Raw genomic sequence first — 72,089 nt, 5'->3', positions numbered from 1 at the left:
CAAAGAGTCAAAGAGTCAAAGAGTCAAAGAGTCAAAGAGTCAAAGAGTCAAAGAGTCAAAGAGTCAAAGAGTCAAAGAGTCAAAGAGTCAAAGAGTCAAAGAGTCAAAGAGTCAAAGAGTCAAAGAGTCAAAGAGTCAAAGAGTCAAAGAGTCAAAGAGTCAAAGAGTCAAAGAGTCAAAGAGTCAAAGAGTCAAAGAGTCAAAGAGTCAAAGAGTCAAAGAGTCAAAGAGTCAAAGAGTCAAAGAGTCAAAGAGTCAAAGAGTCAAAGAGTCAAAGAGTCAAAGAGTCAAAGAGTCAAAGAGTCAAAGAGTCAAAGAGTCAAAGAGTCAAAGAGTCAAAGAGTCAAAGAGTCAAAGAGTCAAAGAGTCAAAGAGTCAAAGAGTCAAAGAGTCAAAGAGTCAAAGAGTCAAAGAGTCAAAGAGTCAAAGAGTCAAAGAGCTTAAACATTAAAACATTAAAACATTAAAACATTAAAACATTAAAACATTAAAACATTAAAACATTAAAACATTAAAACATTAAAACATTAAAACATTAAAACATTAAAACATTAAAACATTAAAACATTAAAACATTAAAACATTAAAACATTAAAACATTAAAACATTAAAACATTAAAACATTAAAACATTAAAACATTAAAACATTAAAACATTAAAACATTAAAACATTAAAACATTAAAACATTAAAACATTAAAACATTAAAACATTAAAACATTAAAACATTAAAACATTAAAACATTAAAACATTAAAACATTAAAACATTAAAACATTAAAACATTAAAACATTAAAACATTAAAACATTAAAACATTAAAACATTAAAACATTAAAACATTAAAACATTAAAACATTAAAACATTAAAACATTAAAACATTAAAACATTAAAACATTAAAACATTAAAACATTAAAACATTAAAACATTAAAACATTAAAACATTAAAACATTAAAACATTAAAACATTAAAACATTAAAACATTAAAACATTAAAACATTAAAACATTAAAACATTAAAACATTAAAACATTAAAACATTAAAACATTAAAACATTAAAACATTAAAACATTAAAACATTAAAACATTAAAACATTAAAACATTAAAACATTAAAACATTAAAACATTAAAACATTAAAACATTAAAACATTAAAACATTAAAACATTAAAACATTAAAACATTAAAACATTAAAACATTAAAACATTAAAACATTAAAACATTAAAACATTAAAACATTAAAACATTAAAACATTAAAACATTAAAACATTAAAACATTAAAACATTAAAACATTAAAACATTAAAACATTAAAACATTAAAACATTAAAACATTAAAACATTAAAACATTAAAACATTAAAACATTAAAACATTAAAACATTAAAACATTAAACCAATAAAACATAGTAAAATCAGTAAAATTAGTAAAAACAGTGAAAACAGTAAAAACAGTAAAAACAGTAAAAAAGCAGTGAAAAAAATAAAACCAGTAAAAACAGCAAAAACAGTAAAAACAGTAAAAACAGTAAAAACAGTAAAAACAGTAAAAACAGTAAAAACAGTAAAAACAGTAAAAACAGTAAAAACAGTAAAAACAGTAAAAACAGTAAAAACAGTAAAAACAGTAAAAACAGTAAAAACAGTAAAAACAGTAAAAACAGTAAAAACAGTAAAAACAGTAAAAACAGTAAAAACAGTAAAAACAGTAAAAACAGTAAAAACAGTAAAAACAGTAAAAACAGTAAAAACAGTAAAAACAGTAAAAACAGTAAAAACAGTAAAAACAGTAAAAACAGTAAAATTAGTAAAAACAGTAAAAACAGTAAAAACAGTAAAAACAGTAAAAACAGTAAAAACAGTAAAAACAGTAAAAACAGTAAAAACAGTAAAAACAGTGAAAACAGTAAAAACAGTAAAAACAGTGAAAACAGTGAAAACAGTGAAAACAGTAAAAACAGTAAAAACAGTAAAAACAGTAAAAACAGTAAAAACAGTAAAAACAGTAAAAACAGTAAAAACAGTAAAAACAGTAAAAACAGTAAAAACAGTAAAAACAGTAAAAACAGTAAAAACAGTAAAAACAGTAAAAACAGTAAAAACAGTAAAAACAGTAAAAACAGTAAAAACAGTAAAAACAGTAAAAACAGTAAAAACAGTAAAAACAGTAAAAACAGTAAAATCAGTAAAAACAGTAAAAACAGTAAAAACAGTAAAAACAGTAAAAACAGTAAGAACAGTAAGAACAGTATAAACAGTAAAAACAGTAAAAACAGTAAAAACAGTAAAAACAGTAAAAACAGTAAAAACAGTAAAATTAGTAAAAACAGTAAAAACAGTAAAAACAGTAAAAACAGTAAAAACAGTAAAAACAGTAAAAACAGTAAAAACAGTAAAAACAGTAAAAACAGTAAAAACAGTAAAAACAGTAAAAACAGTAAAAACAGTAAAAACAGTAAAAACAGTAAAAACAGTAAAAACAGTAAAAACAGTAAAAACAGTAAAATTAGTAAAAACAGTAAAAACAGTAAAAACAGTAAAAACAGTGAAAACAGTAAAAACAGTAAAAACAGTGAAAACAGTGAAAACAGTGAAAACAGTAAAAACAGTAAAAACAGTAAAAACAGTAAAAACAGTAAAAACAGTAAAAACAGTAAAAACAGTAAAAACAGTAGAAACAGTAAAAACAGTAAAAACAGTAAAAACAGTAAAAACAGTAAAAACAGTAAAAACAGTAAAATTAGTAAAAACAGTAAAAACAGTAAAAACAGTAAAAACAGTAAAAACAGTAAAAACAGTAAAAACAGTGAAAACAGTAAAAACAGTAAAAACAGTGAAAACAGTGAAAACAGTGAAAACAGTAAAAACAGTAAAAACAGTAAAAACAGTAAAAACAGTAAAAACAGTAAAAACAGTAAAAACAGTAAAAACAGTAAAAACAGTAAAAACAGTAAAAACAGTAAAAACAGTAAAAACAGTAAAAACAGTAAAAACAGTAAAAACAGTAAAAACAGTAAAAACAGTAAAAACAGTAAAAACAGTAAAACAGTAAAAACAGTAAAAACAGTAAAATTAGTAAAAACAGTAAAAACAGTAAAAACAGTAAAAACAGTAAAAACAGTAAAAACAGTAAAAACAGTAAAAACAGTAAAAACAGTAAAAACAGTAAAAACAGTAAAAACAGTAAAAACAGTAAAAACAGTAAAAACAGTAAAAACAGTAAAAACAGTAAAAACAGTAAAAACAGTGAAAACAGTGAAAACAGTGAAAACAGTAAAAACAGTAAAAACAGTACAAACAGTAAAAACAGTAAAAACAGTATAAACAGTAAAAACAGTAAAAACAGTAAAAACAGTAAAAACAGTAAAAACAGTAAAAACAGTAAAAACAGCAAAAACAGTAAAAACAGTAAAAACAGTAAAAACAGTAAAAACAGTAAAAACAGTAAAAACAGTAAAAACAGTAAAAACAGTAAAAACAGTAAAAACAGTAAAAACAGTAAAAACAGTAAAAACAGTAAAAACAGTAAAAACAGTAAAAACAGTTAAAACAGTAAAAACAGTAAAAACAGTAAAAACAGTAAAAACAGTAAAAACAGTAAAAACAGTAAAAACAGTAAAAACAGTAAAAACAGTAAAAACAGTAAAAACAGTAAAAACAGTAAAAACAGTAAAAACAGTAAAAACAGTAAAAACAGTAAAAACAGTAAAAACAGTAAAAACAGTAAGAACAGTAAAAACAGTAAAAACAGTAAAAACAGTAAAAACAGTAAAAACAGTAAAAACAGTAAAAACAGTAAAAACAGTAAAAACAGTAAAAACAGTAAAAACAGTAAAAACAGTAAAAACAGTAAAAACAGTAAAAACAGTAAAAACAGTAAAAACAGTAAAAACAGTAAAAACAGTAAAAACAGTAAAAACAGTAAAAACAGTAAAAACAGTAAGAACAGTAAAAACAGTAAAAACAGTAAAAACAGTAAAAACAGTAAAAACAGTAAAAACAGTAAAAACAGTAAAAACAGTAAAAACAGTAAGAACAGTAAAAACAGTAAAAACAGTAAAATCAGTAAAAACAGTAAAAACAGTAAAAACAGTAAAAACAGTAAAAACAGTAAAAACAGCAAAAACAGTAAAAACAGTAAAAACAGTAAAAACAGTAAAAACAGTAAAAACAGTAAAAACAGTAAAAACAGTAAAAACAGTAAAAACAGTAAAAACAGTAAAAACAGTAAAAACAGTAAAAACAGTAAAAACAGTAAAAACAGTAAAAACAGTTAAAACAGTAAAAACAGTAAAAACAGTAAAAACAGTAAAAACAGTAAAAACAGTAAAAACAGTAAAAACAGTAAAAACAGTAAAAACAGTAAAAACAGTAAAAACAGTAAAAACAGTAAAAACAGTAAAAACAGTAAAAACAGTAAAAACAGTAAAAACAGTAAGAACAGTAAAAACAGTAAAAACAGTAAAAACAGTAAAAACAGTAAAAACAGTAAAAACAGTAAAAACAGTAAAAACAGTAAAAACAGTAAAAACAGTAAAAACAGTAAAAACAGTAAAAACAGTAAAAACAGTAAAAACAGTAAAAACAGTAAAAACAGTAAAAACAGTAAAAACAGTAAAAACAGTAAAAACAGTAAAAACAGTAAAAACAGTAAAAACAGTAAAAACAGTAAAAACAGTAAAAACAGTAAAAACAGTAAAAACAGTAAAAACAGTAAAAACAGTAAAAACAGTAAAAACAGTAAAAACAGTAAAAACAGTAAAAACAGTAAAAACAGTAAAAACAGTAAAAACAGTAAAAACAGTAAGAACAGTAAAAACAGTAAAAACAGTAAAAACAGTAAAAACAGTAAGAACAGTAAAAACAGTAAAAACAGTAAAAACAGTAAAAACAGTAAAAACAGTAAAAACAGTAAAAACAGTAAAAACAGTAAAAACAGTAAAAACAGTAAAAACAGTAAAAACAGTAAAAACAGTAAGAACAGTAAAAACAGTAAAAACAGTAAAAACAGTAAAAACAGTAAAAACAGTAAAAACAGTAAAAACAGTAAAAACAGTAAAAACAGTAAGAACAGTAAAAACAGTAAAAACAGTAAAATCAGTAAAAACAGTAAAAACAGTAAAAACAGTAAAAACAGTAAAAACAGTAAAAACAGTAAAAACAGTAAAAACAGTAAAAACAGTAAAAACAGTAAAAACAGTAAAAACAGTAAAAACAGTAAAAACAGTAAAAACAGTAAAAACAGTAAAAACTGTAAAAACAGTAAAAACCGTAAAAACAGTGAAAAAGCAGTAAAAAAATAAAAATAGTAAAAACAGTAAAAACAGTTAAAACAGTAAAAACAGTAAAAACAGTAAAAACAGTAAAAACAGTAAAAACAGTAAAAACAGTAAAAACAGTAAAAACTGTAAAAACAGTAAAAACCGTAAAAACAGTGAAAAAGCAGTAAAAAAATAAAAATAGTAAAAACAGTAAAAACAGTTAAAACAGTAAAAACAGTAAAAACAGTAAAAACAGTAAAAACAGTAAAAACAGTAAAAACAGTAAAAACAGTAAAAACAGTAAAAACAGTAAAAACAGTAAAAACAGTAAGAACAGTAAAAACAGTAAAAACAGTAAAAACAGTAAAAACAGTAAAAACAGTAAAAACAGTAAAAACAGTAAAAACAGTAAAAACAGTAAAAACAGTAAAAACAGTAAAAACAGTAAAAACAGTAAAAACAGTAAAAACAGTAAAAACAGTAAAAACAGTAAAAACAGTAAAAACAGTAAAAACAGTAAAAACAGTAAAAACAGTAAAAACAGTAAAAACAGTAAAAACAGTAAAAACAGTAAAAACAGTAAAAACAGTAAAAACAGTAAAAACAGTAAAAACAGTAAAAACAGTAAAAACAGTAAAAACAGTAAAAACAGTAAAAACAGTAAAAACAGTAAAAACAGTAAAAACAGTAAAAACAGTAAAAACAGTAAAAACAGTAAGAACAGTAAAAACAGTAAAAACAGTAAAAACAGTAAAAACAGTAAAAACAGTAAAAACAGTAACAACAGTAAAAACAGTAAAAACAGTAAAAACAGTAACAACAGTAAAAACAGTAAAAACAGTAAAAACAGTAAAAACAGTAAAAACAGTAAAAACAGTAAAAACAGTAAAAACAGTAAAAACAGTAAAAACAGTAAAAACAGTAAAAACAGTAAAAACAGTAAAAACAGTAAAAACAGTAAAAACAGTAAAAACAGTAAAAACAGTAAAAACAGTAAGAACAGTAAAAACAGTAAAAACAGTAAAAACAGTAAAAACAGTAAAAACAGTAAAAACAGTAAAAACAGTAAAAACAGTAAAAACAGTAAAAACAGTAAAAACAGTAAAAACAGTAAAAACAGTAAAAACAGTAAAAACAGTAAAAACAGTAAAAACAGTAAAAACAGTAAAAACAGTAAAAACAGTAAAAACAGTAAAAACAGTAAAAACAGTAAAAACAGTGCAAACAGTGAAAACAGTGAAAACAGTAAAAACAGTAAAAACAGTAAAAACAGTAAAAACAGTAGAAACAGTAAAAACAGTAAAAACAGTAAAAACAGTAAAAACAGTAAAAACAGTAAAAACAGTAAAAACAGTAAAAACAGTAAAAACAGTAAAAACAGTAAAAACAGTAAAAACAGTAAAAACAGTAAAAACAGTAAAAACAGTAAAAACAGTAAAAACAGTAAAAACAGTAAAAACAGTAAAAACAGTAAAAACAGTAAAAACAGTAAAAACAGTAAAAACAGTAAAAACAGTAAAAACAGTAAAAACAGTAAAAACAGTAAAAACAGTAAAAACAGTAAAAACAGTAAAAACAGTAAAAACAGTAAAAACAGTAAAAACAGTAAAAACAGTAAAAACAGTAAAAACAGTAAAAACAGTAAAAACAGTAAAAACAGTAAAAACAGTAAAAACAGTAAAAACAGTAAAAACAGTAAAAACAGTAAAAACAGTAAAAACAGTAAAAACAGTAAAAACAGTAAAAACAGTAAAAACAGTAAAAACAGTAAAAACAGTAAAAACAGTAAAAACAGTAAAAACAGTAAAAACAGTAAAAACAGTAAAAACAGTAAAAACAGCAAAAACAGTAAAAACAGTAAAAACAGTAAAAACAGTAAAAACAGTAAAAACAGTAAAAACAGTAAAAACAGTAAAAACAGTAAAAACAGTAAAAACAGTAAAAACAGTGAAAACAGTAAAAACAGTAAAAACAGTAAAAACAGTAAAAACAGTAAAAACAGTAAAAACAGTAAAAACAGTAAAAACAGTAAAAACAGTAAAAACAGTAAAAACAGTAAAAACAGTAAAAACAGTAAAAACAGTAAAAACAGTAAAAACAGTAAAAACAGTAAAAACAGTAAAAACAGTAAAAACAGTAAAAACAGTAAAAACAGTAAAAACAGTAAAAACAGTAAGAACAGTAAAAACAGTAAAAACAGTAAAAACAGTAAAAACAGTAAAAACAGTAAAAACAGTAAAAACAGTAAAAACAGTAAAAACAGTAAAAACAGTAAAAACAGTAAAAACAGTAAAAACAGTAAAAACAGTAAAAACAGTAAAAACAGTAAAAACAGTAAAAACAGTAAAAACAGTAAAAACAGTAAAAACAGTAAAAACAGTAAAAACAGTAAAAACAGTAAAAACAGTAAAAACAGTAAAAACAGTAAAAACAGTAAAAACAGTAAAAACAGTAAAAACAGTAAAAACAGTAAAAACAGTAAAAACAGTAAAAACAGTAAAAACAGTAAAAACAGTAAAAACAGTAAAAACAGTAAAAACAGTAAGAACAGTAAAAACAGTAAAAACAGTAAAAACAGTAAAAACAGTAAAAACAGTAAAAACAGTAAAAACAGTAAAAACAGTAAAAACAGTAAAAACAGTAAAAACAGTAAAAACAGTAAAAACAGTAAAAACAGTAAAAACAGTAAAAACAGTAAAAACAGTAAAAACAGTAAGAACAGTAAAAACAGTAAAAACAGTAAAAACAGTAAAAACAGTAAAAACAGTAAAAACAGTAAAAACAGTAAAAACAGTAAGAACAGTAAAAACAGTAAAAACAGTAAAATCAGTAAAAACAGTAAAAACAGTAAAAACAGTAAAAACAGTAAAAACAGTAAAAACAGTAAAAACAGTAAAAACAGTAAAAACAGTAAAAACAGTAAAAACAGTAAAAACAGTAAAAACTGTAAAAACTGTAAAAACAGTAAAAACCGTAAAAACAGTGAAAAAGCAGTAAAAAAATAAAAATAGTAAAAACAGTAAAAACAGTTAAAACAGTAAAAACAGTAAAAACAGTAAAAACAGTAAAAACAGTAAAAACAGTAAAAACAGTAAAAACAGTAAAAACAGTAAAATCAGTAAAAACAGTAAAAACAGTAAAAACAGTAAAAACAGTAAAAACAGTAAAAACAGTAAAAACTGTAAAAACAGTAAAAACCGTAAAAACAGTGAAAAAGCAGTAAAAAAATAAAAATAGTAAAAACAGTAAAAACAGTTAAAACAGTAAAAACAGTTAAAACAGTAAAAACAGTAAAAACAGTAAAAACAGTAAAAACAGTAAAAACAGTAAAAACAGTAAAAACAGTAAAAACAGTAAAAACAGTAAAAACAGTAAAAACAGTAAGAACAGTAAAAACAGTAAAAACAGTAAAAACAGTAAAAACAGTAAAAACAGTAAAAACAGTAAAAACAGTAAAAACAGTAAAAACAGTAAAAACAGTAAAAACAGTAAAAACAGTAAAAACAGTAAAAACAGTAAAAACAGTAAAAACAGTAAAAACAGTAAAAACAGTAAAAACAGTAAAAACAGTAAAAACAGTAAAAACAGTAAAAACAGTAAAAACAGTAAAAACAGTAAAAACAGTAAAAACAGTAAAAACAGTAAAAACAGTAAAAACAGTAAAAACAGTAAAAACAGTAAAAACAGTAAAAACAGTAAAAACAGTAAAAACAGTAAAAACAGTAAAAACAGTAAAAACAGTAAAAACAGTAAAAACAGTAAAAACAGTAAAAACAGTAAAAACAGTAAAAACAGTAAAAACAGTAAAAACAGTAAAAACAGTAAAAACAGTAAAAACAGTAAAAACAGTAAGAACAGTAAAAACAGTAAAAACAGTAAAAACAGTAAAAACAGTAAAAACAGTAAAAACAGTAACAACAGTAAAAACAGTAAAAACAGTAAAAACAGTAACAACAGTAAAAACAGTAAAAACAGTAAAAACAGTAAAAACAGTAAAAACAGTAAAAACAGTAAAAACAGTAAAAACAGTAAAAACAGTAAAAACAGTAAAAACAGTAAAAACAGTAAAAACAGTAAAAACAGTAAAAACAGTAAAAACAGTAAAAACAGTAAAAACAGTAAAAACAGTAAGAACAGTAAAAACAGTAAAAACAGTAAAAACAGTAAAAACAGTAAAAACAGTAAAAACAGTAAAAACAGTAAAAACAGTAAAAACAGTAAAAACAGTAAAAACAGTAAAAACAGTAAAAACAGTAAAAACAGTAAAAACAGTAAAAACAGTAAAAACAGTAAAAACAGTAAAAACAGTAAAAACAGTAAAAACAGTAAAAACAGTAAAAACAGTAAAAACAGTAAAAACAGTAAAAACAGTAAAAACAGTGAAAACAGTGAAAACAGTGAAAACAGTAAAAACAGTAAAAACAGTAAAAACAGTAAAAACAGTAGAAACAGTAAAAACAGTAAAAACAGTAAAAACAGTAAAAACAGTAAAAACAGTAAAAACAGTAAAAACAGTAAAAACAGTAAAAACAGTAAAAACAGTAAAAACAGTAAAAACAGTAAAAACAGTAAAAACAGTAAAAACAGTAAAAACAGTAAAAACAGTAAAAACAGTAAAAACAGTAAAAACAGTAAAAACAGTAAAAACAGTAAAAACAGTAAAAACAGTAAAAACAGTTAAAACAGTAAAAACAGTAAAAACAGTAAAAACAGTAAAAACAGTAAAAACAGTAAAAACAGTAAAAACAGTAAAAACAGTAAAAACAGTAAAAACAGTAAAAACAGTAAAAACAGTAAAAACAGTAAAAACAGTAAAAACAGTAAAAACAGTAAAAACAGTAAAAACAGTAAAAACAGTAAAAACAGTAAAAACAGTAAAAACAGTAAAAACAGTAAAAACAGTAAAAACAGTAAAAACAGTAAAAACAGTAAAAACAGTAAAAACAGTAAAAACAGTAAAAACAGTAAAAACAGTAAAAACAGTAAAAACAGTAAAAACAGTAAAAACAGTAAAAACAGTAAAAACAGTAAAAACAGTAAAAACAGTAAAAACAGTAAAACAGTAAAAACAGTAAAAACAGTAAAAACAGTAAAAACAGTAAGAACAGTAAAAACAGTAAAAACAGTAAAAACAGTAAAAACAGTAAAAACAGTAAAAACAGTAAAAACAGTAAAAACAGTAAAAACAGTAAAAACAGTAAAAACAGTAAAAACAGTAAAAACAGTAAAAACAGTAAAAACAGTAAAAACAGTAAAAACAGTAAAAACAGTAAAAACAGTAAAAACAGTAAAAACAGTAAAAACAGTAAAAACAGTAAAAACAGTAAAAACAGTAAAAACAGTAAAAACAGTAAAAACAGTAAAAACAGTAAAAACAGTAAAAACAGTAAAACAGTAAAAACAGTAAAAACAGTAAAAACAGTAAAAACAGTAAAAACAGTAAAACAGTAAAACAGTAAAAACAGTAAAAACAGTAAAAACAGTAAAAACAGTAAAAACAGTAAAAACAGTAAAAACAGTAAAAACAGTAAAAACAGTAAAAACAGTAAAAACAGTAAAAACAGTAAAAAACAGTAAAAACAGTAAAAACAGTAAAAACAGTAAAAACAGTAAAAACAGTAAAACAGTAAAAACAGTAAAAACAGTAAAAACAGTAAAAACAGTAAAAACAGTAAAAACAGTAAAAACAGTAAAAACAGTAAAAACAGTAAAAACAGTAAAAACAGTAAAAACAGTAAAAACAGTAAAAACAGTAAAAACAGTAAAAACAGTAAAAACAGTAAAACAGTAAAAACAGTAAAAACAGTAAAAACAGTAAAAACAGTAAAAACAGTAAAAACAGTAAAACAGTAAAAACAGTAAAAACAGTAAAAACAGTAAAAACAGTAAAAACAGTAAAAACAGTAAAACAGTAAAAACAGTAAAAACAGTAAAAACAGTAAAAACAGTAAAAACAGTAAAAACAGTAAAAACAGTAAAAACAGTAAAAACAGTAAAAACAGTAAAAACAGTAAAAACAGTAAAAACAGTAAAAACAGTAAAAACAGTAAAAACAGTAAAAACAGTAAAAACAGTAAAAACAGTAAAAACAGTAAAAACAGTAAAAACAGTAAAACAGTAAAAACAGTAAAAACAGTAAAAACAGTAAAAACAGTAAAAACAGTAAAAACAGTAAAAACAGTAAAAACAGTAAAAACAGTAAAAAACAGTAAAAACAGTAAAAACAGTAAAAACAGTAAAAACAGTAAAAACAGTAAAAACAGTAAAAACAGTAAAAACAGTAAAAACAGTAAAAACAGTAAAAACAGTAAAAACAGTAAAAACAGTAAAAACAGTAAAACAGTAAAAACAGTAAAAACAGTAAAAACAGTAAAACAGTAAACAGTAAAAACAGTAAAAACAGTAAAAACAGTAAAAACAGTAAAAAACAGTAAAAACAGTAAAAACAGTAAAAACAGTAAAAACAGTAAAAACAGTAAACAGTAAAACAGTAAAAACAGTAAAAACAGTAAAAAACAGTAAAAACAGTAAAAACAGTAAAACAGTAAAAACAGTAAAAACAGTAAAAACAGTAAAAACAGTAAAACAGTAAAAACAGTAAAAACAGTAAAAACAGTAAAAACAGTAAAAACAGTAAAAAACAGTAAAACAGTAAAACAGTAAAAACAGTAAAAACAGTAAAAACAGTAAAAACAGTAAAAACAGTAAAAACAGTAAAAACAGTAAAACAGTAAACAGTAAAAACAGTAAAACAGTAAAAACAGTAAAACAGTAAAACAGTAAAAACAGTAAAAACAGTAAAAACAGTAAAAACAGTAAAAACAGTAAAAACAGTAAAAACAGTAAAAACAGTAAAAACAGTAAAAACAGTAAAAACAGTAAAAACAGTAAAAACAGTAAAAACAGTAAAAACAGTAAAAACAGTAAACAGTAAAACAGTAAAAACAGTAAAAACAGTAAAAACAGTAAAAACAGTAAAAACAGTAAAAACAGTAAAAACAGTAAAAACAGTAAAAACAGTAAAAACAGTAAAAACAGTAAAAACAGTAAAAACAGTAAAAACAGTAAAAACAGTAAAAACAGTAAAAACAGTAAAACAGTAAAAACAGTAAAAACAGTAAAAACAGTAAAAACAGTAAAAACAGTAAAAACAGTAAAAACAGTAAAAACAGTAAAAACAGTAAAAACAGTAAAAACAGTAAAAACAGTAAAAACAGTAAAAACAGTAAAAACAGTAAAAACAGTAAAAACAGTAAAAACAGTAAAAACAGTAAAAACAGTAAAAACAGTAAAAACAGTAAAAACAGTAAAAACAGTAAAAACAGTAAAAACAGTAAAAACAGTAAAAACAGTAAAAACAGTAAAAACAGTAAAAACAGTAAAAACAGTAAAAACAGTAAAAACAGTAAAAACAGTAAAAACAGTGAAAACAGTGAAAACAGTGAAAACAGTAAAAACAGTAAAAACAGTAAAAACAGTAAAAACAGTAAAAACAGTAAAAACAGTAAAAACAGTAAAAACAGTAAAAACAGTAAAAACAGTAAAAACAGTAAAAACAGTAAAAACAGTAAGAACAGTAAAAACAGTAAAAACAGTAAAAACAGTAAAAACAGTAAAAACAGTAAAAACAGTAAAAACAGTAAAAACAGTAAAAACAGTAAAAAGAGTAAAAACAGTAAAAACAGTAAAAACAGTAACAACAGTAAAAACAGTAAAAACAGTTAAAACAGTAAAAACAGTAAAAACAGTAAAAACAGTAAAAACAGTAAAAACAGTAAAAACAGTAAAAACAGTAAAAACAGTAAAAACAGTAAAAACAGTAAAAACAGTAAAAACAGTAAAAACAGTAAAAACAGTAAAAACAGTAAAAACAGTAAAAACAGTAAAAACAGTAAAAACAGTAAAAACAGTAAAAACAGTAAAAACAGTAAAAACAGTAAAAACAGTAAAAACAGTAAAAACAGTAAAAACAGTAAAAACAGTAAAAACAGTAAAAACAGTAAAAACAGTAAAAACAGTAAAAACAGTAAAAACAGTAAAAACAGTAAAAACAGTAAAAACAGTAAAAACAGTAAAAACAGTAAAAACAGTAAAAACAGTAAAAACAGTAAAAACAGTAAAAACAGTAAAAACAGTAAAAACAGTAAAAACAGTAAAAACAGTAAAAACAGTAAAAACAGTAAAAACAGTAAAAACAGTAAAAACAGTAAAAACAGTAAAAACAGTAAAACAGTGAAAAAGCAGTAAAAAAAGTAAACAGTGACAAAGTAGTAAAAACAGTAAAACCTCAAATTACTTTCTGTCCGATATTTGCTCCCTCCCCGGTACCGTATAATAAACAACACATCGAGAGAATGGAGAAATGAGAGTGGACTTTTTCGCCTACTGCGCATAGCAAACACGAGCGGGGCGAAATGATACTTAAATAGCAAAGTATGAGAATGTAGGTTTTTTGTTTTATGATCGAGCTATAGCGACTATTCTTCGCCTTCTAGGCAGGTACTGCACTCTACGCATAACCGACAAATGGATGACTTGGGGAGGATCGCAGCATGCAGCATGGACAATAAGCTCATAAAATCCTGTTGCAAGCCTCTTTTGGCTGAGCGAGGCTGATCGGAGTGCAGCTAAAGGTAAGAACAGTCGATAACAGGTTAGGCTTTGGCATACGGAAAAAGTCAAGTTTTAATTCTCTTTCTCCGGGGAACTCGTTTGGTCGAAGAAAGAAAAGATAAACGCCACAAAGGTACGATCTTAAATATTCCGGTCCCGCATAATGACGGCCCGGTAAATGACTCATTCAAGGCCACTCAAACAGCTCAAGTGATAAGGAAGTATTGATCGCACGAGGAACAACTAAAAAAGTAAAACACGTAGAGAAGAAAGGGTCCCAGGCAGGCCACGAGTCACCGCCCGCCCGGCTTCGGCGTCGCTGATTTGAGACGGGTTGATGATGCTGATGAAAGCCGCACGCTAGATTGAAATTGACGTACAAATTGGTATGATTTGATAAACTTCAAGCGAGAGTGCCTGTCACTGACACCTCGTCACAAGTGCTCACATGTGTCGATCTTAGCAAACGCTGGCTGTCTGAAGGTTGCGAATGAATGAATGATGCTTCTGAAAAAAAAAGCAGGCGCTGCTTAAAATTGTCACTCGCAAATGTCACTGACGCCACCGACGGAAATCGAGAGACAAGGCGTGCGATTTTTTGGACGGTTTATTTTTGTTCGTTTTTTCCTCACAAACCTCAATAATCTATCATCCAATGAAAGACACAAACAGGAATGCACGTATTTCAATGAACTGAAATTTTTTTTTTATTATTACTAGAAGAGTTCAGCACGAACGCGAGGCTATTTGCACTTCAATTATGTCCGCATAAACCGGCATCGTCGCGATAAAGCGTCTTACTTCCGCATTTACTTTTTTTTGTGTGTAAAAATGTTGGAATTGCTTTTAACCTATGGATCTACGGAATGGGAACTAAAATGAGTGAAACTGTGTTGGTTGTCGCACGTGATATTTGCAGTACGATATCATTGTTATAGAGACATTACCCAGAATCATGACCTAATTAGCTTATTGAGATATGGTCTTCCAGCAACTCAGTGAGGTACATTGTTTTTTTTTTCAATTACACGGAATAAAATTGATTAGTTTTTTTTTTTTGCGAACAAAGAACATTTCAGTAAATTCCAAGATAACGACGTTGCTTATTTTGATTCAAGAAGCAACGTAACGCAAAATTTACGTATGAAACAAATTTATTAAAACTAAACTCGTAGAATGATTGAGTTTTACAAGAATCGATTTTATTATGTGTCAAACATGCCTCGTCGTTCGAGCAGACGTGTAATTTTATATTTTCGGCACATTAAAAATATATTTTTGGCAACACTGTTTTTGACACTTTTTTAACGACCAAAAGCGAGCAGCATGCTTGCAACCAAGGGCTGTTGATCCTGTATATTACACAGTGAGATAGAGGCTTTGAGAGTTTCGTGATTGTCGAAGTTCCACTGCTGATGAAGCCCGTAGCGACAGACCCTACGAAGCGGTTACACCGAACAGTGTCAATACTACTATAAATGGAGGTTAAAACCGGGGCAAAATAAACGATAATAATATTACAAGAAATTGTCCTGGATGACTGGAAAAGAAAAGTGCGCGAGCTTACCATAGTTCGGTAAGATTCTGCAGATGAGAGAGATATCCTACCACTTGATCCCGAACATACTTACTTAGGGCTAAAAGGACGAACGCAAGCGCACTTCGATTACATGTTAGGCTAGATCCATTATTATACGCCAAAGAACAGAATGATTACCCGACAAAGGGCAATGTTGTCATACTCATTCTGAGAAAATCAAAAATCAGCTATCATCAGCGATAATAATCGTCGGTGATTATTGTTTACAAAATCATCATCGCTCATGATAAAGAAAATCGTTTGATTTTCTGAAATTGATATTGGAACAGCATTATTTTTTTCCGATCAGTGTTGCACAATTATCACCTAGTCAAATATCACCGCTAGTTCCTATCAATATCACTACACTCATATTGTTTTAATTCACATATGATTATGAATGATTTGTCTCACGATCATCAACCATACAGCGATTTTCATTAGCATATGATCATATTGAGATGTCGATAAGCAATGGATGGAATGCAAATACAGCGAAAAAAAAATTATTCTGAATATCGATTATAGAGACAAACGAAATTTTTTGAATTCCAGAATCGATTTACTCTCACGGTCTATTTAGATTAAACAGGGTATTGTGCAGCGTTTGAACCAGCCCTCTACTGAGAATCTATGTTGACTACAATAGCGTTTAGTGGAGCGCCCTTCCACCGGGCTGGTTTGAACGCTTGTTTGGGATCGCTCCTGCGCTCCAGTTACTTCTCTGTATGGAATTCAAATTCAAATTAAAGTGTTAATGTTTCTGTTTATAAAAGGATATAAACATTGAATATATTTATTACACTTTGCCTGGATTCCTCCAATTTGATCCTTGAAAGTGAGTTTTTTGTCATACGTTAAACCTAAGTATTTAGTTTGATGAGACCATGTCAATTCCAAGCCATTCAATTTAAGAATGTGATTATTGTTTGGTTTAAGAAAAGAAGCTCTTGGCTTATGGGGAAAGATAATTAATTGCGTTTTTGCTGCATTTGGTTAAATTGCTTTTTCTATGTCTAGAAAAGCAACTCCGGTGGATAAGCCAGAAGATTTATTTGCTTTTATCATGTTCGTTACTCTGACAAGTTGATGAGTAGTTGAATGTTCATGACGAAATCCAAACTGCTCTGGTAAAAAAATTGAATTCTTATTTATATGAGACATCATTCTCAACAAGATAATTTTTTCAAAAAGTTTACTGATAGAAGAAAGTAAGCTTATTGGTCGATAACTTGATGTTTCTGCTGGATTTTTATTAGGTTTCAGGATAGGAATTACTTTAGCGTTTTTCCATCTTTTTGGGAAGTAAGCTAATGAAAAACACTTGTTGAAAATTTTAACCAGAAGTCTCAAGGCAACATCGGGAAGATTTTTAATAAGAATATTAAAAATTCCATCATTACAAGGAGCCTTCATGTTTTTGAGTTTCCTAATAATTGATTTAATTTCGTCAAAATTCGTCTCAATAATGTCATCTTGTGATAACACTTGAGTTGAAATATGATCATATTTCAGTGAGACTTCATTTTCAATAGGACTCACAACGTTCAAATTGAAATTGTGGACACTCTCGAACTGCTGAGCAAGTTTTTGAGCTTTTTCGCCATTTGTAAGAAGTATTTGATTTCCTTCCTTGAGAGCAGGAATTGGTTTCTGAGGTTTCTTAAGAACCTTAGAAAGTTTCCAGAAAGGTTTAGAATATGGTTTAATTTGTTCAACTTCTTTAGCGAAATTTTCATTTTGCAAAAGAGTAAATCTATGTGTATTTTCTTTTTGTAAATCCTTAACTATGTTTTTCATAGCAGGATCACGAGATCGTTGATATTGTCGTCGACGAATATTCTTCAACCGAATGAGCAGTTGAAGATTGTCATCGATGATAGGAGAATTTAATTTAGTTTGAGCTTTGGGAACTGAAAGATTTCTAGCTTCGATAATGTAGTGATTCAAATTATCAATTGCTGTGTCGATGGCCGCAGAATTTTCTAAAATAGTTTATGATCCACATGATTTTCAATGTGAGATCTGTAATCCAACCAATTAGCTCTATGATAGTTGAATATAGAACTAATTAGATTAATTACAGCTTTGTTGGAAAGTCTGAATGTTACAGGAAGATGATCTGAGTCAAAGTCAGCATGTGTAATCGGTTCACTACAAATGTGACTTTGATCTGTTAGAACCAGATCAATTGTAGACGGGTTTTTCACGGAAGAGAAACAAGTCGGATTACTGGGATGAAGAACTGTAAAAAAACCAGTTGAGAGTTGATTATGAAGTATTTTACCATTACTGTTATTTTGCCTACAATTCCACTGGACATGCTTAGCATTTAAATCCCCTATTACGAAAAATTTCGGTCGATATCTTGTGAGTTTTTGCAAATCGCCTTTAAAGAAATTTAATTGTTCGCCGGTGCATTGGAATGGTAAATATGCTCCAGCGATAAAATAAATTCCCTGAATGGTTTCAACTTCGATTCCCAAGCTTTCAATAACTTTAGTATTGAAAGAAGGTAAAATTCGATGTTTAATTTGCCGTTGGACAAAAATGGCAACTCCACCACCCATTCCAGTAAATTTGTCAAATCGATGAATCACATAATGTGGATTACTTTTCAATTTGACATTTGGTTTAAGAAAAGTTTCTGTCACAATGGCAATATGAATTTTGTGAACTTTGAGAAAATTATAAAATTCATCTTCACTCGATTTTTACGATCGAGCATTCCAATTTAAAATATTCAAATAATTGTTTAACATCACTGTTAAATTTTAAATTCATTATAATATTATTTGCAAATTGCCATCCGATTTGAAATGCTTCAAAAAGTGATGAAGTCGAATTCATTCGGATGATCATTTGAAAAAGTTGATCTTGTAGGTAGATCATTTTATTTTCAGTTATATCGCCTAATTCGACTTCATTTAAAGAAGCGAATGGCATTGAAGGAATATTTGTAGGTAGACTGACATTAGAAGAAGATGATTTGGCCGGTCTACCTGATAATAAATTGTTTTCGTTAGAAGATGAACTTCAAGGTGTTCCTGTGTTTTGATTATTTACATTAGAAGAATTAAGTTTTAGTTTTCTACCTGTTACCAAAGCGTAACTTTCATTAGAAGAAGATGATGACGAGGTCGATCTATCTGTCAATAAATTGTTTTCGTTAGGAGACGAATTGGCAGGTGTACCTGTTTTTTGTTTAAAATTCGAAGAAATAGAAGAATTAGGTGTGGCATTTGTAACGGTTTTTTTTATTTTCAGGTATGTTCTGTAAATTTAAGGTCGTTGATTTGATTTGTTGTCTAAGCGAACGAGCGTTTAAATCTTTTTCCCTGACAGAACATTTCAAATAATTGGATTTATGATTTCCATCGAAATTTCCAATCGATGAACATGAAAATTTATCAGTGGACAAACGTCTTTCGATTGAGATTTACCACAATTCAAACACCGTATATCCAATTTTTGGTTCCATGGCCGAAGCCTTGGCAACGACGACATTGCGTTAAGTTTGCAATACGATTATGCCGTTTATAATGTTCCCAATGAATTTTAATGTGGGAAATGAAACGTACTTTTTCTAAAGTTTTCAAATTGTTTACATCACTTCGATTGAAGTGTATTAGGTAAAGTTCATGGGAAATTCCAGAGCGTGGTTTAGAAGTACCATTCGCTCTTTTTTTCATAAGTATTACTTGGGAAGGGGCAAAACCAAGCAATTCTTTCAGTTCATTTTTAATTTCGTCAATACTTTGATCATTTAATAAACCTTTCAACTCAGCCTTGAAGGGTCTGTCTGATTTTATATTCCAATTTTATTTTTCCAATCCATCAACCAAGACTCGACATTCTCCTCTTCGTCCGATTTGAAATGAGACTTTTACTTCCGGGAGAAAAGTAGAAAGCTCAACACGGAATGCTTTGAAGTCGGAAATCATCACCGTCACTGGTGGCATAGATTGTTGTTTCTTCCCAGAACGACAAGCGTCCAAGAATCTCGTAAATATTGTTAGACGGCATAGAATCAACGGAAAGGAAAAGGCTGATTAATTTCTTAGTCTTGAAAAAGACTGATTTTATTAGAATATCACTCTTTGTATAGCCTTGAGAAAGGCTGACTAATTGTTAGTCTTTAAAAATACTGTTAGGTAGCCAGAGCTATATGCGTGCGGTGTGAACGACTATTCAACACCGACTGAGTAACCACCCGAGCAAAGTCAAACATCAAAACGAGAGCAAATCGAAATCTAATTATGATAGCAACATCACATTGGAATTTTAATTCGATCTCAGATCATCAATTTTTCAATTGATATCACATTATGTTATCTTTTTGATGTTACTTAAAAAAAAACTTGCGAGGCAAAAATTTTGGGAAACTCCAAAAATGATTATTCAAAAGCAACAACTTAGTAACTGCATCAAATTAGGAGTAATTTTAATTTTGCATTAGGCGAAATAAAAATGCAAAAATAGATTTTAATAATATTCCTTTAATTCTATGTTGCGTTTTACAAAAATGCTCCGGAACCATAACCGTGATAAAGGAAAAGATTTTTGTCAACACTTTGGCAGCTCTTATACCAATAATCCTCTATATTTTTGCTTGCGAGAGTATTGTTGTAGCACCACACATCTGGAGGACATTGGATAGGTTGCCGATCATTGGTGCCACGTCTATCTGAAGCTAGTTTATCTCCTTTAGCGATCTCCTGGCATACTGAGCCTTCACCAGATCCGGCCAAAAGCCCTCATTCTCTTTCGAGGACGAAGGGCGGCTTGGGCATTCTCATCTCGCTAATCGTCAGCCACAGAAAGACCTTCTTCAGGAACCTCATATCAAAAATACATTTGACGTCAACGATTTCCTTCTGGTTGAGTACGTTAAATATCAGATTTTCTAACATTATTGTCTGTGGTTCAGAGAGTGGTGTACCGAGGAAATTTGGCGCCCAGGGCAAAATAATAGATTAGCCCCCATCGATGGTTTAGTGAGCAAAAAAAACACAAAGCTGAACTCCATCTCCGGAAAGCTGACTTGGACGAGCAAAAAAAAAAAGGTCCCAGGGATAACTTTGCCGCCCCCGCTAAAATTTTTGCACCCGGGGTGAATACCCCCTTCGCCCCTCCCTAGATACGCCACTGGGTTCAGAAATCGACGATCAGTATTGCCAAAGTGATTGTTTTTTCGTGCATCAACTAACAAGTCCTTTGGATAATATATGACACGCTCTTCTTTTCTATATCATACTAACTGAATTACCCGGAGTTGCTCGGATATGTTTCGTGAAAGCAAGGCCGCAAAACAATTTTAGAAATTGTCTGCTCATTTAAATACTCAGAGCGTAGAGAAATACAACTTATTTCGACACAATTGCTCACGATTGTGATAATGAGTATTTGAAAACGGCTCTTCATAACTACGTTAAATAATACTTTCGTTATACAGAATAACGATTCAGTTAATTCAAATGTTATCGTAAACTTTCATCAACTCGGTTCGACAGTTTTCTCAATTTACATGAAAAAATGCACATTAAATTTGAAATTTCTTCGTCAATTCAGATCAATTTTATCTCCCTTGGTTAAGAATTGTTAATCCCCCTGCCTCTTGTGAATATTTTTGTGATCCTCACTTAGTTGCTAGAAATATACAGTACTAGTCGAGAAGTACCATTTTTTCGTAAAATCCGATCAATTCACTTTATACTTCCCATGTTTGGGGCACTTGCTACACTCTTTCCTTGAAATAACCCTTTAATCTGTGTTTGTTAGTGAACTTGCAACAGCTCTCTGCCCTCTGAGTAATGTAAAAAGATCTGCGCTCGTCAAAAAAGAGAGGGGGGGGGGGGAGATGAAAATTAATTTTCCCGTCTCTTTTCTCTTAGTCTATATCCTCCGGCTTCCCTCGTTTGTCGACAAGTAAGATGAATTTAACAATAAACCTCTTTTTAGAGGCACTTGCTACAAACTCCAACCTTTTGTTCACCTGTGCAATGAATATCTGATCTCGACAAGAAAAAAATAGCTTCATTACCACCTCTGAATTGCAAAAAGTACCTCTGCCAAGTTTGGTGATAATCTACTGAGTTGTTATGGAATTACTCCGATATTTACAAAAAATTGAGCTCTTTTTATGCGTATTTATATCCTAACGAACATCTCTTAGTTGTGATAAATATCTGTGCTTATCGAAAAATTTCGATTTCGTAAAACTCGAAACATTTTGCCTCAAATTGTTAGCAAACGCTTACTGCAACAACTACCTCTCCCACAGACACCAGTGAGCCTTCACTGTAAAAGACTTCACTCTAAAGCGCTCGCTCTTCTGAGCCTCGAAATTCGTATTTCAAAGAGACTATATACTCGAGTAGAGTGAGATCAAATAAATAACTCAATTTGATATTATGATGTTCACATGCTACAGCTTCTGGATACGAGAAAAACACAAAGAGCACATTTTCATACCTATCAAATAACCGAACTCCCGAGCAAAGTCAAACATCAAAACGAGAGCAAATCGAAATCTTATTGTGATAGCAACATCACATTGAAATCATAATATGATCTCAGCTCATCAATTTTTCTATTGATATCACATTATGTAATCTTTTTGCTGTTACTTTTGAAAAAAAAAACTTGCGAGGCAAAAATGTTGGGAAACTCCAAAAAATATTATTCAAAAGCAACAACTTAATAACTGCATCAAGATAGGACTAATTCTATTAGGCGATACAAAAATGCAAAAATAAATTTTAATGGAACAATTATTCCTTCAATTCTATGTTGCGTTTTACAAAAATGCTTCCTGTGGCAGTAGTCCGGAACCATAACCGTGATTAATGAAAAGATTGTTGTCAAGCTTTTTTTTTGCAGCTTTTACACCAATAATCCTTTATATTATTGTTGTAGCACCACACATCTGGAGGACAATGGATAGGTTGGCGATCATTGGTGCCACGTTTATCTGAAGCTAGTTTATCTCCTTTATTGATCTCCTGGCATACTGTGCCTTTACCAGACCCGACCAAAAGCCCTCATTCAACTTGATATGAAAAATAGGAACTCTCAGGAACTTGATATGCAAAATACATTTGACGTCAACTATTTCCTTCTGGTGGGGTACGTTAAATATCAGATTCTCTAACAGTTTTCGCGTTTAGTTAAAAAAAGATGTTAAATGTTCTGACTATTATTTACGGTTGTTGTTTTGACCGTTATTGTCTGTGGTTCAGAAATCAACTAACGGTATTGCCGGCGTTGCTTGAAAATGTTTCATGAAGGCAAGGCCGCAAAACCAATTTTAGAAATTGTTCTGATTGTGATAATGATTATTTGATAACGAAAAGCTGTTCATAACTACGTTAGATAATATTTTTCGTTCTATAGAATAACGATTAATTTATTCGAATGTTGTCGTAAACTTATTTTCATCAGCTTGGGTCGACAGTTTTCTCAATTTACATGAAAATAGGAACATTAGTTTTATGATTTCTTCGTCAATTCAGGTCCATTTTACCCCCTCCCCCTCAGATATCTGTGGTCGTCAAAAAAGAGGGGGGGGGGGAGGTGAAAAGTGATTTTCCAGACTCTTTTCTCCTAGTCTATATTCTCCGGCTTCCCTCGTTTGTCGACAAATAAGAGAAATGTAACAATAAACCTCTTTTTTGAGGCACTTGCTACAAACTCCAACCTTTTATTCACCTGTGCAATGAATATCTGATCTAGACATGAAAAAATAGCTATATTACCACCTCTGAATTGCAAAAAGTACCTCTACCAAGTTTGGTGATAATTTAGTGAGTTCTTATGGAATTATTCCGATATTTACAAACAATGAGCTGAGAGCTTCTTCAATAGACACTTGCTATCTTTTACCCTTATGATAATCTATTAGTTTTAATAAATATATGTGCATGTTGAAAATTTTCGATTTCGTAAAACTTGAAACATTTTGTCCCAAATTTCCCCTGTTAGCAAACACTTACTGAAACCACCACCTTCCCCACCCCCTCCTCTTTAAAATATCAGCAAGAAGTAATAATAATTAATAGTTAATAATCTATTGATTTGTTTTGGAGTTATGTTATGTTATACAATTTATCCTTTGCATGTTTGAGTTTTACAAAAACTTTGTATGGTCTTCAAAAAGTCTCGATACTCGTCCAATTAGATAATCTTTTTCATGATCTTCTGTTAAAGACCCTTGCTAGGCCCCCTTCCCTAAAAAAATACACTTATGACCATCTCTGAAGAGCAAGAAGTATCTGTGCTAAATTTGGTGTTCATGGATGTTCAGTAGTTTCGGAATTATACTGTTAGAAACATTACACCTCCCTTTTCAAAGGCACTTGCTGCATTCACCTCCCATATAAGCATCTAAGATATGCAAAATGTTGCTATGGTCTTAACAATTAATAATATATTTATTAATTAATTAATTTATTATTTTATATTCACACGACAGACGTAAATATAAAATCTGTCATTAGAAAATAAGCCTTATATTTATTTCTAATAGAATCACGTTTTTTTTGGTTTCATAACAGCTTTTCGATCCAAACGAAGTTATCATCGAGTACTCGAAATACTCGGAAAGTTGGGAAAGTTCGACTATTCGAGTACTACGGAAAATACATTGTGCGCATAATTGTGTACCACATCGCACTATTATAAACAAAACACGATTATTTTGTGGCTTTCATGCTCGTAATAATTGTAATCGTTAATTTGAGGATATTGAAAAACAAGGTTTTATGTTTCCGTAGACGTGTTTATGATCGTGATAAAATTATTATTTTATTTGTGAAACTTCGTAAAGCTTAGGTGCGCACTAATCGCCACCTCTTCCCTAATCTGTATGATTTTGAGTCATAGGAAGTTTTAATATATGAAAGAATTTTAGCGCCACCGAATGAAAGAATTTTATAATCTCCAATTACCGACGTTTTAAATCATCATGTTTTAGAGATATATCGAAATATGTCTTCTATCATAAACATACGAGCACTGTAGAAGCGCTTTGCGAATGAATTCCTAACTCACGTTTTCTTCATAATGTAGACTTTGACATCCCGAACAACTTTCCTCAGAAAAAAAGCTTTGAAGATTTTACGTTCTGAGCTAGATCATATTTTAGCACACTAGCTCCATATAACAGTTCGGCTGAAAAGTTCGTATCGTTTAATAGAAACACACATTTTTTTACCAAAATTCGTTTTTATTATTCAACATAATTGCCATCAGAGGCGATACAGCGATAATAGCGATCTTCCAACTTTTCGATACCATTTTTGTAGTACGATTTGTCCTTTGCCTCAAAATAGGCCTCAGTTTCAGCGATTACCTCTTCATTGCTTCTAAATTTTTTACCAGCGAGCATTCTCTTGAGGTCTGAGAACAGGAAAAAGTCACTGGGGGGGCAAATCTGGAGAATATGGTGGATGAGGGAGCAATTCGAAGCCCAATTCGTTCAATTTCAGCATGGTTTTCATCGACTTGAGACACGGTGCATTGTCTTGATGAAACAAAACTTTTTTCTTCTTCAAATGAGGCCGTTTTTTTTAAATTTCGTCCTTCAAACGCTCTAATAACGGTATATAATAGTCACTGTTGATGGTTTTTCCCTTTTCAAGGTAGTCGATGAAAATTATACCATGCGAATCCCAAAATACAGACGCCATAACCTTACCGGCCGATTGTTGAGTCTTTCCACGCTTTTGGTTCGGTTCATCTCGTGCAGTCCTTTCAGCTGACTGTCGATTGGACTCCGGAGTGAAGTGATGGAGCCATGTTTCGTCCATTGTTATATATCGACGAAAAAAATCGGTTTTATTTCGATATAACAGCTCCTAACACTGCTCAGAATCATCAATTCGTTGTTGTTTTTGATCGATTGTGAGCTCACGCGGCACCAATTTTGCACAAAGCTTTCTCATATCCAAATATTCGTGAATAATATGTCCAACACGTTCCTTTGATATCTTTAGGGTGTCAGCTATCTCGATCAACTTCACTTTACGGTCATTGAAAATCATTTTGTGGATTTTTTTCACGTTTTCATCGGTAACAGCCTCTTTTGGACGTCCACTGCGTTCATCGTCTTGGGTGCTCATATGACCAGTACGAAATTTTGCAAACCACTTACGAATTGTTGCTTCGCCCGGTGCAGAGTCTGGATAACACTCATCAAGCCATTTTTTGGTATCGGCGGCACTTTTTTTCATCAAAAAGTAGTGTTTCATCAACACACGAAATTCCTTTTTTTCCATTTTTTTCACAATAACAAAAGTAGCTTCACTCAAAATGCAATATCTCACAAACTAATAATCAGACAGCTGTCAAATTTATACACGTATCTTTTGAAGGTTGGTACTAACTGAAAATGGTATGGATTTAATTCTAGTAGCGCCCTCTCATAGAAACGATACGAACTTTTCAGCCTATCTGTTAGTACAGCGATTTTGCTTTAATATTTGAAAAACTTAGAAAACTAGTTTGAAAACCCTATTCTACATATAATCAGATTTCCATGACTTATCTATGTTTAATCCATTTTATCTGAAGCAAGCAAATGAATTGCTTAATGATCGCTCCGAAATTAATCTTCATCGAATGATCCCGAATTTAAGTCTACACAAGAATTAAAAACTTACTAAATCAGTGTAATGCTGTCTGTGGGCAGAAGTGAGATACTCGTTTATTGTCCCAATTGGTCGAAATAAGTAAGATATTTTTTTGGAATCAAAATAACATATGATTTGGGATTGCTTATTGTCAGATTCCTAATTCACGTCTCCAGTGAGCCTTTGCTGTAAAAGACTTCACTCTAAAGCGCTCGCTCTTCTGAGCCTGATTACATACTCGAGTAGTGTGAGATCAAATGAATAACTCAATTTGATATTATGATGTTTACATGCTACAGCTTCTGGATACGCGAAAGACAAAGACCACATTTTCATACCTATCAAATAGCCGCACTGCCATACACGACGGTTCGTGAATCAACACTGCTTGTCATATGATCGAAAATTCTCCATCTACTTACAGCTTAACGTCACAGTCCATAACATTCGCAGAGAGTTCGGAATCCAAATCACCTAGGTTCGAAACCCAAGTCTTCTCTCTGTGGAGGTGTGTTGGTGCTTTGGACGCTTTTTTATTGTTGCAAGTAATATCGCCTAAAGGTATACTATCCCCAGGTCTTTTACCCAATCTATTTTTAGCTTATGCTCGCGACTTGTTTGTTTTCAGTAATGTATTTTAAAAGCAAATCAATAACTGGTTATGCAATCCAGTTTTGTTTTCGTTGTTTGATAATAATATCAAATTGAGAAGTAATTTTGCTATCAACAAGAAACAATCTATATCTTATTTAGATTTCAGTTTGCTTTCGTTGTTAGCAAAAATAGTTTTCTGTTTGATCTCATCGGAATATCTGTTTGCTTTCGATTTTGATTTTTTGCCACATAAAACGACCAAAACAACGGCAAATTAAGTAATCGAAAAATGCGAACATCACAACATCAAAATGAGTTTTCTATTTGATCTCACACTCTGCTCGGGCAAGGCTTCCTTTTCTGCCATGCAGAAAACTAAAAATACTTCATTCATCAACGTGGAATCGAAACTTTTTCGCCGTAGAAAAATATTTGCATGTGTCGGGGTTCTTCTTATGCAAGCGAATCATAAAAAACGATTATTTTTCGTACTACCACAACTGACAAGTGCAAAAATAATATTGGCTAACACTTGACGGTTATTCCGTCAAACCGGAAAGACATGTTTTGTATATTACCGAACAAAAATTCCATTGATATCTTGGCTTACGTGACCGATTGAGTACCTACCTGGCCAAGGACATTTTTCGGACATAAGCAAAAAAAAAACGAACAAAAACAATGACGAATGACGAAATCAGTTTGTAAAATTACTTGTTTCATCTTTTTATATATTTTTTCGGTCAGAACGTTTGTTTGGGCGAGAACAACAATCGTTTGTTTCCCCTCCCCCCTGGTTTCACCGGTTCTGGTTTCGTTTTTACCCAAAGCTCTTTACCGCTACATGCTTACAAAAGTAAAATTCGTTAACACTCATAAGATAATTACGCACAAACAAATATGAATCACAGACAGCAGCATCGTCGCAGCATGCACTAAGTAGAACCTGCGCCCCGGAATCTGAGAGATTGCTGAGTACTGCGACCGCTACGAAGTCATCCTTGTCAGCACTCGAGACGAAAAAACCGTGCGCCAAAGTCTCTCAGACTGAATAGTAGAAATTAGGTATGTAATTAGGAGGCTTGAGAGTGCTCTTTTTTGTTTTTGGTTTGGTCTTAGATGCCGTACCCCCATCGGACAGGGGGGTCATCATCGGTCCTCGGTTTCTTCACTCCGGGAAGATGTCGTTCATGGTTGCCGTCTGCAAGATTTCGTTTGCCGTATTTTTGAAGGTCTCCGAAAGACTTCGCTCCAAACCGGGCGTCAGCTCGTCCAGGAAGAGCCGCGAGTTATCGTTGATAAACTGGTTGCCCACTTGACTCAGCACCGGATCTCCGTTGAACAGGTCCTTCAGGTCGAACTGACCCTTCTCGATCTGGATCTTGACAAGCAACCGTTTCACTCGCATGTACGTCTCACCGTCCTTCTCGTACTTCTCGTTGTACAGCTTGACACGTGCACGAGAGTTTTCTGTTTGGGGAGGGAGAGGGGCGATTAAAAAATAGCAAAGGTCATAATCGAGTTTAATTACACTGGAACTGACCGATTAACTAACTAACTAACTAACTACGGTCAAACAGGAAATCAGAATGCCCTTACCGATTGTACCCTTCAGGTCGCCACTGCCGGCGATGTTGAGCAGCAGCAGCCGCATCTTGAGGTCATACTTTCCACGGAAGGAGAGCTTCGGCAGGTAGACGTTGAAGTCGAATGTCAGCTTCTCGATGTTGACTCTGAAATAGCAAAGGATATCCGGTTGTTTAAACATGGGCTTTCGTTCTTCGATCGCCGTACAGCCGGCCGCCGGTCAGTGACATATCCGATGATAAGACCGAGCTCGTGCGAACCGCGTATGGTGATTAGTGCGCTGAATCTGATTATGGTGGTAAAACAGGAATTTCGCTTTGTAATAATTGTCGGAACGAAACACAAGCTTGCTCAGTAATTTTTAATCAAGGTGCCTAGGCTATCGAAGGCATTGGGAGTAACAGTGTTGGGAACTTATTCATCACGTAATTATTCTAATAGCAGGTTCGCACTATATTAATTATTACTAAGATACCAGGTTCGGAAAATATGGCGATAACAGTTTTTGTTTCGAATCAGCTATATTTTTTTAAGTAAGGTAAAGTTTGGTTAATTAAACAAATTAATAATTCGCATAGTCGAAAATCTGATGTTTTCGGGTATCATTAATTCTCAGAAGCGTGACCGCGTTCGGGAAAGAAGTGTTAAAGACTGTCCCAGGAAGTATGGACGCACTTTGATTTCGCTGTAAATAATTCACAAGTGTTAGATATTCAAATTTTATTCGATATATTGATAATATTAAACTACAACAACAAAATATTATTCTCAACATTTGCTACTTAGCCATTGTAGACTAGCTCCTCATTACATTCCGTACAGACTTCTTGGCGACAAGTTTTGACACTTTTTTCCAATCTTTTTCGAACTGTTGAATTGGTTTCGGCTGCCGAGACATGTTTCCTAAGATGTGCCTTCGTTTATGCCCAAAATTCCTCAATTGGTCAAAGTTGTGGGCAATTTGGTGGATTCATGTCTTTTGGGACGAAAGTGACATTTTTGGTAGTATACCATTCTATCGTTGATTTCGAGTAGTGGCAAGAAGCAAGATCTAGCCAGAAGACAACAGGATCCTTGTGGCTTCGAATCATGGGTAGAAGGCATTTTGTAAACATTTCTTGATGTATATTTCGCTGTTCATTGAAGCAGTGGTGATGAAGGGTTTCGAAATCTTACCGCAGCTATAAATTGCTTGCCAGAGCATAGCTTTCTTATCAAATTTTTCGATTTCAATCGATGTCTCGGACTGATTGTGGTCCCGGCAAGGATTTGTAATCAAGTTCCACGTAGATTTCGTCGTCCATGATTATACAGTTCAAATTTCCAGCAAGAATCGTATTGTACAGCTTTCAAACCCTCGGCCTGATCGATACTTCTTGTTTCGGACTACGTTTTGGTTGTTTCTGCTTCTTATAGGTTCGAAGATTCAAACGTTCTTTAGCACGAAGAGCATTTGACTTCGAAGTGCCCACTTTTTTGCCACATCCCGAACTGAAACCTCCTTCTTTTGCTCGAACGCCTTCAGTATACGTTTATTCAACTGAGGGTTAGCAGGACCTTTTTTTCGACCCGTTTTCGGTTTATGCTCAAAGGTGTTGTCCTCACCGAACTTCCTGATTGCATTTCGCACGGCTTTTTCACTTACTCCTTCCATTTTTGCTATCTTTCTCAGTGACAGTCCGCGTTCTGTGCAACATTTGTACACAATTTGTCGACGTTGTTCTGCTGAAAGTCCACGCATTTCGAAACAAACTAATGAAAACGAATAAACAACTGCACAAGTGGTTAGAGAAGAGTGTAAACAACAGGACGCAGCCATAAAAACTGACAGATTCTGAACCATTGCGAATTGGCAGCGGTTTTTGGTTGCGTCCATACTTTTAGGGACAGTCTTTAGCTAACTTTCCGTAAATTAATATTGAAAAATAAGGCGGTAACAAAGCATACCCGAAAACCTTTTTTGAGAATTGCGCGGTGAACACGATAACGCGGTGTAGAATTATCTGGAATCAAAAATGTTCTTAAATTTACTTAACGTACGAGTTATTTCGTTTTCAAGTTTTCACTTTGATTTTTTACCAGTTATAACAGGAATATTTAAGCGAAAATCGCGATCTGACGCTAAATTTTTCACCAATGTAAAGACGAAAAACTACTAATATTAAAATGGAAAAAATTCAAATACGTTGATGGGGGGGATGGAATTCATGCCAAGACAGTATGTTCCAAGTTTGTAAAGAATCGGTTCAGTAGATTTTGCAGGATCGTGTTCACGGACATCGAAGTGGTGCTGTAATGCTTTTCTCATATAACATATATTTTCATTTATATTACTAAGGGATTCTTCAAAAGACTTTCCTTAGAATGTTAAATAAGAATAAGTTTGCTGAGGCATACATTAGCATAATCGTTTTGAATCTTTAACAGTTTTGACGTTTCACATTTTCACGCAGAGACAAAAATTGCTATAACAACCAGATTTGGGTTTCACACAACGCATTTTTTTATTGAAATAGTGACAAAAAAATAAATCTGGTTTGATATAGCAAATATTGCTGCTTGGAACTACAAAACATAATTAATTTTTTTCCTTCAACTTCTTGACAAACAATTTTACAATGAAGGCACATTAAAATTTAAAAAAAACTAGTTCCGAATGAACAAATATTAGATAAAGTCAATGATTGTAGTGTTTTAAATTAACAAATTTTTCAGTTGAAGTTAATAAACTTAAATGCAGTTATTTAAACTAACGCCGTAAAATCATACATTGTTTGAAATCATACATTTTTGTATGTTTTTTAGCATAAAATTATATCTTTCATACCAATTCACCAGGTAATTTTTGATACTGCTTTCATTATATTCGCTTTAAAACTCTTAAGGAGTGAATCGAAAATAAGCTATCCACATACATTTGTGTTGAACGCATGTATTTGTGATGGGTTTTTATGCTCAGATCACAGCATGCTGTGCGTTTGGCTGTCAGCTTTCGTTCGTTTACTTGTTTGTGCGGTTGAAATTCTGCGTTTTCAAAATGTCGCGTATTGGAAGGGAAGTGAAAATTAAGGTTCTGGACACATGGGTAAGTGAGAATGATGCGAAAATTTGCGAAGCGGTTTGGAATTCATCATGCCAGTGTTAAAACCATCATTAATAAGTTAGGGGAACACTATTCTTTGGTTGAGCTACCAGGAAAAAACAGAAAACCCGATTCTTCCAACCCGAAACTCGACCAGAAAGTGGTATCTCTAATCATGAAGAACAAATCAATTTCAATACGCGATTTGGCCAAAAAAAGCAGGGACAAATGTCGGAATCAAGAGGCGAAATCACCTGAAGACCTACAAGAAGCTGAAAATCTTGAAACAAAGTGTAGAACAGAAGAAGCGAGCAGCAACAAGGACCCGGAAATTGCATTCGTGTCTTTTGCAGTGTCCAAATGCATGCGTTTGGATGGACGATGAGACTTATGTAAAGAAGAACTCAAAAACCCTTCCAGGTCCACAAGTCTTTACTGTCGTCGTTGGGGAGGATGTGATCGATGCGGATAGGTCGATTCAAGTGAAGAAATTCGGTCGAAAGGTTCTGGTATGACAAGCAATATGTTCCTGTGTTTTGCAGTCAACCATTTTGTACACTACCGGAACTATGAATGTGTGTCCAGAAGAGATTGCTGCCTTTATATAAGAAGCATAGTACACCTCCACTGTTTTGGCTGGATTTAGCGTCGGCTCACTGTGCCAAACTCACTCTCAATTGGCTTCGGAAAAGGGTATTCGTTGAGAAAAATATCAATCCACCAAATTGCCCTCAGCTTCGAGCCATCAAACGTTACTGAGTAATCGTGAAGAAGGTCTTCAAGAAGACTGGAAAGGCAGCTGAGAACATGCATTAGTTCAAAAAAAATTGGGCTCAAGCGTCAAAAACGGCGATGCAACATTTGTCCGGAACTTGATGAAGAGCGTTCGATCAAAAATTCGAAAATTCGTGAATGAATTTCATCCAGTTTTCATTATGCTCAATATTAACCTCGTACAATAAAGGATCAATTTTTAGTTTGAACAAAATATCGTTTTTTATCATAATTTGAAGGAAAAATTTCGATCAGTACTGTCAAGATAGAGATCCTTCTTCAAATATTTTTTTTGTAAAGAAAATGTGTTTCGAAATGTAATGCAATTTTCAAAAATATTCCTAATTATCAACACATACGCTTGAATTGTTGAAAACCCACACGGAAATGAAAAAGACAGATAAAATTTTACTTAAAAAATCGTGCACAAACTTTATCCGCAGGATTAAACACATCTCACCCTGTTGTACCGGAACCGGAAGTGAGATCCAAACAATGGTCAAAAGCAATCTATTTTAATAGACGTTGAACCTTTTATTTGAGTCTAAGTTTGTGAAAATCGACTCAGCTGTTTCTGAGAAAATGAAGAGAGTTCCGTTTTGGAGTTTTCGATCACTATTTCCGGGACTTCCGGAAGCTGGGAACCGATATAGTTGAAATCGGTTCGTTTGGCCAGCAACTAGCATAACCTATAAAATGACAATATTTCTTACAATTGACCTTGTAAACAAAATATGTTCTCAGACTTAGATTCCACTCAAGAATAGCTATCCAACAAGCCATAGATTGTTATAATCTGTCCATTTATAGCGGAGATATCGATATTTTTGTGTAAGCGAACTTTTTTCCTATATCAGTGCGTTGGTGTGCGTTTTGTGCGCAGCATGATAAAGCGATGCTTGGGAGAAAAGTGAAACACGATTTGTAATATTGTTGTATGCAATTGTTCGATGCTTAGCTAAAAGGCTGTGTACAACATTCTTTTTCATGACATATGTATTAGAACGATGGCAGTATTTTAGAATTTAAAACATATTCTTATTGATTTAAACTGCTAGAAGCAATAATTGCCGGAAGAACATAACTTCTTAAGCTCATATACCACTCGAATCAGTACGTCGAGATCAGTAAATGTAAGTGAAAATAATTTCACTCAATTTTCTCGGAGATGTACAAGTACAAGTACAAGAGAATCTGTGTAAATAATAGAAACAATGTCTCTCGTAGAACCGGCTGATCCGATTTCAATGAAAGGTCTAAATCACCCATAAAAACTTCTTGTTTTTCCAAACAGAACTGACTTTTATTTCCGGAGATATAGGAAGATATTTCAGATTCAGTTTTACCGGTATTCGGTTTTAGAACCCGGAAAGAACCCAATAATTTTATTAGGAACGCACTACGATTTCTCAGAGATGGCTACACTGATTTTCAAAAACTTCCTAATAAATGAGATGGTTTACAATCTCTTAGGTGAATTTAACTGACTTCGACTACACCGACTTTAGATTTTCGATTCCAGAAGTATCGGGAATAGAAGAGCTTAATCACTGTCTCAAAGAAGACCAAAACGAACTTTATAAACAAAAAATCATGGTCGCATACAAAACTGTGAATTTTATTCGTTTGCGACTGGAATTACTGAGTGATACCGTAAATAACGATCAAAAACTCTAAGTGGAACTCACTTCGACATCTCATAGAATGCTTTATCGATTGTCACACGTTTGGATTCAATTAATAATTTGATGGTTTCAGCATTTTTTCTTATCGATCCGACTTACAGTTCCGAAATTACACGGTGATTAAAAACGACGGTCATTGAAATAGTTTCATTGAAAAATTTAAAAAATAAACGAAGAATATTCATGCAAAAAACACATGCGGATTGATAAAAAAGGTACCGGTTGATAAAAATTCGTCTCGCTCAAAACATTTTCTTGATATTTTCAAATAATCCATTCCTAAGTTTACGGGTTAAAAAAAACTGTCTTTCTTATTCAAATTGATTTCACAAATTTTCAATGGCTGGCCACGTGACGTGGTCGCTATTGCATGTGTAGACGCAAAAGTACCTTTAAAACTGGAAGTCAATCGTTGGAGATCATCAGAAGGAAAAGTTACATGTGGGTATTATAAATTGTTTCTAATAATAACTACTGTCACTCCGGCTATTAAGTCACCAGCCAACGAAGTTTGTATTAGATTATGAGGCACGTGGTTCGAAATGATGAATCACATGTATCAAGCATGCATGTGAAATCTCCACACAAAATTATTCGTTGCGCGCCGAACGGTTTTTGCAACGATCTAGTATTCCTGTCTTCGACGGTCAAACACTAATGTCGTTTTCGTTTGAGAAAACTGAAACTGACCCAGGGCAGGGACAATAAACATTTTTGAAGTTAACTCGAGATTGAAATATAATATAGATAGCAATTATACAAAAAATAATTTCAATGCCAAAATGCGAACTTAACCGACCGTGCACAGCCAGATCAAATACCAAGTTCTTTTCTGGCGGGAAGTCTTCTAAGTTGTGTATCATAACATCCACAGTAGTTCCGTTGGCAGAGCGATTTCCCCGGATTGGAGAAGGTTGCGGACGGATTTATAACTATCTCTGAAAGCTTTCGACGCCAGGTTTTGGTTTTAATTATTTTCATTTTATCAGTCATTATTTCAGACCGTTTTTTCGTTGGATAATGGAGAAAAGTTCTGCATTAGGCGTGTTTGCCTGTGGCGTATGTGGACAACATTATGATTATGATTTTTTTAAGAGCTCGCTCAAAGTAACTTTTCGAATCATTTCTTGTTCTGGTTTTACTTTTTGCGTGAGAGACAAAAACGAAAACATTAAGTCATTACAAATAAAATTTTCCGTCATTTGACAAATTAGGTCTTTATGAATTACATCGTATGAGGGATTGAGTCACCTGTAAAATTCAAATTTTTTTGGAGTGTGTTTCCATGCATACACTGCGTGTCAAAGTGTAGAAATATTCTCTCTGGTAGTGCGAATGTACTTGTCAAAACAAAACAAGTTTGCTTTGCACATGTACCGGCAAAAAATTTGCGTATAAGCGCAGATTCGACATTAGCCATATTTTTAAACTGAAGGAATTTTCTACTTATTTTACTTATTGATTTAATATTATTGTCCGGGATAATGCACCGAAACTTTGAACCGACACTGTAACTGTATTTCTTTATTGCATCACAACGAATACGATATGTATCGATATGAAATCATTACTTAGCTTTGTCTTGTAGTGTGTCACTTTTTCATTATCACATTTTGTTACAGTGACCAGTTCGCGCCTAAAAACAGTCAATACGTAACACTTTGTAAGAGTTAGATTACCGAAAAGTTACGTTGGAACTTATTGTAACTTACTATGATGAGATGTCGTAACATTATTTTGATTTCATTGTCACCCTCATAATACAACTTGTTTGGCCGTGTTTGTCATGCGACCATTATGCAGCATCTGTTTTTTTACTATGGGGTGCCTTTTCAAAATTTAGTGATAAGTTTTTGATCGTGAATATCTCTTGTTGTATCTAACGAATCAAGATAATTTTTGCTGCATGCCATCGGGAATATGATCACAATTGTATGATAAAATTTGTGACATAATCTCAAATAGTTCAAAATTAAACTTTTCTGAAATGTTTGGTATAAACGAGTATCAAAGAGGATAATTCAAAAGGCGCGTTTGCCTTTCTCGTATATTGAAAGCTCATAGCTCAGTGATTTGTGAAAGGATTTATATTATCTAAGTACCAATAGAATCGAAATTTTTCATCTTAAACGTGTATAGCAACAGCAGTGAAGTATTTCAATAGTACACTATTGAAAAACCTGTCTCATTTGACCCATGTCCACACCAGCCAATCAGAACGCGTTCTCAGGGAGAGAACAAAATATCGGCTGCTGTACAACAAATCGTTGGAGGAAAATGTTCCGAAAAGTGGTGAATATCGTAGTGAGTTCCTCAATTTGGTCCTTCTGAATGCAAGAAACGAATCCTTCTTTCAATAAATTATGCAAATCCGAAATGAAATAATCAACATTGAAATTCTATATGCTGCTATTTTTATAGCCGTTAGGACCGCCCATTAGTGAAAAATCTACAAACGAAATCACGTAAAAAGAAACCTCTTAACAAAAATTGGATCAGTTTGGATTCTATCGCCACTGCGAGCAGATGTATTTTGTGTCGTTTGCAAAGCTAGTTTCATCTCCGACAAGAGCGATTACGACACAGCTGCCAGTCATTTTCATTGGTGAAAAAACAACGGTGAAGAGCATCACACAAAATCAGCCGTTCTAATGGCTCTAAAAGTTTTCTAAAGAACTATTAAGAATTGTTTTTCTCAAGTCTAAGGTAAATATCCTCAGTTTAGTGCAAATCTAAATCAGTATGGTTAGATTTCTGCACTTTTCGCTGTGTGAAATTCACAGTAATCGAGATCAAGTGAAGATTTTTTTGTTTTTACGAAAACTGGAAAAAGGGAAGACTAGAACGGGAAATGCTTGCATAATTCATACAATTGATCAACTAATTGATATTCGGATGTGTTAAGGAACATGTCAGTTGTTTTCGTATTCACGACATCCAGTTATGTCTCTGACATTACCCACCCGCCTTTTATCTTTTTATGAACAAATTACAGGTGCTACTTGGGTATAGATGGTTATAGATTTAGTTTTAATTGTTAATGTTAAGCCCAAATGTATCTGTTGGATCATTGCAATCTATTGATACAAATGATGAGGAGTTTTTATGCCTGCTGGAGAGAGAGAGAGAGATTGACAAATTTCATCTCCATCGGGGTTTTCCCTGCTTCAATGAAGAAATAAAAGTTTGAATAAATTCGCCTAAGCTGTTTCTCCGTAAAAAAATACAAAAAAAGAGTTTTTGATTCAAATTATCCTATACTCCCCCTTAAAACATCTGACAACAAAAAAATTTGTTCACGAAGTTTCGGGTTTTTTAAGCATACTTTTTTTTCATGCGGTTCGTATCCCCCGCATAAAAAAAACTTGTGTGTAGGACCGAATGTTTGTCAACATTTTTCTAAGCTTTCGCTTTTGGATTTGTAATACTCCCGGGAAAAAAAGCACCTTCCTAAAACTTACTTCAAATTATCGATCTGGAACTGACTGGGGCCGTTCACCAGCAAATTGCTGAAGGTCGCCTTGAACTCCTGACCCTGGTCCATGTTGATGTTGGCCAGCGCCAACGGTTCCAGCGGCGGGATCGTAAAATCGTCGGAAAACTTTCCGGTCGCCAGTTGTGGCTTGAGCGAGAGAACCGATTTCGTGATGCAATTCGGCAGGTCCGGATCGTTGCGCGAGCACACTTTGATGGCCGAAGCTGGAACAGATAAAGAGCAAGAGAGAGAAAAAAAACGTTAGGTTAGTTGAGAAAAGGCAAACAACGCCGATCGTAGTGAGCGATGATTTTTTTGTATACTATAACAGTAGATTACGGTTGTCATTAGTTGTCATTGTAATCACACTGGAATTAATGTGATAGCAGGCAGTCAAATTTTTACTGCTATTTTTTGCAGAACAAATACGTTTTCACGAATGTTCTAACGCAACCACGTCACTCCAAATGATTGAAGCGAAATTACTGTCACTATGAATGTCTAGAAACGGCAGACGGGAGGAAACATAGTTCATCTAATTTGCTTGCGGGACTCAGTCATTAGTGTTGTATGACAATGTATTTGTACCTACCGCTACTGTTATCAAACCATCAAATGATGCCCAGCAATTAGGGATGTTTGTTACTCAACAATCGAGTATAATTTCCATACTAATCGATTAAAATTTATCAGTTTCAAACGAAATATCACTCAATCAGCTGGATTATTAAACGATTACTCGGCGGTTAATCGATCGACATTCCGACATCCCTACCAGAAAACTTGAAAAACATCTACCGATGCTAAAACATTACCCTAATCACATGGTTCAACCTTGATCGTGTAAGTGGCATTGAATTGGTTACAGCTCATTGAGGGAATCACTTCTGTTTTTACTCGGTCGTACAGGCAGAGATTGAAGCTTTTTTTTATATTCCGATATATTGATTGCTGGAAAAAGAACAAGCCAATAACAATTACGAACAATTGGCTGACAATGATACTCCAAACCAGTAGGTGGTATAAGAAACCGATTGACTTATATCACCGCAGCACAGGTCTTGCATTTTAATCAAGCAATTTTAGATGTGGTGTCGGTTTTTCGGAATGAATAACACGTGAATGTCGTCAATGCTGATTGAAGTATACCAAGGAAGCTAATATTGCATCGCTGACTAGAACTGATGTCATACAGGACGCTTAATTGAACTGGAATCGATGGAATCGGATATGGTCATCCTAAGTGTAGATTATTTCTGTAGTCCCAGTATGAACGCTTGACGAAAGTCTGATCTACTGAAATCAGTGACAGTGACATCAGTGACTCATTATCGTATTTGAGGTATTTGGCAGAATTTTATGTCTGGTATGAATCAGAAGGAATGACGCAAATTGCAATTTTAAAGTGTTTCCGTAAAACGGTTTATGATTTATTTCACCACCGTCGTTCAAATGACTGTAACTTCCTTGCTTGTCTGGTATTTAAACATACAATTTCTTCAAATGCTGGTAGAAGTTTACAGCAAACAGAAAAATAGGTCCGTAGTCAATATTTTTTGGGGCTGTATAAGTGATTTGTTTTATTTTTCTTGGCTAAGTATTAGATATGGTTGAGTAAGCATTTTTTCAAACCCAAACCCGACCTGTACCCGATTAAAAATAGAAAAAAAAAAACTTCTAACCGTAGCCGAACAAACCCGGCAAAAAGTCCCGAGACTCGAAACCTGACCAAATTTTTTAACCCGAACCCGACCCGTACCCGTTGAAAATTAAAAAAATCGGCAGCCTTACCCGACCCGAACCCGACAAACATATCTTTTTCTGTACCTGAACCCGACCAATACCATCTCTACTAAGTCAATATTCAACTAATTTTTTTTTTCGATTCATTGCGAATGCAACGCACGTACATTATTTCGGATATCAGAGCGAAAATAAAATCTCCTTACTAAACGTTGTTCGAAGCGGTACCTTGTTTGAGTAAAAAATATATCCCCTCACGATATTGGAGGAAGATCACGCATTCACACTTAGCGCTTTATGTATTTATTTCCAGTTGCAAAAGTAAGGGGTGGACATAAAGTTATAGATAAAATGATCGCCTATTTGGATTTGATTTTGGGTGAGAATATTGAAAGACAGAAAAGTGAACTGACTGACCTGTTTGAAATATTGAACTTTGCAATACATTTTTGACGTGAATACGTCTTACTTCACTATGGACCGCCTTTTAAAAATTTACCCTTTAGAAGAGTGATCAGATTTTGATCGTGAATATCTCCTGTTGTATCTAACGTATCAACATAATTTTTGCTACATTCCTTTGGAAATATGATCAGCAATTTTATGATACAATTTTCAGTTGTACGACTTAATCTCAAATAACTCAAAACTAAACTTTTCTGAAATGTTTGTTATCAACGAGGATCAAAGAGGAAAACTTTGCCTTTCTCGTATTTTGAAAGCTCATAGATCTGTAGAAGGATTTATATAATCTAACTATGAATAGAATCGAAAATTTTTAACTTGAACGTATTTTGCAACTATATTGAAGTGTTTCAATAGTATACTATTGAAAAATTTGTCCGATTTGACCCATAACAACATCAGCCAAACAGAAGACGTTCTGAGGAAGAGAACAAAATTGTTGCTGTTGCTGTACAACTGGATTGATATAAAAGATGAACATTCCACTTTTTCTCATCATTTTCTGAACAACGGTTTTCGAAGTAAGACATACGGAAGACCTAACAATTTTCTAATGAAGCGAGTGCCGAACAGCAGGATTGTGCCGAAGAATAGTCGCAGCCGGGCTGCGACACAAAAAGCTTGCCAATGGAAGTCGTCAGTCGTTGTTTAGTTTTGAGTTAGAATTCATTTTCTCTGGAATCCAATTCGAAATCACAATCAATTCCGAGTCAAATTTCGAACGAGTTTACTGAGTTTCTGAGATGGCTCTTGATATCAAATCTAAATGCAGATCCTGTTGGTCATCGTCATTAAGCATTAGTTGAATTTTCTTCATTTCTTACCAAAAGCATCGGTTCTGAATGTATTTCATGTTTCTATGCGGATCAAGAAATCAAGTAAATTATGGCCTGGACTGCCAATTTGTGGAAAAGCTACAAACGAAATTACGTAAAAAGAAAGCTTTCAATCAAAATTGGTTCAATTTGAAATCAATCGGCACTTTGAGCAGCTTAGTTGCGGGACGTTCGCAAAGCCAGCTTCGCTTCAAGCAAGAGCGATTGCGTCATCCTGCTGCTAGTCGTTTGCATTGCAGCAAAATACAATGAAACAGCCTTACAAATAAATGTATAATAGTTAAAATCTATCAAACCGTTCGTTTATTATAGCATTTTTGAATTCGAAATTTTTCATGGAACACCCTGTGAAACGAAAACTGAACAATTTTAAGCAACATTATGCAAAATCAGCCCTTCAAATGGCTCCAAATGTTATCTGAAAAACTATTTGAATTACTTATCTGTTAGAATATGCAAATCGGAAGTGAATATAATCAGTTTAGTGAAGGTTCACAGTTTGATAGATTCTAATTAGCCTGCGTTGTTGACTTGTTCAGTTCAGACCAGTATCTAGGTCCAGAATCCAATTATAGAAATCAGTTCTGAAATTCAGTTTTAGAATCCAAGACCAGGTTTTTTCATTTTTAGAATCCAGATCTAAAATTCAGTTCCTTATCCAGAGTCCAAGGTCAGAATCGAGTAACAGAACTCTGGAGCTGAAACCGGGTCCGGCTGCTCGGCCATCCATGGAATTTGACCATCAATGTTAACTTCCCTCTCTGAGCAGCCTAGATAGCCGTGTAGTGTCGGTAGCGGTTTCCCAACTGGCTAAGAATAACGCTACGATCCACCTGTACCGGTGGTATAAGTCCACCAAACAGGTAAGCCGTGTGGTATCCGGCGGAATTATTTTTTACCAAGAATTGATCCACTGGTTTCCTGTTCCATGTCGTAAAAGGCCACAAAAATAGGAACTCCTAAGTCAAGGTGTATTTCCGTGCCGATGGCTGAATGGCTGCAGGAGGTTAAACATTGCAGTCGTGAACGGAATATCTTGGATTTTTCCTCAAGGTGGTGTACTATCTCCACTTTTACGGAACCTAGTCGCTGATGGTTTGTTAAGGAAACTTAATAACCTTGGATTTCCGACTTATGGTTTTGCCGACGATTATCATATATTGATGACCGGTATAAGCATTAACACTCTCTTTGATTTAATGCAGCAAGCCCTGCGATCTGTTGAACAATGGTGTTGTCAGGTTTGGATTATCTGTAAATCCGGGCAAAACATCAATGGTGCTTTTCACTCATCGTAGGATAATTACAGGAGCTCGTCCGCTGCAGTTCTTTGGTTCAGGGGTCACTGTGGTCGATCAAGTTAAATACGTCGGGGTTATTCTTGACTCAAAACTGAATTGGTCTGCTCACATTGATTTCAGGATTAAAAGAGCTTGCATGGCTTTCGGCCAATGTAGACGAGCTTTTGGAAAATCATGGGGACTCAAACCCAGATATATTCATTGGATCTACACAACTATTGTTAGACCAATTTTAGCATATGGATGTCTTGTATGGTGGCAGAAAGGAGAAGTCGCGACAGTTCAGTCAAAGCTAAATCATCTCCAAAGGATGGTCCTAATGGCGATGACAGGAGCATTCACGACAACTCCTAATGCTGCTCTAGAGGCGCTACTGTGCATTAAACCACTACATGTGTTCCTAAAACAAGAAGCATTATCTTGTGCATACCGTCTTAGGGTTACAGGGCTTTGGAACAGTAACCCATTAGATTATGCTACCAGCCACACTCGCTTGTGGTCTCAAATGGTTACGTGGGATGAGTATTTACTCGCTCCTAGTGACCTAACTCTCACATGCAGTTTTCCTTTTAAAACATTCAATGTGAGCTATCCTCTTCGTGAGGAATGGTTGTCTGGTTGTCTGGAACGACAACTTGATGAACACATAGTTTGTTTTACGGACGGTTCTCTGTTGAATAGTCGTGCTGGTGCTGGTGTCTACTATCGTGAAATGAGGCTGGAGCAGTCTCATTCACTTGGTAGATACTGTACTGTGTTCCAAGCAGAAATCTACGCAATTCTGTGTGGAGTACAATCGGCACTTCAGCAGAGGATCTGTGGTAAACGTATTTATTTTTGTTCCGACAGTCAGGCAGCCTTAAAAGCACTCAGTTCGAATGACTCACGGTCGAATCTAGTGATCGCATGTCGAACTCAAATTGAAGACCTCAGCATTTCAAATGCTGTTTACTTCTTATCGGTACCCGGCCATTCTGGTATTACTGGAAATGAATGGGCTGATGAGTTGGCTAGAGCTGGTGCAACGAATGATTTCGTTGGTCCTGAACCAGCTTTACCACTTTCAACTAGTTGGATAAAGCACAAGATACGTTCTTGGGCTGCATCCAAACATGCCAGCTACTGGCGCAGCTTGCAAACTTGCGCTCAGACAAAAGCATTTCTACCAGATTTGAATCTGAAAATGTCAAAGTGTCTACTGCATATCTCCAAGTATCATTGAAGTATTCTGGTCAGAGCTCTGACTGGACATTGCAAACTCAATTATCACATGGCTACTATTCAACGTGCTGAGTATTATTCGTGTGATTTGTGTAAATGCGATTATGGTACTTCATATCATCTGATATGTAACTGTCCCGCATTGACGCAGCTACGTATCCGGGTTTTTGGTCCTCCATACATGGTTGAGTCTGTGTATGCGGAGCTAAAATTGAAGGATATTCTCTCGTTTCTCACCCAATGTGGTAAGGAGCTATAGTCAGAAGGGTTCATCGTTCTTCCTGGAGTGAATGAATCCCTTCTGTATTCACCTTAAATAGGGTTTAGCAGATTGTTTGGCATCCTTTGGGGGGTACCGAATTCACTTCTGCTCTTACATACTGCGAGTCGTTCTGCATTCTTCCGGGAGTGCAGAATGGTGTCGCTTTTGTAAGATCTCTAAATCCTCTCGGGGGTTGGAGGTTTTATTAACAGCAGACTGTTCGGGACCTCGTAGAGGTTCAGAATTTACTTCTGCTTCCACTAAATGTGATCCTCAGCGGATTGTTCGGCATCCCTTAGGGGTGCAGAATTTACTTCTGCTTTTATGTGTTTTTGTGTCGTCAATTTTTCCCATCCTCCTAGTCCAACCCTTACCATTTCCTTTCAATCCTTCCCTCTTATATATCGGGAAAATGATGCTAAAAACAAATTGATGGCAAGGCACAAATCTCCAAATATCAAGGGGAACGTGCCATTTGAGCCAATTTGTTCTGATTCCTGATTCCTGAAAATTCAGTTCCTTATCCAGAGTCCAAGGTCAGAATCGAGTAACAGAACTCTGGAGCTGAAACCGAATGGCAGAATTTGATTTTAAGACTAGATCTGAACTGAGAACTAAATTTCGGAAACTGAAATCAACGCTCAGACCAGAACTCAGTTCCCAATTCAGATTTTAATTTCAAAAACTCAGCTCTTAACATGGATTTATGGTACTTTGGGCCTAAATCCAGGATGAGAATTCAGATTCAAAATTTAGTTGTATTTCCAGAATTCGGTTCGAAGATGCAATAAAAAAACCAGGTTCGGAATTCAGTTGCAGCCTTAGAATTTGATTCCAAAACTCAGTTCCAAAATTATAGAAGTGTAACTGGAATCAGGAACTAAACTCTATAGATTTTTGATCGAAATTCAGGATCTGGTTTCTAGGACTGAAAACCTGTGCTGAATTCTGGATCCAGATTTGAAAATTGAATTTTGGATCGGAATTTTATAACTAAAATTTAGCTGCAGAGCACAATCCAAGTCCACAGCTCAGTGCTAGGATTCAGTTCCCGAGTTCAGGCTCAGAATTCAGTTCCAGATTTTAGCATTGAAATTGAGTTTCAGAGTTTAGGTTACAGTTCTAGCATTCGGCTTCAAAATTCGGTTCCAGAATTTCAGTCTCAGAATTCAGAATGAGGAATTCCGTCAGAACGTCAGATTAGACAGTCAGACGCTTCGGTGCAATATAAAAAAGTATATAGCGTTAATTTTACGTCTGCTTGAACTGCCGAGTTTATCTTTAAGAAGTTCAAACGTAAAGAAATATTCTTTCATTTTATTCGTATTCACGTCATCCGGTTATGTCTCTGACACTACCCACTCGCCTTTTTTCAAGCTGAAGCGTGTATGTGTCTGTTGCCAGGGAGCTGGAAATGTTAGCTTTTTGGTGCGGGGGAGTGTGGAGGGCCATTGAAAAAAGAAAAGCAACAGGGGAAATTGTTTTACCAATTAAGCTACCCTGGAAATGAAAACACATGCAGAGATAGCCCAATTGATTAGAAGAATCAAGCATGCTTCGCTGTACTTGGTCACCACGGCATTCACTTGCAGGCCTATATGTACGGAAGTACATATCGCATGTCAGTTTCCCAATCTACGTCTTAACAGAAATCGTTGATTTAAATCTGAATGTTTGGATTTAAATTGATGTCGAATTCAGGTAAAAATTAATATAATTTTAAAATTAATGATATGACATATTCAAACCTAGATCTATTGCAACACTATTTCTGTATAAAATGTTCAAAACGACGTATGTAACAATGAGAGATACTCTTTATTTACTTTCTCTTTTGATTATTACGGCACTCTTAGCAATCCTTCTATCCAATTATTTACCGATAATAATAACTAAAGCTATCATCTTTTAATCTGCTCTGGAGAAATTACCGAAAAAAGCAGGAATATTTCGCAATAATCGAAAGAGAAAGTAAACAAAGAGAACCTCTCAATGTTACATACGTCGTTTTGAACATTTTATACAGATTTTATGTGCTTCTATTGAGACATAAATTTACATGATTTATTATTTTGACTGGCCAAGTTGTTGTTCAGTAACTAACAATAGTCACCGAAGATATTTTCAATCCTCCGTTTATCCTTTGCAGTTGCTGTGAATGGCTTCCACTTGATTCTTGCATCAAATGAATAGTGTCCAATGGATTCTTTTTAACAATATCATCTCGGAATGACTGCCAACGAAAATGAAAGATTTTGCTTCCTAGATTGTGTAAACTTTTAGCTTACAAATCACGAGAAACCGCATAAAAAGAGTTGTTCACAATATAACAGCCCAAATTTCAGTCTTCACTAGGTTAAGAGTTTACAACGGCCACTAGAAAAGGCCAGATTCTCAAGAAATTTCAGCAGAAGAAAGGCAAAGTTCCTTTAAAAATGCTTGGTTTGGCAGACGATTTGAGCTTGTGGGCTGAAAAGCGGAATTTTTTTGGTAATTTTTAAAAAAAAATCTGCCAAATCGTCATTTTTAACCCTTTAATTTCAGCTTTCTTGGTACTTTTTAAACGGTACTATAGTGCAATAAAAGAAACATGTTCAATTTCATGAGTATTTTTCTACAACCGATGTCGAAACGATGTGCAAATTTTTATAAAACTTACAGGCAAATTCATCTAGTGGGCAGATCTTGTTCGTTAATGGATTTATAAACCTACTCTGGGACTACTAGTCCTCGGTTTCCAGTTCCGAATAATTCCGGTTCCGTTAGTAGTGAAAAAAAGCTCCAAAAACGAATATCTCTTGAATTTCCCAGCAACGGATAAACCGATTTCCACAAATCATGATTCAAATTTCTAGCTTTCATTGTCTTAAAAGATACTATGCAATTTAATCCAGATCCGACTTCCGAAATTATATGGCGATGAGTGTCAATACTTTCAAACCGTCATACAAAATGGCGATGCAAAACCGATACGTTCTGTTACGGAAGAAAAAAATACCACCGCCTTTGCGAACGACTTTCACAAACTTAGGCTCAAAAGAAAGGTCTTATAGTTTGATAGGTCGCTATTCAATTTTATTCCGGTGCGACTTCAGATTGCGGAACTATAGGGTAAAGTGTGTTTAAAATTTCGAACCCTCATTGTGCGACGATGCGAAATAAAGAAGAATTCTTATTAACTTGACATAACTGTATGCCTATACATTAAAAAGGTTGTGTTAGTTTACACCCAAAAAAAGTTTTCAATTCTATTAAAGTTTTAAAAAAACTTTTTGAAAGAATCGTCTAGTGATATTTTTGAAAATATAAGTGATATTAGAACGACATCATTACACCACTTGTTAGATTAAAAAGATTTTTTAGGTTTTAGTAATGCTTGCGCTAAAAATCAAACCAGAAAATCCTGTTTTAATCCATCTAGTCATGTAATGATGTTTTTCTCATATTTTTCAAATTGCTTTTATATTTACTTTATTTTTATTGAAGCAAGGATGCTACTGTCACTTTCGATGTACTGAGTTTATATAGGAATAGTTTTAGCTATTTCATTAACGATTGCATTTTCCTTACGGTTTAAATGTTTTTCGAGTTGAATCGGGATGTTATCAATACCTGACGGTTTGGTTCATAACTCGATTCAATGGTTGTGTCGGTTGTTTAGAGTGAATCCTAGACCTCATACCACCTCGACTCACCTACTCCGTGGCACCTACGGAAGAATTGGTTGAGTCATTGTTTTACCATCAAGTAGGTGAAAAATTGTAACCAAGTTCATAATATGATTTCCAAAGCAGCTAATTAGTAGAAAATAGAACTAAAACAACAGCAAGACCGTCATCACAACGAAACGGATGATTTATGATATTAACGTAATAGTGGCAGACAGATATTACACAAACAAAAAATGAATTTTACAGGTGATTTAATCCCTCATACGATGTAATTCATAAATACCTGAAGACTGTCCCAGAAAGTATGGACGCAACCAAAAACCGCTGCCATTTCGCAATGGCTCAGAACCTGTCAATTTTTATGGCTGCGTCCTGTTGTTTACACTCTACTCTAACCACTTGTGCAGTTGTTTATTCGTTTTCATTAGTTTGTTTCGAAATGCGTGGAGTTTCAGCAGAACAACGTCGAAAAATTGTGTACAAATGGTGCACAGAACGCGGACTATCAGTGATAAAGATATCAAAAATGGAAGAAGTAAGTGAAAAAGCCGTGCGAAATGTAATCAGGAAGTTCGGTGAGGACAACACCTTTGAGGATAAACCGAAAACGGGTCGAAAAAAGGTCCTGCTAACCCTCAGTTGGATAAACGTATACTGAAGGCATTCGAGCAAACGAAGCAGGTTTCAGTTCGAGACGTGGCCAAAAAAGTGGGCACTTCGAAGTCAAATATTCTTCGTGCTAAAGAACGTTTGATTCTTCGAACCTATAAGAAGCAGAAACAACCAAAACGTAGTCCGAAACAAGATGCATCGATCAGGCCGAGGGTTCGAAAGCTGTACAATACGATTCTTGCTGGAAATTTGAACTGCATAATCATGGAAGACGAAACCTACGTGAAACTCGATTACAAATCCTTACCGGGACCACAATATTATACGGTGCGAGAAGGGCAAGTGTTAATCCAGTCCGAGACATCGAATGAAGTCGAAAATTTGGTAAGAAAGCTATGCTCTGGCAAGCAATTTGTAGCTGCGGTAAGATTTCGAAACCCTTCATCACCACTGCTTCAATGAACAGCGAAATATACATCAAGGGATGTTTACAAAAACGACTTCTACCCATGATTCGAAGCCACAAGGATCCTATTGTCCTCTGGCCAGATCTTGCTTCTTGCCACTACTCGAAATCAACGGTAGAATGGAATACTACTAAAAATGTCACTTTCGTCCCAAAAGACATGAAGCCACCAAATTGCCCACAACTTCGACCAATTGGGGAATTTTGGGCACATCTTAGGAAACATGTCTCGGCAGCCGAAACCATTCAACAGTTCGAAAAAGATTGGAAAAAAGTACGGGTGTGTAATGTCAGAGACATAACTGGATGTCGTGAAAACGAATATGACACGCTTTATTTATGCTTCCGAATTCGAATTGGTAGTTCATCGATTGTTTGAATTGTGCAACTTTCCCCTCTTTCATTACTAGAAATTTAAACGATGCGCCTAGACTAAATTACAGATTAGTTACATTAAACATTCTGAAACGCACTTAAATACTATGAAATAAGCAGTATAGTTCTTTATAATAAAAAAATGGTGACGATTTGAGTTAGTTCAGCACGCAGACTAAATTCTAAACCCATATTCCAGAACTAAGCTCTAAAACATGAAGACGATTTTTCGCCATGACTACCAGAATGGGTTTTATAGAGTACAGTAAAGTAAATTTCCGCATAATTCTTTAGGAGTATTATTATGGTTCTAAAAAGAACCGAATAGAAGAAGTCTGGAATAAAGAACTGGATCCTGAGTTGAAGAACTAAATTTAGAACCAATAACAGATTCAGAATCCAGTTTCAATTCTAGAATTGCAATTTCGAAACTCAAATTAGTTCCGGAATCTTTTTCCAGAATCCAGTTTCAGCACGCAGGCTCTGAATTCTAAACCTATATTGCGGAACTAAAATCTGAAAATTGAACTTCTCGTTACGACTACCGAAAACCAAATGATGGCAGGTGCTCTCTCCGTCGCTGATGGTTTAACTCCCGCGATGGCAGTCTGCTCGCCTTGAAGCCCAGCAAGCGAATGAAAGTTGCTACCTGAGCGTTTGAGGTTTTAACCACGCAAAAGGCGCTCTCTCCGTCGCTGCTGGTGGTTAACTGCCACGACGTTTGCTCCCATCGAACGCACGAAAAGAAATGATCGATTTTCACCACGGTTCCCCTTTTATACGCATTCAGTTGAAGATATGTGCCTGACTACCTCAAAATCGTCGTCCTTGCGCGAAAAACCCAATCGAAAGTAAAGAGTTTTCCGCATTATTTTGAAATTTTGAGAAAACTTAATTTTTGAGTTGTTTGTGGTTATCTCACACTGTTCAAAATATTATCCTAAATTCCTGATCATATTTTTGATGAAATGATGAAAGAATTATGTTGCTACCATTAATACAAGTCGAGATATTCACGATTAAGTTCTGCCCATTCTTCCATATGGCTAATTTTGAAAAGGCACCCCATAGTAAAGTAAGTCGTATTCACGACAAAAGTGTCAAAACTTGTCGCCAAGAAGTCTGTACGGAATTTAATGAGGAACGTTCTCAAGAAGGTTCGCCAGCTAGTTTACAATGGCTAAGTAGCAAATGTTGAGAATAATATTCTGTTGTTGTAGTCTAATATTATCAGTATATCGAATAAAATTTGAATATCTAACACTTGTGAATTATTTACAGCGAAATCAAAGTGCGTCCATACTTTCTGGGACAATCTTTATTTTTGTCAAATGAAAGAGTTTGTAATGACTTAATGTTAGATTGGCGTGAATTTCACTGGTTATCAACCAAGCAAATATATGCTTCTGTGGTTCAGTTGATTAAGAGACGTACTTTGTGATCCAATGATTCTCGGTTCAAGTCACGGCGGTGGCTGTCAGGTTCCATTTTTTCATTTTTGTAAATTTCATATCATGGAATTTAAGACACAATATTGAATGTTCTTCAACGTGAATTTGCGTGAACTGCGACGCTACATTTATGTGCATCTAATAAGATGGGTTTTTTCGAAGTGTGTAGTATTTCGAATGCTGTTGCACAGTGTATCAATTTAGAAAATTTGCTGTGCAGTTTCTTTTATAGTAGTGTAAGTTGATTAATTCAAGTAACTTAGTTACTGCCAGGTAGTAACTGTTTTATGTTCTTCCTATGCTTATTTATTTTTCATGTGTAACAGATCCGCTGAAAAGTTCGTATCGTTTCTATGAGAGGGCGCCACTAGAATTAAATCCATACCATTTTCAGTTAGTACCAACCTTCAAAAGATACGTATATAAATTTGACAGCTGTCTGATTATTAGTTTGTGAGATATTGCATTTTGAGTGAAGCTACTTTTGTTATTGTGAAAAAAATGGAAAAAAAGGAATTTCGTGTGTTGATGAAACACTACTTTTTGATGAAAAAAAGTGCCGCCGATACCAAAAAATGGCTTGATGAGTGTTATCCAGACTCTGCACCGGGCGAAGCAACAATTCGTAAGTGGTTTGCAAAATTTCGTACTGGTCATATGAGCACCCAAGACGATGAACGCAGTGGACGTCCAAAAGAGGCTGTTACCGATGAAAACGTGAAAAAAATCCACAAAATGATTTTCAATGACCGTAAAGTGAAGTTGATCGAGACAGCTGACACCCTAAAGATATCAAAGGGACGTGTTGGGCATATTATTCACGAATATTTGGATATGAGAAAGCTTTGTGCAAAATGGGTGCCGCGTGAGCTCACAATCGATCAAAAACAACAACGAATTGATGATTCTGAGCAGTGTTTGGAGCTGTTATATCTAAATAAAACCGATTTTTTTCGTCGATATATAACAATGGACGAAACATGGCTCCATCACTTCACTCTGGAGTCCAATCGACAGTCAGCTGAGTGGACTGCACGCGATGAACCGAACCCAAAGCGTGGAAAGACTCAACAATCGACCGGTAAGGTTATGGCGTCTGTATTTTGGGATTCGCATGGTATAATTTTCATCGACTACCTTGAAAAGGGAAAAACCATCAACAGTGACTATTATATACCGTTATTAGAGCGTTTGAAGGACGAAATTTAAAAAAAAACGGCCTCATTTGAAGAAGAAAAAAGTTTTGTTTCATCAAGACAATGCACCGTGTCACAAGTCGATGAAAATCATGCTGAAATTGAACGAATTGGGCTTCGAATTGCTCCCTCATCCACCGTATTCTCCAGATTTGGCCCCCAGTGGCTTTTTCCTGTTCTCAGACCTCAAGAGAATGCTCGCTGGTAAAAAATTTAGAAGCAATGAAGAGGTAATCGCTGAAACTGAGGCCTATTTTGAGGCAAAGGACAAATCGTACTACAAAAATGGTATCGAAAAGTTGGAAGATCGCTATAATCGCTGTATCGCCTCTGATGGCAATTATGTTGAATAATAAAAACGAATTTTGGCAAAAAAATGTGTGTTTCTATTAAACGATACGAACTTTTCAGCCGAACTGTTAGACCCAGGAATATTCGTTGTCTTAGTCATGATTTTTTAAAGAAATTGATTGTTTTTATATATTTCTAAACTTTCGGCACCGTCTAATTTTGATGGGCTGGAAATTTGTTTTAAAATATTTATAGGCTTTCTTTTTTTTCTGCGATGTGCTTTGACCCGAATTTCCAAAGTCCTCTTTGTCTTTCCAATATATTTTTTTATCGAAGATTGTTTGAATTGATCGCTGGATAACCATGGAGCTTTCCAATATAATTCCAGCATCCTGTCTGAGGGGCAAGGTGAGCTTTCTATGAATCGTATGATAAAAGGCCATCATTTTAAACCTTTTAAACCAACCGCTCAAACCCCAAACTTTTGACAAATGTTTAAAGCTTTGTTATATCCTCAGAAGATTAATCAAGTTATGGTAAAAATCGAATATAATATTTCCGACTCGACTTTAAGACAATACCGCAGACAAAATAATTGGATAATTGTGCAATACTGCTGTTATAAAGACTGTCCCAGAAAGTATGGACGCACTTTGATTTCGCTGTAAATAATTCACAAGTGTTAGATATTCAAATTTTAATGGATATACTGATAATATTAGACTACAACAATAGAATATTATTCTCAACATTTGCTACTACTTGACATCTTTATCAATCGTAGCACTGTCTTTCACCAATATCATACACTAGTAGCAGACATCCGTAACCGTTTCGATTTCTTTATAACGTGCACGAAGCACGCTTCGTTCGTTTTGTGTTTTCTTCTTCCACCATACCACCACGTATCGGTATTGTACATATTGTCATTCTAAATAGCGATTTGAAAACTTTGACACTTTGATCGTCCTGTAACGGCGGAACCGGAGATCAGATCCGAATGAAATTTAACAGTAGCTTTAAAGATAATATGAGCTTTAATTCAAATCAAGATTAGTGAAGATCGGTTCAAGCATCGCAGAGAAATCGAAGTGAATTCTTTTTTCGGAGTTTTTCTTCACCCTCTTTCGGTGCTTCCGGAACAGGAAAAGGGGGGACCAGTAGTGGCGAATTAAGTTTATATGCCCACAAACTAACGAGCTCAGCAAACTAGAAGATTTTATCAGACAGTTTTGTGGGTTTCGAACCTGTTTTTGACCATCGTTCGTGAAAAATACTAATGAAATTAGTCATTTTCCACTTATCACGCTTTAGTTCTGGACTCGGAGGTCGGGTACGGATAAAATATTCTACAAATATTTAGGAAACTATAAGACCTTCCATTTGAATCTTAGTTCATGAAAATCGGTTGAGCCGTTTTAGAGAAAATTGAGTGCACACTTTTTCTCTAATTTTCACATATTACCGTGTCCGGAACAGGAAGTCGGATCCAAATAAAATTCAATAGCAAGCTATAGAATCATAAGGCCTTTTATTTTAAACTTAGTTTGTGGGAATCGATTCGGCCATCTCTGAGAAAAGCGAGTGCATATTTTTTGTTACATACATACACGCATACGCACACAGACATTTGCTCAGTTCGTCGAGCTGAGTCGAATGGTATATAACATTAGGCTCTCCGGGCCTCGGTTGAAAAATCGGTTTTCACAATGATTGCATAGCAAAACAATTTATTTTCATGTTATGGGAGGATAAGTTATGGATTACTCAACTTTTAATCATCGAACTGTAATAAAATCGAATACAACAAATTTTTGATTCGGCCCTAAGAAGCAATACCGCCTACAAAATAGTTTGACATTTGTGCAATATTGCTGTTATATCGATACAAAAAAAATCGAAGCGAATGAACTCATACTCATCTCACCCCAAGGCCAATAGATAATACAGAGACAGAAGATCGCACTCTAAATAATGGTTTTCGTAAATGAGAAGACTACTGGAGATGGAGACGGAAGGAAGTGACGTTGCTCTATTCGATTTATCTTATCTCGGTTTCAGTCTACACTTAATGTATTCGAAAATAATAAAATCAAAAACCAAAACAGCTGTTTGAAAGCACCAGCGAACTATTTTCAAATAAGCCTCGAGCTCAATATCCAGTTCGTTCGTAACCAGTAACCTTTTATTGTTAGCCGTTAAATAGCCTTGTATTGGCATCACAATTTCTTTTGGCTCCAAATTAGTACTGTAGAAGTGTTTTTTATTGGAAATTGTTCAAAATTAAACTTTTCAAATGTACACTGCGGCCACTGAAAATCACCACCAACGTTTTAAAGTTGTATATTCGACCAAAAATCGGAAGTAGTCGTAATCGTAATTTTGAAAAATGTAAGCATTATTGATGAGTCTAGCGCCAACTCGAACAAATGTTGGGAGCATCTTTAATCATTTGCTGGACATGTAAAATTTGTTACAAAAAAAAAACATCGGATAGTAAATGGCAAACGACCTTTGCCTTTACTTTCTGATATATCAGAGACTCGGATGACTCGTATCGCTAAGATGCCTAAGTTCGACTCCTCTGGTAGAAGGTAAAAGTTTAGATACGAGAAGCTTCTGCTTACTCAAATGACCCTTGTCACGTCTCACTTTTCCGCACTTTATTCTTCACATCCTTGCTCTTCCTTGAGTACTATGGCTCTATAATTTCATATTCTTTCTCTTCTTATAATCTCTAGTTAGTTTGATATCGTTAAAAACCGAAAAAAGTAAAAATTACTGACTGACCAGAAGTCATAAATAAAAAAAAAACACATATTTTCGAGCCGTGTATATTTTTGTTGTCGAGAACAAACCTCTAGATGACCAAATACCAAATTTCATAATAATCTATCCACCAGTATTTGAATAACAGCTGATCGTGCCAGACGATTTCTAGTTTTCATCAAGCTATGGAAAAAGGCGCACCATACGCATTCGTACATGAAAGTAACGGTGAAATTGAATGATCATCCCCCGTATTCTCCAGACCTGGCACCCAGCGACTATTATCTACCTTATCCAAACCTGAAATGGTTTATCCAGGGAAAGACATTTTCGTCGAATGTTGAGGTCATTGCAGAAATGGAAAAAAAATGAAAACCTTTGAAAACCTTGACAATTTGTTTTTTTTTTTTCAAATGGCATCAAAATGTTGGAGGACCGATCGGGCAAGTGTATCGTTTTAGATGGAAAATATACTGAAGAATAAAAAAATTTTCATGGAAACAAATCGACTTTTTTTTGTTAGACCAGGGACTTCTCATTCCATGTAGTACTTTGTTTGTACAAAAGGCTGGCTTTTAAAAAGAGCCAATTTTTTCTTTCGGCAATCTTCGAAAAATGATTTTCTTAAAATCAGTCAAATTTCGAATTACACCGAAAAAAATCTATTTTTAAAATTTAATGTCGATTATCAAAAAAAACCATCAATTTTAATGCTTTAAAAATTAATCAAAATCAAAAATATTTTTTTTTATAAATTGAATCAAAATTTTTCAAAGCAATTTTTTTTTTATTTTCCAATATTTAATTCGAAAAAGTGATATAACAGAATTCAGAAAAAAAAATGTTTACAATCTCTTATCAGTTTACACACACTTCAAGATATATTATTTTGGTTTAAGAACGATTATTACACCAGACACAGTTTATTTTGTTTTGAAAGAAATTTTGTCACCTTAAGATAATAATGATCTAATCGGTACCAATTAAAGGTCAAATCAGTTGCATATCGTACCACTTTTTATCACCACCGTTTTCCAACTTGCAAGAACTTAATCATTGAACTACTTACGTAATTTTCCCTGAACGGCATCCATGCTCAGAAACACTCCGATCACTAAAACTGCGGAGATTGGTTTCATGTTGCGAATCATTTTCGAACTTTTTGTCGGATAAGTACAGTTGCACTTTTACTTTTTACTATGTCTCTTTAACTTTCACGGCACACTGCTGACCATGAACTTGAGATCCTGCGGACACTTTTCTTCGTATGACCTTTTCTTTCGCACCTTCTGTTCTGGTGTTTTAGTCTCGGTTATCCTCACCCGGGTACTTGGAATCGCACAAAAGACACAAAGAATCTGTCCACTGATCACCGTTCAATCGAATTGTGGAACTACGAATCTAGGAAATTCCTCAACCGCAACTCCAACCAGCAGAACCGAAGCGGACTGTTTTGATTATTGTGCAATCGAGCGCCTTTTATAGAATGTGTCCGCCGAGGGTCTGCCAGTCTTCTGGTTTTGGTTGATTGTGGCGATCGTGTATGCGTGCGTACGCAGATGCGCGATCGTGTGCGAGCACCCGGCGGCATCGTCTTAGTTGATGCCGTCGTCGTCGTCGTCAGCGGCGTCGATTCTGTCAGTTGAACACTTAAAATCCATACTCCCCTACTCAGCCCACAGTGCGCCTGTTTCACACCACACAGCACGAAAAAAATAAGAACGCAAACACAGCAGCGCAAGCAAGTAAGTCTTGGCAGGCGCTGACAAACAAACAGAACGGCAGAACAGTGTTCTGCTGGCTAGCCAAACCGCATCAGAAAACACCGCATGACAAAACGGTTGCGATCAAAGCAACCAACGTGTGTGCCTAATGAGCACGAGGAAGCTCTCGGTCATGGCTGGCAGTGACGGACTGTGCCACGATGGCGCTTAAGTCAATGACGAAAACAAAATAATAAAATCTGCCGGTTACCGGCAGAATTAGACCGGGTGTTGGTTTTTGGTTTTCGGCACGGGAGAATTTTGTTACGTAAACATGTTATACTTCGGAGTTCGCTGCCTCCCGTCGTTGAAGTCTATTGCCGAGTCATAAGAATTTTGGGACGATTTTCTATGGGGGTTTTATTTGCAAGTCATCCCGCTAATCGGCCGATCGTTAGGTTGTTTACATCGAGATATCGTTGATGGTTTTATTGGTTGAGGTTGGGATTTAATCAAATTGCTTCCACATAAAAACCATTCATTCATAATTACGCCGGCTAAGGGTTAATATCATTGAAGTTTTTTTTTATAGATGGCAGTAGGCTCTGAACATATTTTCTATGTGGTCGTTCTCCGCAAGTCATATTTTTTCTAGATGTCCGTCCTCATTTGAAGAAGAAAAAAGTTTTGTTTCATCAAGACAATGCACCGTGTCACAAGTCGATGAAAATCATGCTGAAATTGAACGAATTGTTCTTCGAATTGCTCCCTCATCCACCGTATTCTCCAGATTTGGCCCCCAGTGACTTTTTCCTGTTCTCAGACCTCAAGAGAATGCTCGCTGGTAAAAAATTGAGAAGCAATGAAGAGGTAATCGCTGAAACTGAGGCCTGTTTTGAGGCGAAGGACAAATCGTTCTAAAAAAATGATATCGAAAAGTTGGAAGATTGCTATAATCGCTGTATCGCCTCTGATGGCAATTATGTTGAATAATAAAAACGAATTTTGGCAAAAAAAATGTGTGTTTCTATTAAACGATACGAACTTTTCAGCCGAACTGTTAGACCACTCATATGAATCTTGCAGCTGCTGAATTTGCTCTTAGAAACTAGAACATGCGAAACTTCTTGAAAACTGTGCCTGTAATAATGAATCCGATACATAGAACCTTAACTGAAATATAGGATGATTTTTTAAGAAGTATAGGATTTGATTAAAAAAACGAACTCTCATACCGGTCGATAATCCACACCAAACTGTGACTTTTTTTGGGATACATTGGTAGCTCTTGCAATCAATGATGGCTTTTGTCGTATCAAAGAACTCTTCATACGATTCAATCAGTGCCATCAAAGAGAGACGTATATCATCTCAACAACAAAACCACCGACATGGTTCATTTATCATAGAATGGACACCAGTGCGAGAGCGAATTTCTCTCGATGACCCGTCTAAGCATCACAGGTTAGCACGCTGCTGTGGAGATTCGACAAACCGCAAAAGGTCGCTCATTCCGATTCTATACGGGAATCATTTTACTATTGTATGGCACCACAATCGCTGCATGAACAATGTTGGCACATGCTTATGTATGCTGCTTTATAACTCCAGTATAATTTAACGAATTCTTATCAAACTTGACACAGGTACTTCTTGATCTTCAGAGATTGTCATAAGAGTATTTTTCAATGGAAGGGCGTGTCCCTAGCATGGGGATATTAGATAAAACTAAACAATACTGAAAGTAGGCAGTTCGCTTTCACATCTCATCCAAGTTAGTCGATAAAACAAAACCCCTTACGTTCGGGACGGAAGAAACCAAGTACAGTATTGTGTAGTGAACAATAGAACGACCTCGAAATGAGTGAACCAAACGAACAAAAGCTACCGCCGACACGAAAGAATACAATTGTTGTTGACTTCAGGCAGTGCAAAATTCGACCTTCGATACGAGAACTTGAAGGTTTGCTTAAGGAGCAAATGCATCTTGACATTAAACGTGTGCATTTACTTCAATGCAATATGACCAATAATGTTGTTTATATCCAGTTCTATAAAGAGTTGGACGCAATTCAATTCGCTAAAGATAATAACAATGTGCACTATGTGGAGCACGAAAACATTAAGTACAACATTCCAGTATATATGGAAGATAGTGCTATAGAAGTGCGTGTGCATGATCTTCCCTCAAGCGTCACCGATTCATTTATTCGCAAAACTATGTCCCAATACGGAGAGATTCTCTCTATCGAAAAAGAAAAGTGGAAGAACTTTTTCCCCGGTATTCTAAATGGCGTATGTTTGTTACGCATACACTTGAAGAAGGCTATACCTTCTTATGTGATATTCGGTCAGGATACAAGAATCCCGTGCAAATCACTTGTTACCTATGACAATCAGATGGCCACATGTCAATATTGCCAAAAAGCTGTTCACTACGATAAGCCATGTGATAAACTGGACAAGGAGACAACCACACCAAAGGACAACGGGGCTTCCTTCACACAAACCCCAATATCCCCTATAGAACAAAGTACACCAGCTGCAGTTAACAACTTACCCTCCAACCAACCAGCAACTGCAACCAATGGACAACAAGGCGCATCTACAGCAAGTAGCAACGAAAAGAAGACGGAAATTGACAACAATACCATCGATGCGGCAATGGATGACGAGACGAACCATTATCTCTTGCATTCCAAAATTATTTGAAAAAATTGTTAACGAAAAACTTTTTCACCAACTGAAAAATGTACTAACTAACAAACAGTATGGCTTTTTCAAGGGCCGCTCAACTACAACAAATCTACTAGAGCTTGTGGCATTCACACTATTTGAAATACGGCCAGACGAATGAGACAAAATATTAACGTAGGAAATAAGAGTGAGGAATACTCGAGTTTGCCCAGATTCTGTTCTTACGCAGAGCATTATTCGAGAGTCTCCTAAAAATAATGGTTCTATTTATAGCCCCTTTTCAATTTTCCATAGCACTCATGTCTTGTAACAATATCGCTCCTGGGTTGGACAGAATTAATTTCAACTTGGTGAAGAATCTGCCCGACCTTGCAAAAAGACGTTTGTTGGAATTCGTTGACCCGGGTTGGTGGTTCAATGCATAGGGCGCTGGTCTTACAAGCCAGTTGTCGTATGTTCGAGCCCCGACCTGGAAGGATTCTTAGTGTCAGTAGGATGCATAGTACTAGCAATGCAATGATTCTGTACAGTAAGAATCGGCTGCGAAGTCTGTTGAAACCGAAAGGCCAAATTCCACAAAAGGAATGTAATGCCGGGACTTTGCCTTTTTGGAATTGTTCAACAAGTTTCTTGAGCAAAATATTGTCCCATCTGACTGGAGGTAAGTGAAAGTTATCGCCATTCAAAAGCCCATTGCAATGTTGTCCTGCATCAGAAAATTGTTCGAAAAGATTATTTTTCGACGTCTCAACACTTGGGTCGAGACGAACGGTTTGTTGTCAGATACTCAGTTTGGCTTCCGTAGAAATAAAGGGACGAATGACTGCCTTGCATTACTTTCGTCTGACATCCAAATTGCCTTCGCTCAAAAGCAACAAATGGCATCTGTATTTTTAGACCTTAAAGGAGCATTTGATTCAGTTTCCATTGATGTTCTTTCAGACATGCTCCACCAACATGGACTCCCAGCGGTTATAAATAATTATTTGCACAAATTTTTGTCAGAGAAGTGCATGTATTTTTCACCTGGCGATTTGGCAACATTGAGAATTAGCTATGTGGGTCTCCCGCAAGGCTCATGCCTCAGTCCGCTCCTCTATAATTTTTACGTGAACGACATTGACAGCTGTCTCGTAACCCCCTGCACGCTAAGACAATTGGCAGATGATGGCGTGGTTTCAGTTACTGGACCCAAAGCTATTGATCTGCAAAAACCGTTGCAAGATACCTTAGATAACTTGTCCGTTTGGGCTGTTCATCTGGGTATCGAATTCTCTGCGGAGAAAACAAAGCTGGTCGTCTTTTCAATAAAGCATGATCCCGCGCAACTCCAACTCCAGATGATGGGAAGAATGATCGCGCAGGTTTTGACTTTCAAATACCTCGGGGTGTGGTTTGATTCCAAATGCACGTGGGGAGGACACATTAGGTTTCTGATAACAAAATGCCATCAAAGAGTAAATTTTCTTCGAACAATAACAGGATCTTGGTGGGGTGCTCATCCGAAAGATCTAATAAAATTGTGTCAGACAACGATACTTTCAGTGATGGAATATGGATGCGTTTGCTTTCGTTCCGCTGCAAACTCTCATATTATCAAACTGGAGCGAATTGCTTTAGGCTGATTGCATTCGACACATACAATGAGTCTTGAAGTTCTGGCGGGAGTTCTTCCATTAAAAGATCGTTTTTGGGAGCTTTCATCGCGACTGCTAATAAGATGTGAGGTACTGAATCTCCTGGTAATTAATAACTTCGAAAGGCTAGTTGAGCTTCAATCTCAAACAAGATTCATGACATTATATTTAAACCTATGTCACAGGAAATCAACCCTTCAAGATATATTCCTACCCGTGTCAGCATCCTGAATGCCCCTGACTCAACTTTATTTTTCGATACATCCCTGCAGCGCCAAGTGCGTGGAACTCCGGATCACCTACGCTCTATGGAAATCCCAAAAATATTTTCACGTAAGTTCAGGCATATTGACTCTGAGAAAATATTTCACACGGACGGATCACGAATTGAAGAGGCTACTGGGTTTGGTATGTTAAACAATAATGTTTCGGATTCATTTAGGCTTCAAGAACCTACATCTGTTTATATAGCAGAATTAGCAGCAGTTCATTATAGTTTGAGTGTAATCGTCAAATTATCTCCAAACCATTATTTCCTCTTCACAGATAGTCTGAGTGCAATTGAAGCCATTCGTTCAAACGCTGCTTGCAAAAAAGAACCGTTTTTCTTGGGCAAAATAAAACAGTGCCTGAACGACATATTGAATGATAATTATCAAATCACAATAGTTTGGATCTCGGCTCATTGCTCCATTCCAGGCAATGAAAGAGCCGATAGTTTTGCCAAACGTGGTGCTATTGAAGGTGAAATTTATGAGCGACCAATTGCTTTCAACGAATTCTTCTTGGGATAAAGGTGATCTCAGTCAGTGGATGCCCTCAATTATTCCTAAAATATCGACAAAGGCGTGGTTCAGGGGACTGGATGTGAGTAGGGACTTCATTCGTGTGATGTCCAGACTCATGTCCAATCACTACACGTTAGATGCACATCTCCTTCGAATTGGACTTTCCGAGACATATCATTGTGCTTGCGGCGAAGGTTACCGCGATATTGACCATGTTGTTTGGACATGCGTGGAGTTTCGTGATGTCAGATCTCAACTAATAAATTCCTTGCGTACCCAAGGTAGACTATCCAATGTCCCAGTTCGCGACATTCTTGCTTGTCGTGACCTTCCATACATGAAACTTCTTCATCATTTCATTATGTCCATTGGAGTTCCAATTTAAATTTTATTTTATGTTAGACTGTTTACTCTTCCATGAGTTCAACCAATAGCCAGCTATCATATTGAATAAAAGTGATGAACTGATATAAACAATCCTGAAATAGTTATAAGATCATGTACAAAATGAATGTATTTTATTTAATGTTATTTATAACAGCAAATCGTTTGATAAAAACAGTGTTTAGATTAACTATTGAATGCCAAAATATTAATATGATATTCGAAATGTATTAAGTTTAAAGTACTATGTATTGTGGATGCCACGGCGAAGAAAAACTTATGTATATTGCCTATGAAATAAACGTATTTATGGAAAAAATAGTGTGCTGGGCTTTGTCAAACGCTTCAATCATAACTTTCAAGACTCATATTCTAAAAAATATGTACAACGTTGAAGGCGGCTAATCCGCAGTCTCTAGTGGAGTTTTCCAAAAAAAAAAAAGCAAAGTGCATGGCATTACATTCCTGTTGTGGAATTTGGCCTATCTGTTTCGACAGACTTCGAAACCGATTTTTAACGTACAGAATCATTGCATGGCTAGTACTACGATCCTATTGACACTAAGAATCCTTCCAGGTCGGGACTCGAACATACACAGATAAAAATATTTTGTGATTTTACATTTATTTTCATGCACATATTTGGAGCAGGCAATTAAATGGAAATTTACATTACAAAACGAAGCGGTTTGTAAATATACAGGCTTGTTGAAAAACTAAATGAAAAACTAAATGAATTTTAATGTAATTTTAAATCAAACATGGTTTTAAATCAGATTTTCGTTTCAACTGATGTCTATTTCCAAGTACTATCGGTTTACATGTCGTGTAAGTTTCATCTTTTCTTTCTGTGTTGCGATAACTGGTTTTGTAAAATTACCTCTGATCTCGAATTTCAAACAAAATTTAAGCTAGCTCAAAAGATTAGAAAGCTACGTTAGAAATAAAACACAATCCATTAGTAATAATTTATACGTTTTTCAGTAAACTTATATTTTTGTGTTAATAGATAAACACATGTCTTCTGATTCCTCTATTAATGATTCATCTTATGCGTACCAAAATCCAACATGCAATCAAATTAGAAAACAACACTCTTCTTCGGAGATATTTAAACTGATGACACATGGAAAACAAAGTATGACTGCACATTCCACACATTCTGCGCAGAACATGTTTTTGTTTGTCGAGCTAATTGCATCAACAACTTTTGACTCCATCCAAATTAGCGTAAACAATCTCATCATCCAGAAATCACCGGAATTGAGAGCGCACGGCAGATCTCATTTAAATCTCTTCCTAACTTTGTTTTGATTGCTGAACACATCCCATTCCGATTATCAGTTCTCTGTTTAGATAAACAGAGCATCACTTCGCGGGTTTGGTACTACCCTTTCAGCTTGGAACTAGACCGTTCGTATTTGAACAAATTCCGCCACACAAGGGTAGTGTTTCGATCTTACCGACAAGAAGCTTCCTTCCTTTGGCTTGTTTGGTGAGCACTTCGTACCACAGAATCAGGTAATGGAAAAATTTTCTTCAAGAACTGAATGTGGCTGGCTGGGGAATGTGAAAATATCTAATGGAAAAATACTGACGAAAGGCGATCACAACTTTACCAGTATTAAATTTCGCTGATTATCCGATCCTGGTGAGAATGGAGAAATTTATCAAACTAAAAAGCGGAAGTCATTGAAGGACACAGCGAAGAATCTTTGCGCGAATTTGTTTTAGTGATTAGTGATCTGAAATTACTAAGCGTGAACTGCTTATGGTATCTGTATTTTTTCTTCACAACCTCAATAGCATCCTTTTGACTGCCGATCTAGTTTTAATTGAAAGTAAACTAGAGTGAATATGATGTATCCAAAAACTCTAACTTTAAAAATTTTGTGTCATTCTCAAAAGATTTTTGGTGCTACAATTTGCAATTCTAGAAACTAAAAAGTGACACAAACAAGAACGATTTGTTGTGATTCGGATGCAATTTTGTATCTGTCTTAGGTATGGCGAACCGTTTGTTTTGCAAGGATGGAGAGACCGATTCGATTCATGCAAGATTCTCGAAAATGGTGAATTACTTCTTGGTATGTACTTTCTTCAAATTGTCGTTGCTCGTAAAGTGTTAGCTAAGCAAAAATCGTGTACAAGAAGAAGTTATCGAAAATCGATTGGACACGTCAAACCTTTGTAGATACCGTTCTTCCCCAGCAAAAAGATTATAGTTTTGCCAATTGAAAGACATTGAATGCAAACACTACTTAGAAGGCAACCAGATTGAACAATATTTTTCACGTTATTAATTATAGGTTCATTTAACCTCGGTTTTGAAGGCTAAATACTCCGGCTAAATTTAAATGTTTCGAAAGTCGTAAAAGTTTATTTGTAAACACTCCAAGGAAAAGTTCTACCCCATTCGCCATATTTACCAGACATTGCTCTATCCGATTGTCATTTGCTCCAACAACTCATCGCGTATGGCTTGTAGGAGCAGTTTCGAAAACTACGAAACCATCAATAAACCATCAAGAATAAGAATTTTTCCAGCGTGGTATCCGAGTTTTACCAGAAAGATGTTAGATAGACTATATTTTGCTATAGTGTACTATACTATACGGTACTGTAATGATACTCTCACAATAAATTATGAAATAAAATTTGCAAAAATTTCGAACCAGTTTATCGCTGATTATTCGATCCTGGTGAGAATGGAGAAATTTATCGAACTAAAGAGCGAAAGGACACTGCGAAAAATCTTTGCAAGAATTTGGTTAGTGATCTGAAATTACTAAGCAATCTATCTATTACTGATTTCTGTCGTATTTCCTTCACAACCTTAATACTATCCTTTCGACTGCCGACTTCAAAAACTCCAACTTTAAAATTTTTGTGTCATTTCCAACCTCTAATATATTATAAAAAGATGTATGAAACGACATCGATACAGGTGTTTAAAGGTATGGTTGAACCTAAGTTCGTGGAGATCAGTCAAACCCTCTCTGAGAACCTAGACTGAGTTCCAATTTGGGGAATTTGAACACTATTTTCGGTGCTTCTGGAATCGAAAAAAACGGAAGCGAGGACAGCCGGAGTTAATTTGATAGGCCGTTCACTTACAATGACAAACGATTGGAATAGTTTCGATCTCGGTTTAGAAATTTTTTACCGTTTTTCTCTTCGCCACTTTAAGTGACCCTGTATTTCCGGTACCGAAAGTCCAATCCGGATGAAATACTAAAGTTTTGTATGGAACCATAAGACCTAAGTTTGTGAAAAGTGGTCACGCTTTATCTGAGGATTGTGTGTCAGTTATCAGAAATTCAAATTTTACACTAGTCATCTTGTAGCTCTAGAACCGGATGAATTTGAAATTCTAAGATTTCCCATGGAATCCTTAAATTTTTTATTTGATTTTAAAGTTGAGAAAATCGGTTTAGTCATGTCCGAGAAAAGTGAATACGCAATCATGTTGCATACACACAGACATTTTGCGTACTCAACGAACTGATTGGAATGGTATATGGAATCAATTTCGGTCACACTTATTGTCAAATAGATAAGATTTTTCTCAACCGCAGTATCATGTTTTACCAAAATCACACACCAGTAGCAGACATTCGTAGGCGCACCGTGATTCTGGTTTATTCTACGCGATTGGTGCTGATGGACTCGGTTGTGTTTTGTTGGTTTTTGTTTTCTTCAATGCGTGAACAAAATAAAAATTAAAATTGACAGATTCTGAACCATTGCGAAATGGCAGCGGTTTTTATGTTGCGTCCATACTTTCTGGAACAGTCTTTAGAGAGACCGATTCGATTCAAGATTTTCTAATTTTTTTACACGGAACGACCGAAATTAGCTCTGCACCTCACTGCCATCACTGCTGAAAGACAGCACAACGAAAACAAAAATGAAATTGGTTTTATTAACAAGTTTATTAGCCAAACACTCATTAGAAGTGCCAAAGCAAACAATCTATTGAAAAGCTAAAAATGATAGTCTTATTGTAACTGCTTGAAAATTGTTTTACTGTTTTTCGCATGTGTTACGATATATCCATATTAAAATTCTTAAACCGATATATAAAGTTGCAATGATGCGGTGGCTTCTTGTTATTTCATGGTATGTTTCGCTCGGGCTACGCCGTCCGGAGTACTACTAGTGTTCGGTTGGAGAGTCGTTTTCTTTGAGTCGAATTTAGAAGACAGTCATTAAAACAAAGAAATTTATGTTTCGTTTATGTCTTTTCCATCAATACAACACGGGAAGTAGCTATTGTATTTATACCTGCCAATATAGAAAAGACAACCGCGACTGAAAAATTCTTTTCGGTAGTAGTGTGCCATCTAGTGCCTAGTAGTCATTACAGTTTAAACGTTTTTTTTTTTTCGGTGATGGTGCGCCATATGTCTGTCGATAGAAGTAGCCAATTCAACCATTTATGTTGGTTGAAAATAACATTCTATTTTTCTAACTAAACTAAAAAATTAGTTGCATGGAAATGGAGTGTGCCTTAGTTAAGAAATGACAACACAATTGATGAATTCAACTAAAAAATGAATAGCCATTTCAACTAATATTTTATCATAATTGATGAAAATGGAAAATAATAAATCTAAATTAGCTGTTTTCGGTTTTTCCGTGTAAAAAGGGATATGAATTTTCGCATGCACTTGCTTCAAATCAATGTGACTCAAAAACTATTAATTTATTCAAATGATGATATCTATAAAGAAATGCTGGAAAATCAAGTGAGCACTTATACCCTGAAAAAAATTCCAATGATTTCAAGAACTAGAAATTAACAACAAAAAAATGAAATCAAGCGAATATGCTTCTATGATTTTTATTTTAAACCTAATACCTAAATCAACATTTAATGCAAATTTCATTTGTGTCTTTGTCTAGATATCTCGAAAACGGTTACTTGAAGGAGAGATATCATGTTTAAATACCTATTTTGCGTGAAGAAATTGAAGATTGGCAAATGCCTCCAAATTGGTTTATCAGCAACTTCTTCAACTTTAACTAGGTTTTTTTTAACTAATTTACACCAAATTAACACCTTTATGTATTAGGTTTAAATACAAACTAATGATGCCGTTTTTTAATTTCCTTTTTCTAAGTTAGTGTTCATATTCCAGAAAAATCATGAAACTTTTGATTTAGGCTATATTGTGTTTGAGTGTTCACTTTGATTTTCCATAACTTCTTCTTAGACACCATTTTTGTGCAGTTAAAAATCTTCGAGTTACAACGATTTGAAGATAAACGGCACAATTAGAATTAGCATAGTTACTACTCCGTTACTGATCAGAACCATTTAAGCTTGCAAAATGTTTTTTTTTTCTGAAGCAACTTGCTTGGGAATAGCACGTAGCTTCACCCTGAATGCTGATCAATACCGACGTCGGCCACGTCCGAATGCAGATCTACTTGGGAAGTAAGGATCGTTATCAGGCGTACAACTTTGCTTCCGCCGTTTTCCAACAGGTGGCTGTACCGGCTGAGGCTGGTCAAAATAAAGACTGTCCCAGATAGTATGGACGCACTTTGATTTCGCTGTAAATAATTCCCAAGTGTTAGATATTCAAATTTTATTCGATATACTGATAATATTAGACTACAATAACAGAATATTATTCTCAACATTTGCTACTTAGCCATTGCAGACTAGCTGGCGCACCTTCTTGCGAACGATTCTCGTTAAATTCCGCACAGACTTCTTGGCGATAAGTTTTGACACTTTTTTCCAATCTTTTTCCGGACTGTTGAATGGTTTCGGCTGCCGAGACATGTTTCCTAAGATGTGCCTTCGTTAATGCCCAAAATTCCTCAATTGGTCGAAGTTGTGGGCAATTTGCGGGTCTTTTGGGACGAAAGTGACATTTTTGGTAGTATACCATTCTACCGTTGATTTCGAGTAGTGGCAAGAAGCCAGATCTGGCCAGAAGACAACAGGATCCTTGTGGCTTCGAATCATGGGTAGAAGTTGTTTTTGTAAACATTCCTTGATGTATATTTCGCTGTTCATTGAAGCAGTTGTGATGAAGGGTTTCGAAATCTTACCCCAGCTACAAATTGCTTGCCAAACCATAACTTTCTTACCAAATTTGTCCACTTCAATCGATGTCTCGGACTGGTTTAATACTTGCCCTTCTCGCACCGTATAATATTGTGGTCCCGGCAAGGATTTGTAATCGAGTTTCACGTAGGTTTCGTCTTCCATGATTATGCAGTTCAAATTTCCAGCAGGAATCGTATTGTACAGCTTTCGAACCCTCGGCCTGATCGATGTTTCTTGTTTCGGACTACGTTTTGGTTGTTTCTGCTTCTTATAGGTTCGAAGATTCAAACGTTCTTTAGCACGAAGAACATCTGACTTCGAAGTGCCCACTTTTTTGGCCACATCCCGAACTGAAACCTCCTTCTTCTGCTCGAACGCCTTCAGTATACGTTTATCCAACTGAGGGTTGATAGGACCTTTCTTTTCGATCCGTTTTCATTTTATCCTCAAAGGTGTTATCCTCACCGAACTTCCTGCATTTTTGCATTTCGCACGGCTTTTTCACTTTCTCCTTCCATTTTTGCTATCTTTCTCAGTGACAGTCCGCGTTCTGTGCAACATTTGTACACAATTTTTCGACGTTGTTCTGATGAAAGTTCTCGCATTTCGAAACAAACTAATGAAAACGAATAAACAACTGCACAAGTGGTTAGAGAAGAGTGTAAACAATAGAACGCAGCCATGAAAATTGACAGATTCTGAACCATTGCGAAATGGCAGCGGTTTTTGGTTGCACCCATACTTTCTGGGACAGTCTTTAAGCACAAAATTAGGTTTACCTCTAAATGAATATATCCTAATTCAAAAGTTTCAAGATTCTTGTAGAATTTTAAAACTAATTTAGAAATATTGAATTAAAGATGCGATATTGTATTTAAACCTAATAAATAAAGGTGTTAATTTGGTGTAAAAATATTTGTTAAAAAAAACCTTGTTCAAATTGGATCAATTTAGAGGCATTTGCCAATCTTCAATTTCTTGATGTAAAATAGGTATTGAAACATGACATATCTTCTCCAAGTAACCGTTCTCAAGATAGACACACAAAAAAATTATATGAAATGTTGATTTTGGTATTAGGTTTATTATTGCTTAGTTTCAATTTTTCAGATGATTTCTAGTTCTAGAAAAATCATTGGATATTTTTCAATTTATAATATTTCAAGCGCTCACTTGATTTTCCAAAATTTTTTTAAAGATTTCAAAAAAAAAAAAAGTTTTTGAATTGCATTGATTTGAAGAAAAAGCATGCAAAAATGTATGTATCTTAGAAAATTTTGAATCGAATCGGTCTTTTTAACCGTCAAAAATAAATTCTTTACAATACTGAAAACGTATGCAAAGCATTATCCAAATCGAAGAACGTGAAATCAGATGACTTGTTAGCCATTTCTGGGATTGCTTGAAAGATCTTTCTCTTCTGGTTCATATTAAATTCCGGCAGTCGTTCATCTCGAATGTTGACGTCAGGTTTATTCGGTCGAAACAAAAAAATTAAATACCGATCTTCTTGAACTACTGAAATTGTAATGGAAATAAATTGAAATTATAAAACTTCTATTCACTTTTTTTCAATTTTATTTTAATGCGCTGATGAGCTGAACGCGAAACGTAAAATAATTGAAATTAGTCATGTGCGCTTTCACACAAACCGGTACAAATGAGGTACCAAAACCCCTGAATGACTATTATTCATTACTTTCGTTGCTCGCTAAACAGTTAAAAGCACACTCAAACCACTTTATATGCGACATGTTAATACGAATTTGAAAAATTATTTGGTTTTCTTGTTTTGTCTTAGAAATGCACGAAATGTAAAGATTCGGTAATTGAAAAAAATAAACTTTTTCTATTTTCTATTTGACGAAAATTTTTCTCAAGGTAACACCAGATCCTTTCATATGACGAAACAAAAATTGTTATGCGTTTTATTTATACGAATTTTCAAAGTTATGCGTTTTTTTGTCCGAATTTTCCTGCGGTTCATATCACCCTTTTTAAAAAAAAGTTAGAGTTAAACGATTTCCATAGCTAAAAGTCACGCCAACAACACTAGCGACAGTCTTATTCTATCATCACGTGTCTATTAAAAGTTGCTCAAAAGCTTAGCACAACTTATCCACTGGAGCTTTTTCAGGTTATCGACTGAAAGCTTTCTAGATCACATTCAGCCGGTCAGTAGCTATCAGCTATTAGCTGCTAATCAATGAGAAACAAGTAGAAAAGTGATCTATTTTACTCCGCAAATTTTCACAATTAGTAAAGAATGATAAAATTAGGCCACCGATTTTGAGTAAAATGATATATATTCTGTGAAATATGTACCATATTATCCCCCGAATAAAAAAAAAAGATAATTCAGTTAGCAGCATAGAATTTGTTGGGTGTCAGTAGACTATCAACAGTCGTAGCACTGCAAAGTCTATTGAAACAGAATGGTCAAATTCCACAGAAGAAATTTAATATCAAGATTCGACTAAATCATAAAACTTGAGGATTGTGAAACTCAGGAACAAAAACATTTAAGGAAAATTAAATGTTGCCATCACGATGGCAACGTTTAATATTTTCTTTTTAACATTACGATGAGAAAATATAACATGTAATAGCGTGTAAAACAATGTGCATGGATGACGGTATCAGTTAGATACTGGAGATGAACACAGTCAGCTGTGTTGAAACTTTTTCCGGAAAAAGATACGCATGTCTAGATAGCTTGGACAGCGTGATCTCTGATTGCATCTCGACTTCCGTACTATCTTTCTATTATTTTATGGCTTATAATTACGAATAGTTTAGTGCAAAGTTATGTTAACCTAACGGTGTTTTAAATTTTTGTTTCATACTACACCGATTTCCGAATTCCGGTTGCAAAAGTATTCGGAATAGAGGAGTTTAACCGTTTTCTCAAAGAAGAGCAAAACTTCCAATTCAAATTAAAAGAATCATGGTCCCACATAAAATTGGTGAATTTTATTCGATACCGACTTTCGATTCTGGAATTACAGGTGATACGTTTTCGAAATTCAAACCGTCAAAGAAGATGACGATACAATAAAATCTTCAAAGTTGGGCTCGAAACTATATAAATTTTTTTGGTCATTTATTGCATCGCCATACGAACCGTTTTGTGTTATGCTGGTCTCTGAATACCGGTTCTGGAAGTGCCGTAAACAATGACCAAAAACTCTAAAGTGGAACATCTCATGGAATGCTTAGTCGATTGACACACGTCTGGACTCAAAGGAATAATTTTAAGGTTTCATAAAATTTCTCATTTCGATCTGACTTGCAGTGCCAAAATTTGCAGGGTAATAATGCGTGATTGAAATTTCAAACTGCCATTAAAATAATGTCATGAAAACTAGAAACACCGGAGGATATTCATACAAAAACACATGCGGATTGCTAAAAAAAGGTATCATCTCACTACTAGGTGGATTAAGCACGTTTTACCTTTTTTTATATATATAAAAACGTGCTTAATCCACCTATCAGTGAGATGATACCTTTTTTTATCAATCCGCATGTGTTTTTTTCATGAATATTCTTCGGTTTTCATGACATTATTTTAATGACCGTCGTTTTAAGCTGCAATTTGACATTTTAATCACTCATTACTTTATCTAAAAAGGTTACAATCGATTAAACTTTTCATGATATGTCGAAGTGAGCTCCACTTTAGAATTTACGGTAATTTAAGGTACTTCCAGAGCCGGTATTCAGAAACCAGCATAAACCAAACCGATTCGTATGGCCATATGACGAATAAATTGCAATAGTTTTGAGTCCAACTTTCAAGCTTTTCGGGATTATCATCTTCTATATCGGTTTGAATTTTAAAAATTCATCCTCCTGTAATTCCAGAATCGGAAGTCAGCATTGAATAAAATTAATTATTTTAGTTTATTTTAATATGAATTTTTTTCTGAAATTCGATTTGGCTTTATTTGAGAAAACGATTGAGCTTTGAGAAACGATTCGATACTGGAGCCGGAATTCGAAAATCGGTGTAGCCGAAGTCAGACAAATTCACCTGATTAGTTTACATTTGCTTCAATATGTTTAAAAATCAGTATAGACATCTTTGAGAAATCGTAGTACGAGTTGAATTGTTGAGTGCCTTCCAAATCGAAAACTGAATACCACTAAAACTGAAACAAGTTTATTTGGTTGTCGACTATTCAAATCAGCAAATCTTAGATAATTCTTAGATATCATTTGAATCTTAGATCGGTTCAGCCATCTACGAGGAAAATAAGTTACACAATTTTAATTTCGTTTCACATGTCATCCTGAAGTTCCGGAGCCAGAAGTCGGATCCAAACATAATTCAGGAACCTTGTTTAGGAGCATACGAATTTTCATATGAATCTGAGTTTGTAGAAAACGGTTGAGTCATCTTCGAAAATAAGGTAAAAAATTGAGTGAAATTATTTGTCACATACGCATTTGCTGATCTCGACGAACTGATTCAAATAGTATATGGGTGTTTTGTTCTTCCAGCATTTATTGCTGTAAGCAGTTTAAATCAATATAATTATGAAATTGTTCAGAATTCGGAAGTACTGCCATCTTTCTAATATGTCATATTCGAACGATTATGTTGCCAAAAACGAACCGTGCTAAAATTGGTCCGAGGCAAAATGTCATGAAAAATAATGCTGTTCACAGTCTTTTTGGTACTTAGAAACTATTGTATGTAACAGTATGAAAAATAGTGTTTTACGTTGCTCCCAAGCCTTTCTTTGCCATACAGCGCTCAGAACTTCTACTGCTGGAATATGGGGGAAAAGTCGCTTACACAAAAAAATCGATATCTCCGTTAAAAATGGACGGATTTTAACAATCTATGGCTTGTTGGATAGCTATT

The 72,089-nt window shown here is 34.3% G+C and overlaps 1 protein-coding gene across 1 annotated transcript; it reads right to left on the bottom strand.

The window, feature by feature from the left end:
• Positions 1 to 27,355: 27,355 nt before the first annotated feature.
• Positions 27,356 to 55,407, bottom strand: LOC131431761 (protein takeout-like). The gene is made up of 4 exons (XM_058597636.1): positions 55,010 to 55,407; positions 37,268 to 37,505; positions 28,278 to 28,411; positions 27,356 to 28,148 (listed from the first exon to the last, which is right to left on the bottom strand). Exons 1-4 carry the CDS (start codon positions 55,089 to 55,091, stop codon positions 27,847 to 27,849), a joined length of 756 nt encoding a protein of 251 aa, XP_058453619.1. The 5' UTR covers positions 55,092 to 55,407; the 3' UTR covers positions 27,356 to 27,846.
• Between the last annotated feature and the right edge of the window lie 16,682 nt (positions 55,408 to 72,089).

This window comes from Malaya genurostris, chromosome 2 (genome assembly GCF_030247185.1).
Source record: "Malaya genurostris strain Urasoe2022 chromosome 2, Malgen_1.1, whole genome shotgun sequence".
Lineage (NCBI taxonomy): Eukaryota > Metazoa > Arthropoda > Insecta > Diptera > Culicidae > Malaya > Malaya genurostris.
The sequence above is the reverse complement of the archived record's forward strand: the minus strand, read 5'-3'. Positions and strand labels throughout refer to the sequence as shown.

What these genes read in the sequence shown, in the direction of transcription:
- LOC131431761 (XM_058597636.1), bottom strand. Translation starts at nt 55,091, where the DNA reads ATGATTCGCAACATGAAACCAATCTCCGCAGTTTTAGTGATCGGAGTG. An exon ending in TGCCGTTCAGGGAAAATTAC is followed by an intron (nt 37,506 to 55,009) that starts GTAAGTAGTTCA and finishes TATCTGTTCCAG; the next exon opens with CTTCGGCCATCAAAGTGTGC. An exon ending in TTCCAGATCGATAATTTGAA is followed by an intron (nt 28,412 to 37,267) that starts GTAAGTTTTAGG and finishes TTGCTATTTCAG; the next exon opens with AGTCAACATCGAGAAGCTGA.